The 71,042-nt window shown below is 45.9% G+C and overlaps 2 protein-coding genes across 9 annotated transcripts in view; one reads left to right on the forward strand and one right to left on the reverse strand.

The window, feature by feature from the left end:
• Positions 1 to 27,343: 27,343 nt before the first annotated feature.
• Pax6 (paired box 6) lies at positions 27,344 to 55,778 on the forward strand. Of its 7 annotated transcripts, none has more exons than XM_036185354.1 (14): positions 27,344 to 27,514; positions 34,139 to 34,369; positions 38,168 to 38,244; positions 38,601 to 38,661; positions 42,173 to 42,303; positions 43,105 to 43,146; positions 43,241 to 43,456; positions 44,152 to 44,317; positions 50,021 to 50,179; positions 50,681 to 50,763; positions 50,966 to 51,116; positions 51,226 to 51,341; positions 53,892 to 54,042; positions 54,697 to 55,778. In XM_036185354.1, exons 4-14 carry the CDS (start codon positions 38,652 to 38,654, stop codon positions 54,780 to 54,782), a joined length of 1,311 nt encoding a protein of 436 aa, XP_036041247.1. In that variant the 5' UTR covers positions 27,344 to 27,514; positions 34,139 to 34,369; positions 38,168 to 38,244; positions 38,601 to 38,651; the 3' UTR covers positions 54,783 to 55,778. The 7 variants fall into 7 exon arrangements, with proteins under 7 accessions (XP_036041247.1, XP_036041250.1, XP_036041253.1 ...); XM_036185353.1 differs by lacking the exon at positions 27,344 to 27,514 and adding an exon at positions 33,829 to 34,039; XM_036185357.1 differs by lacking the exon at positions 34,139 to 34,369.
• Positions 55,779 to 59,904: 4,126 nt separating this feature from the next.
• Elp4 (elongator acetyltransferase complex subunit 4) overlaps positions 59,905 to 71,042 on the reverse strand; it is a 212,845-nt gene continuing 201,707 nt past the window's right edge. The window contains exon 10 of one of the 2 annotated variants that reach the window (XM_036186477.1): positions 59,905 to 61,455. In XM_036186477.1, the coding sequence (XP_036042370.1) occupies positions 61,324 to 61,455 (132 nt within the window). In that variant the 3' untranslated portion in view covers positions 59,905 to 61,323. The remainder of the gene's footprint in view (positions 61,456 to 71,042) is intronic. The other variant, XM_036186478.1, reaches the window with a different exon arrangement.

The following is a 71,042-nucleotide window of genomic DNA, read 5'->3' on the forward strand; positions in this document are numbered from 1 at the left end:
TCTCTTAGCTAATGGGGTTGAAGAGATGGTTCAGCAGTTAAGAACACTTGTACCCAGGTTTGAGTCCCAGCATCTACATGGTGGTTCACAACCATCTGACACCTTTCCTGACATCTTTGGACACTGTCCATGAATCTGATACATATACCTACATCCAAGCAAAACACTCATGCACATACAAATAAAATAATAAAATTTAAAAATGAACTAACCTAACAGGGAAGATTATTGCTACTGTTGTTGCTTTGTTTCATTTTGTTGGTTGGTTGGTTTTGGTTTTTTGAGACTGTGTCTCTATATACAGTCCTGACTGTAGAACTCACTCTATAAACCAAGCTGGCCTTTAACTCACAGAAATCTGCCTGCCTATGCCTTCCAAGTACTGGGATTAAAGGCATCTACCATTATACCAGCTCTACAGAGCAGACTTTGATCCTACAGTCAACTCATCTCAACACCAAGTCCTAAAATGTGCCATGATTTCAGTCTCCATTGGCTTCTATTTTGAGGTTAAGAAAGAGATTGCTGTTCTAGCCAGATATCAGATCCCCCCCCTCGAGCTGGAGTTATAGGTGACTTTAAGCTGGCTGATGTGAGCCCTGGGAACCAAATTTGGGTCCTCTTCAAGACCAGTCCATGCTCTTAACCACTGTGCCATCTCTCCAGCCATTCTTTTGTTTACTTAAAAAGAACAGCAATCACCTTCTTAAGCCTAGGTTTTTCCTTACTTCCATAAGATTGAGAAGGCAAACCATACACCTGCTTTGGTGTGTGTGTGTGTGTGTGTGTGTGTGTGTGTGTGTGTGTGTGTGTATAGCTGTGCATGAATTCCTCACACAGACTTCATACACGGTTAATGTGAACCCTCCATGCCTGGTGCTCACTTCCTAAGACATGGAAGTCTCTGTGCAAAGAACTACGCGTTTCCTGATATGGGACTTTCAGGTCCTCCTAAGTCTGCCTTTTTTTTTTTTTGCTCTTTGGGGAGAAGGGAACATTAGGCAAATCATAAATGTATGTGTGCATACATGCATGTTTATATTCTGCTTTTAAACCAAACTCCAAGGAAATAATTAGTTCAGATTAATGGAAATGAAAATCTGAATAAATATGTGTGTTTATAAATCACTAGGAACAGAGTCTAGTGTCTGATAAACACCCCTCCCCCGGATTTACATGGTATTTATTTGCCTCTTAAAACCAAATTGTTAGGATATTTGAGGATAGAATGTCCTTTTGGGTAGGCAATAGGACTTCTATACAATTTTGAAAGCAATTTGAGCCCAAATGCATACAAATGTCCTATTCGGTCAACACCATTTGTTTAGTGCTTTGAGTCAGCACACCAAAGTCTAGGATAACATTTACTAACATTGTTTTATTTTTAGTTTGGCTTCTCACCTTTACCTTTAACCATCAAGTAAAGCTAAATCTAGGTCAATGCCATATGCAAAGAATCATGTATTTCATCTTTAGGCAGTTTTGAAGGCTGAAGTCTTCACAAGGCAGGAAGAAAACCAAATCATAGCAAGAGGAGCTCTATCCAGTCATAGCTGGGCTTTTTTTACTGGAAGGGAGGATTGTTTTGTTGCTAATTGAGGTAGAGTTTTACTATGTAGCTCTGGCCGGCCTGGAACTCACTATGTAAACCAGGCTGGCCTCCAACTCCCAGTGCATCACCACGTCCAGCTCCAATCATATAATCACCCAACCCTCTCTCTTCAGACACCCAAGAAATGCACAGAGCTGAGACAGAAGCAAGGAAAATGAGTCTGCTATCGTTAAATGCTTGGTCTTAGCTTCTTCTTTTCCTTGTTTCTGGAAAAATGCCTCCAGCTTGGAGAACTGCCAAGCAGATACTTCTGTATCCTTGACCAAAGATGCCTTCTGTCCCACTTCGTCACCTGCTCCCAAGTTGACTTCATCAAAGTTCTTGCTGTCATGATACATATATCATTTTCCCTTCCAAAATGCAGTTTTCAATTTTCAAAGAAATCTGAAAACATGATTGGTTAAGTGTAATTGAAATTAAAATAAAAATACAGGCCAGGTATGGTGCCACATGCCCTTAGTCCCAGTACTCAGGAAGCAAGATCTCTGGGAATACAGGCCAACCTGGTCTATACAGTTAATTCAGGCCACCCAGGATGACAGAGTGAGACCCTATTTCAAAAAAAACCAAAACAATTTTTTAAAAGAGGGCGGTGGTGGCACACACTTTTAATCCCAGCACTCGGGAGGCAGAGCCAAGCAGATCTCTGTGAGTTCGAGGCCAGCCTGGTCTAAAGAGCGAGATCCAGGACAGGCTCCAAGACTACACAGAGAAACCCTGTCTCGGGAAAAGAAAGAAGAGTCATAGCTCCAAGGCTGAGTTAGCATACATGAGGCTCTGTGTCCAGTCCCTAGTACCAATACATATATTCAGATATGTATGTATCTGAAAATTAACTGGGAAAATATATGTGATGCTTATGTGACAGTGAAATAGTTATTGCTTTAAACTTTGATATATGTAATAATTCTACATATTTATGGGGTGAACCTTGGTGTTTGGTTCATGTATACACTGTACAGTGATCAAATTGAAATAATGAGCATGTGCATCACCTCATACATTTATCATTTTAAAATCCTTTCTTCTAGCTACCTGAAAACACATAGCTGTACTCACTCTATTGTGTGGTGGAACCCCCAGACATTACTCTTTCTACCTGTGACTTTGTGCCCACTGACCAGCCTCTCCTCCTCAAGCCCTTCCCCTCCATAGTCTCTGGTAACCACTTTCTACTCTACTTGCAAAAGGTTGGTTCTGTTATATTTTACAGATGAGGCAGATCATCTGTTGTTTGTCATGCTGTGTCTGGCTAGCTGTTTTCACTTAGCACACTATCCTCTGGATCCAGCCTTCTTGTAGTAAACAGCAGGATTTCGTTCTTCTTTGTGACTGAATTGTGTTCCATTGTATGTGTGAGCCACATTTTCTTTAAACATTCATCAGTTCACAGACAGTTAAGCCAATTCCAAATTTTGGTTCTTGTGGATTGCACCCCAGTAAATATGGAAGTAAAAATGCTTCTTCAATCTTCTGATTTTGTTTCCTTGGGCTATGCAGTCCAGGATTGCTGGATCATAGGATAACTCTATGTTCAGGTTTTTGGTTTTTTGTTTTGGGGTTTTTTTTGTTTTTTGTTTTTGTTTTTGTTTGTGTGTGTGTGTGTGTGTGTGTGTGTGTGTGTGTGTGTGTAACGTCCACCTTGTTTGCTATATACCTACAACACATAGAACAACATATTGGAGTTCTCTTTCTTCTGTGGCTCTCTGTATTGGGTACTTCCTATTGTATTGATAACAATTCTAACTGCAATAAGATCACACATTGTTCATATCAACCACATGAGTTTGGTGGTCAGGGATGTTGAGCACTGTTTCCCATGCCTGTTGGCCCACTGTGTGCCTTCATTTGAGGCCATGGAGGAGCATTGCTGATAGGCTTGCTCTCTCTGGTCTGCTCAGTCACCTTTTGTATAGAACTCAGGACTACTTGCCTAGGAACACAGTGGACTGGACCTCACATCCATCATCAATCAAGAAAATGCTCCCACAGGCTTGCCTATACACCAATCCGATGGAGGCAATTTCTCAGTTGACATCCTTTTTCACAGGTGACTCTAGCTCATGTCAAATTGACAACAAAAAAAGAAAAGAAAGAAAGAGAAAAGAAATAACCCCATAAGTTATAGGGATGATTACCCACTTAATTGTCTCTCTAGCCACTTGGTTGTTATTCATAATTAATAAATACTCCATTTTTAATGGACAAAGGGCTGTTAGGTTTATAATGAAAGGGTCAAACTTCATTAATAAAAAATACAAATTAAAACTGGGATCATTGCACTGATCACAATGATGATAAACATTAATGACATTGTCTATTTTTATATGGGAGCATAGACACTGTCCTAAAATACTGAAGAATTGCAATTTTATGCCTTTCTAGAATATGCTAAGAGTTGTGTGCAATGGTGCAGACCTGTAATCCCCTGTACTGAGGAAATGGAGACAGAAAGATTGCTTGAGCCCAGGAGTTTAAAGCTAGCCTAGACAACATAGCAAAACCCCGATTTGAAAAAAATTAAATTCAACTAAATAAAACTCTGAGTGCAGTCGGGCAGTGGTGGCGCATGCCTTTAATCCCAGCACTCCGGAGGCAGAGGCAGGCAGATCTCTGTGAGTTCGAGGCCAGCCTGGTCTCCAAAGTGGGTTCCAGGAAAGGTGCAAAGCTACACAGAGAAACCCTGTCTCAAAAATCAAAATCAAAACAAAACAAACAACTCTGAGTGCAAAGCCCTTTGATTCGACTTCTGTCATTTGAGGAGTATATGACATAGATGCTCTAAGGAGGATCTCAGCAATACTTACTGGTCACAATTGCATACAAAAGACTTAGAAAGAGCCCATCTATCATCCCCTAGCAAGAGGACTAGTTATAAAAGAGGACAAAATATAAAAAGAAAAAAAAACCAGAGTAAAATGTTTATTCATAGTACAGGAATGATGAGCTGAAGGTAGAATCCTTGCCTGCACTCACAAGGGACTGGCTTTAATCCTCAGCACACGTGTGTGTGTGTGTGTGTGTGTGTGTGTGTGTGTGTGTGTGTGTGTTCATATTCATATATATCAGATGTATATAAGATGGAAGGGCTGGAAAGACAGCTCAGCAGTTAAGAGCTCTTGTTGCTCTTGCAGAAGACCCACGTTTGATTCCCAGTCCCATATGGCAGATCACAGCTGCTTGTAACTCCAGTTTCAGGGGACCTGATGCCATCTTCTGATCTTCTCAGACTCATGCACACATGTGGTACACACTCATACACTCTTATTCTCAGGCGCACATACATTAAATAAGTAAAACACACATATTTTTAAAAGATGTAAGTGACAATAATTGCATATTTTTATAGAAAAGCATTATTCATATACATATATATAAATACAATTGTATGCACCATACTCCTTTCAACAACCATATATATGTGTTAAAAAAAAGTATATGTGTGTGTGTGCGTGTGTGTGTGTGTGTGTGTGTGTGTGTGTGTAATGTATACATGTATATACATATCTGTATATTAGAGAGAGAGAGAGAGTAGAATGTTTAAAGAAATAGTTCTTCCATGGAAGGCAGAAGCAGGCAGATCTCTGTGAGTTTGAGGCCAGTGTACCTAGAGAGTTCCAGGACAGCCAGGACTACATAGTAAGACCCTGTCTCAAAAATGTGTGTGTGTGTGTGTGTGTGTGTGTGTGTGTGTGTGTGTGTGTGTGTGTGTGTGTGTGTGTGTGTGTGTACTGGGTTTGTTTGCTTGATTTTTATTGTGTTTTGTTTGAGAGCTTTGTCATGTAGCCCAAGCTGGCCTTGAACTTTGAATCCCCTTCCTAGGCCTATCAACTGCTGGGATTACAGGTATAATCTGGACTCAAAATGTTAATGCAATCTTTTTCAGGTTTGTGGTATTTCACAGATGATGTGTTTAAAAACCTCCTCCACAGCTGGGTGTGGTGGTTCATTCCTTTAATCACAGTGCAGGAGGCAGAGGCAGGCAGATCTCTGTGAGTTGAAGGCCAGCCTGGTCTACAGAGAGAGATCCAGGACAGCCAGAATTACATGGTGAGACCCTGTGTCAAAAACGGAAAAAAAAAAAACAAACTTCCTTTACTATATTGCTCTGTATTTTAAAATTTTTTTTAGTTGCATATTCATTTATTTGGGACAGAGTCTCACTATGTAGCCCAGGGTAGCCAGCTCATGATCCTCCTGCTTCGGCCTACTGAATGTTGTTTAGGAGCATCACCCATCCAGCCTCATCTCAGTTTTCTCATGTAGTGTAAATGTGTCAATATACAAAGAACACACTTCCCTTTTCACAAAACAAAGAGGAGGGCTGAAGAGAGGTTTCACTCATTTAAACTGCTTGCTCCTCTTGAAGAGATCTCTTTGGGTTTGATTTTCAGTACCTACACTGAACAGCCTCACACCTGTCTGTAACTCCAGCTCCAGGGATCCAATGCCTTGAATACATACCACACACACAGTACATCACAGACATACACACACACACACTACACTACACACACATACACACACTACACCATACACACACACACACACACACACACACACACACACACACTACCTTTAAAAAGAAAACAGTAACAAAGTAAAGATGGGATGGACTGGGAAGGTGACTCAGAAAAGTGCTTAAGTACAGTCCCCAGAACTCCTACAACAGCCTACAACAGTGACACATGCCTGTGATCCTGCCCTGGGAAGGTGGAGGAGACAAGTGGATCCCTGGAACTCTCTACAGCCAACCTAACCTACTTGGTGAGCTCCAGGCCAAGAAGGGATCCTGTCTCAAAGGAGGGCGTCAGCTTTTGGAGATTTCTGTTTGCTTTTTTTGTTTGCTTTTTAATTTCTTAATAAATGTTCTCTGTGTCTATTTAAAAACAAAAAAGCAAGGTGGACAGCATTTGACATCTGAGGATAGGTGGCATTTGAGGTTGTCCTCTGGTGCACGCACCAGAGGACATACATGTGTGTGTACATTTACACACACACACACACACACACACACACACACACACACCAAAAGTTCAATAAAGAGTAACATGGTTCTTCTTTGGAAAAACCCACTCAGTGTGTAGGTTCTTTTATCTCAGGGGTTTTACTACCCATTAAAAAACACATTATTTTTACTGCCTGAAGTCCTCAGAATAAATTTGTGCTTGTTCCTCTACAGGAACTTGGCTGGGAAAAATTAATCTGTGGTTTGGGTTTGAGAAATGAAGTCTATTAAGTGGTCTTAAAAACAAAAGTGGACATTATCGTTCATGCAAATCGTTGGTGCTTCAAAGTGCCCCAAGCTTCACTGCCCTTCTCTCATTTTACTTTAAATCAGGGCCAAGGCGGTGGAGTTGGGGTTCTGAAATGGAGCCCCCACCTGTCCTACACATGTTGAGTGAAGACCTGTAGACTGTTGAGTGTTTGGAACCAAGTGAGCCTTCGAGGTTGACAGCAGGGCTTTGATTCTGTGATCACAATTAAAGATTAAGGTGAGCACTCCGGGCCTGAAAACACTCCCTGATGGAAATGACCAAACACCAGTCCCTAACACCTACCTAGATCCAGCTAGAATACAAACCCAGAGTTCACAGCCATCAGAACATGCCGGCCCAAGTAGCAATGGACTCAGAAGCAGATTCTAAATCAAAGTGAAAGAGAGTGCTTTAGTGCCCCCCATCAACTGTCCTTCAGCCAGGATCCCTACAGAGTCCAGAGAGAAGGGGGACCCTGCCTCAGGCAGCAAGGTCAGCAGAATAAGCCTAGGGACTCAACAAGGTGTCAGGTATATTCAGTGTACACTCGTTCTCATCTGGCTCTTCCTCCATCTGACAGACTCTCTTTGCAGATCTTCAGAGAGAGGCCAATTATTAGTGGGGTGTGGAAATAGGTGCATCCATGCACTGTTGAGGAAGTTTAAATTGGTACACAGTTTTGGGGGACAGACTGCTTGGTGGTGTCTATGAAATTTTTAAATCTACATCTAGTGTGCCAAACCCCTTGATTTATAAGGGATCTGGCTTCCAAAATCCTAGCACTGGGATAAATATACCACCCAGCAAAGCCTTTGTGGCATCGTTTATAACAGAAAAAGTTCCAAACAGCCTGCATGCCGATAAGGACAGGATCATTTAAACAATGTATGCTGTGCCCACACAATGACACACAATGTGGCTGCTGAAAATGAAAAACTGTAGAGATGACTTACAAAGTAATGTTTTTGGTTTGTGGGATTAAGTGTAGGGAGCAGGGGAAGCCCTGGTTATATGAAGAATGAATGTGTATTCTTATATTTTTGGTTGTGAGCCTAGCCTTTAACGTCTGAGCTATCCCTCCAGCTCTGAATGTGTATTCTTATATTTTTGGTTGTGAGCCTAGCCTTTAACGTCTGAGCCATCCCTCCAGCTCTGAATGTGTATTCTTATATTTTTGGTTGTGAGCCTAGCCTTTAACGTCTGAGCTATCCCTCCAGCTCTGAATGTGTATTCTTTACACAGGCAACATCATAACAAGAACTCAAAGTCTTTGGACCCATAGGAAATTGACAAAGCTGTTGCCCATGTGGCCTTGGCTCAAGAGAAGTGGGAATGCTTTCCTCAGGAGTCTGAGTGTGTGTGTTCTCGGAGGATTGTTCACTGTGTGCAAAGATTGCCCTGCAGTTTCTTCTTCTGCATGACTATAGCCCGAGACTGTTTGCCGGTAGACACTAGCTAACCCCTCCCATCTGCTCTCCCTAATAAACACACTGAGGGTTTGCAGTGGTGGTAGCAGAACCCCACTTGACCCCAGCTTTACTGCGTGTCTTGTGTTCTCTCCTTTCTTCATTCTTTCACTGACCCTAGTCAGGGTTCCACGATCCAAGCACTATAAGTAGCAGCAGACAGTTTCATATTTCAGGCTGACCCCCAAATTGCTATGGAGCTAAGGATGACCTTGAACTTCCCATCTTCCTGCCTCTTCTGATCCCCCATATACTGACACTACAGGCAAGCACCACTACCCCAGATTTGATGAGGTGCTGGGGACCAAAGCCAGGGCTTCATACAGACTATACCTCCTCAGCTTAGCTGCATCCCTATTCCAGAAAGCAGTTTCTTTTAAATAATACCCTCCAGGACAATTTTTCTTTCTACCTAACACTGAAAGACTTCAAAAGGCTGAATGTTAAAAAGTTACCATGAGTTCCTCTAGAAGAGAATATGATTGGGACTGAGTTGAGAAAGAGAAAACCCACCTCCCACCTTATAATTTTCTGAAGTTTAAATGTGAATTATTTTCTTTATTGTTATTACTTTTAAAATATTACATTACTGCCAGGTGGTGGTGGCACACACCTTTAATCCCAGCACTCAGGAGGCAGACCAGTCCACTAAATGATGATGTGGCTCAGAGTTTGAACCTTAGATCTCTCCTTGCTGAAACCAACTCACTCACAGATTTCATTCAGTCTCACAGTTTTAATACCTCCCAATCCCCAGGATTCAAGTCTGGAGAGATGACTCAGTGGTTAAGAGTACTAGCTGCCCTTCCAAAGGACTAGGGTTCAATTCCCAGTGCTCACATGGCAACTCACAACTGTTTGTAACCCTAGTTCCAGGGGATCTGACACCCTCATATAAACATGCATGTGATAATAAAACACCAATGCACATAAAACAAATGAATTATTTTTTAAAAGAGTCCAAGATCCATAACTCAGGCCTTATATGACAGTTCTACATGATTGATCAACAAAATGAATTCCAAATTTAAAATGTTTCTCTGTAAACCTCATCTCTATACCTCCCCATCTTTATAAATCCACTCTTCCTGTTTCTGGGGCCAAAACCTTGATGTTGTTTTTGGCCAGTCTCCCTCCATGCCTATCTAATACATTAGAAAATCCTTTAAGATACAGCCTGTTGGGTGGTACAGACTTGTAGTTCTGGCACCAGGAAGATGAAGGCATCTTCATCGAGACTAGCCTGAGATACATAGCTAAACCATGTCTCAAAAATCAAAACAGCTAGGCAGTGGTGGTGCATGCCTTTAATCCCAGCACTTGGGAGGCAGAGCCAGGCAGATCTCCGTGAGTCTGAGGCCAACCTGGGCTACAGAGTGATAACTGGGAAAGGCACAAAGCTACACAGAGAAACCCTGTCTCAAAAAACCAAAAAACAAAACAAAACAAAAAAAACCAACAAAAAAAAAAATCAAAACAGCTGTGAACACACAGGCCACTCCAGCTAGGGAAGCAGATCAGTGCCTTGCTCAGCCATCATCAGAGAAGCTTCCTCCTAGGCATATGGGAACAAATACAGAGATCCACAGCCAGACATTAGGCAGAGAGTGAGAGGCCTTGGAACATGCAGACCTAAACCTGATGTCTCCTTCAAATCCCTCCTTTCAGGGCTCAGGAAACCCTACAGATGAGGAGGCAGAGTATAAGATCCAGGGGGCAGGGGTGGGGGGAGATGGAGGATGCCAGGAAAATAAGGTCCTCTATAGCAACGTGATCCAAGAGCTCAGGAACTCACTGAGCAGCAGGCAGCATGCACAGGACCTGCATGGGTCTGCAGCAAGTCCTTAAATATATTATGGCTCCCAGTTTAGCATTTTTTATGGGATTCCTGAGTGTGGGTCTCTAGATTCTGTGCCTTTTCTTTTGTCTCCTTGTTTTGTCCAATTCCAATGTTTTGTTTTATTGCAGTTAGAGTTTTCTCCAGTCCAGTTTGGGCCTGCAGCCACTCTGACCCAAGTAAACACACAGAGACTTATTTATAAACTGTATGGCCGTGACAGGCTTCTTGCTATCTAGTTCTTATATCTTAAATTAACCCATTTCTATTCATCTATAAGTTGCCAAATGGCTTGTGGCTTGCTGGTACTTTATATCTTGTTTCTCATGGCAGCAGCTGGCAGCGTCTCCTCCTGACTCAGCCTTCCACTTCCTAGAATTCTCCTCTCTGCTTATCCCACCTATACGATACTTTCTGCCTGGCTACTGGCTAATCAGCATTTTACTTATCAATCAATAAGAGCAACGCATTCACAGCATACAGAAAAGCATCCCCAGCATTTTATCTCACCTTATTATATTATATTATTATATTTCTAGCCCTTAGAAGCCAGTTTGTTTTCCAATGAGAGACAGAAAGGGTGTGGATCCAGATAGGGAGGGGAGGTGGAGAGGAACTGGTAGGAATGGAGGGAGTAGAAACCACATTCAGGATATATTACATAAGAAAAGCTATTTTCTTTCTTTCTTCTGGTTTGTTTGTTTTTTGTTTTGTTTTGTTTTTCTGAGTCAGGGTTTCTCTGTGCAGACATGGTTGTCCTGGAACTTGCTCTGTAGACCAAGGTGACCTCTGTAGACCTTGAACTCAGAGATCTACCTCCGTCTGCCTCCCAAGAGCTGGGATTAAAGGTATGTACCAAGACACCAGCTTTGAAAAAAGTCTATTTTCAATAAAAGGAGAAAAATCAAAATGAGAGCTGGATAGATGGCTCCACATTTTAAGAGCACATACTGCTCTTGCAGAGGGTCTGAGTTCCATTCCAAGCACTGACATCAGGCAGCTCAAACTGCCTGTGACTCAAGCTCCAAGGATCCAGCATCTCTGGATTCTTCAGATTCCTGCACTTCTGTGTGTAGGGGGATATTTGAGTAAACTGTGTAAAGATGTGCTGCTCTTTTACCTTGCCTGCCTAAGGCACCCAATTAGTTTCAGAAAGAGCTAAATGGTCAATAGCTAGGCAGGAAAGGTTAGGTGGGACTTCTGGGAAGAGAGAGGAACTCGGGATGAATCTAGGTGCCAGCAAGACACAGAGGGAGTTGGACCTACAGAATGGAGGCGAGGTAAAGAACCACGTGGTATATTAATCAAAACAGGTTAATTTAAATTAGAAGAGCTAGTTGGAAACAAGCCTAAGCTAAAGGCTAAGCTTTCATAACTAATAATAAGTCTCCATGTCATTATTTGGGGATTGATAGTCCTCCAAAAGAAAATCCAACTATACCCATGCACCCTTTCCACATAATTAAAAATAAGTTAAATCTAAAAAAAAAAAAAATCAAAATAACAGAAAGTTCTTTAAGATATATTATGAGAACCCATCCTTATAATACAACCACCACTACTAGTATCAGCTTGGACCTGGGTCCTAGCTGCACTGGGCACTGCTCTGGATACTTCTAGTCATTTTGCACAATCTGTCCTTTCTTCTCTGTCTTTGTAGGCTGATATGATATGGCCTGTTTTATTTGTTGTTTGCCTTGGGTTAATGACTAAATTGTGGACAAAGAGATAGGGTAGAAGAGATAGAGGTGCATCCATTCCAGAGTAGACCTGAAGATCATAAACACAACCCAAGCACTCTTTCTATCTCCCATGAGCTGGACTCTGAAACAATCTGTGGCCCAGGAAAAGCAATGGCCCAAGAGGAATCTGTACCTCTGGACAGTCACATGAAAGCTGCCACCCTGAACACAAACATCAGATAAGGGAGAAATGAGTCTTTAATGCCTATAGCCAACTGTTATGGAACCCAACCATATCATAACTAAAACAAGCAACTCAGGATAGCATCTGAAGTCTACAGGTCTTCAAAGACTTAAAAGACATTTGAATTCTGGCCTTCTTCCAAAATTAGTAACCCCAAAAAACAAAAAGAAAAAGAAAACACTGCAAAGTCAACAGCAACAAATGTTTACATAATTGATATTCCTTCTAAGACATCAGTTTCCCAGTTGCTGCAAACCTTGCATCAATGCAACAAAATTTACATCATAAAAATAAATCACTTCTTCCAAATTATTTCAAAAGCATTTACAGCAAATAATTCTGTAAAAGTATGTGGGTACCTATTATCATTTGATCTTTCAAAGGAAAAGGATTTTGAAAGGATTGGTATTGGTTCAGGACCCCCAAGACCAAGTTTTCAGCATAAAGGAGATTTGTTTGCCCCAGAGGGCCAGAGAGCAGGAATAAGAGAGAAAGACAGGAGACAGAGGATGAGGAAGAGAAAGAAGGGGTCAAGGGGGAGGGGGTAGGGGTATTTGTCCCACAGAGGGGGGACAAAGGGCTGCCTCTGGATAAAGGGGAGACAGAGGTGGCCCATAGGCAAATGCAGTTTATAAAATAAAAGGGGAAGCTCCATGTTGGGATGAGGTGCATAACTTTAATCGGGCATGTTAATTAGGTGAGCCCAAGGGGGCTTTTGATGGCTGGACTTCAATACTTAGTAGTCAGTCTCAGAAGGAGGAAGTGGCCAAATAAGGGACTAGACCTTGGTGACTAGCTTTAGGACTATAATCTAACAGCTTTTAGTAAGGCAGAGGGGATATGGGAGAAGCACAAGGCCTGACAGAGCCATGCTTGCCATACTCAGGATGGCTAGAGTCCCTTCGGGCTTGACCGAGTCAGTATAATAACTCAGTTACCTTGGGCAAATTGCTTAAACTGATATTTTGTATTTATTTACTGCTAAATGGGGATTGGTGAAAAAAACTTATTTTAAAAAGCTATAAGAAAAAAATTTTAAACGTATAGGTTTTGAAAAAATATTGAATGAAAAAAAAAAAAATATATATATAATATATATATTATATATATATATTCATGTGCATATGCATTTTGCCTGTGTGTATGTCTACGTGTGAAGGTGTCATATCCCCAGAACTAGAATTACAGACAGATGTGAGCTGTCATGTGGGGGCTGGTGTTGTGGAATATTTGTACACTGTGAAGATGTGTCTTTGCCAAAGGGCCTTCTGATTGATTTAATAAAGAGCTGAATGACCAATAACCAGGCAGGAAGAGGCTAGGCAAGACTTCCACATATATAGAGGACTTTAGGGATAAGAAAAGTGGGGATGCCAGGAGACACAGAGCAAGCAGGATGTTCAGGAGGAGAGGTAATGGCCATGAGACACGTGGCAGAATGTAAATTAATATAAATGAGTTAATTTAAGTTAGGAACAAGCCTAAGCTATAGGCCAAGCTTTGATAATTAATAAAAAGTCTCTGTCATTATTTGGGAGCTGGTGGAACAGAAAAAGACTCTTTCATGTTGGGAATTGAACCTGTGTCCTCTGGAAGAGAGGCTAGTGCTCTTAACCACTGAGTCATCTCTCCAGGCCTTGGATGAATTGTAGAACACATACAAATTCAAACAATATAGCTTTCCACAAATCTCCATGTTTGAAGAGAATATAGGAGTCAGTTAAATCCAACTCAACAAAGTTCCCTGGGAAGAACTGGGTTTTGGAGGGGGGGGTGGGTGGGTGAAGGAAGTACTTCTGTATGTAACTCAGGCTTTGAACTCTCAATATTGACTCAGCTTCCTAAATTCTGGGATTACAGGTGTGTGCCACCATATCTGAATGTAAAAAGTTTTGTTTTGGAGACAAGATCTCACTATGCCTAGGCTATCCTCTAATTCCCTAAGTGATACTGAGCCTCCTGCCTCTGCTTCCCAGGAGCTAGGATTATAAGCATGGATTACCATGTCCTGAAGATACTGAGTTTTTGTTTTTACACTGTTTATTTTATTTTATGTTCATTCTGTAAACATGGAGGTCAAAAGAAAATCTGTGGAAGTTAGGTTTGAAAAAAATTTTTTTAGCCAGGCATGGCAGCATACACCTTTAATCCAAGCACTCAGGAGGCAGAGGCAGGCAGATTTCTGAGTTGGAGACTAGCTTCATCTACACAGAGAGTTCCAAGATATCCAGGTCTACACAGAGAAACCCCATATTGAAAACAAAAAAACAAAAAGGAAAAAAAAATCTATATTTTTAAAGCTCTTCTACATACAAGAAGCTAGTCTCACTGATCCTTTCCATTCAAAAATAATCAGGTGATAGAATGGCAGATTAGAAAGAAAAAATTTTCCAAAATAGTTGTTTTGATCTTTACAATTCTGAATTATGTGAATCTATAGTCATATGTTTAAAATAATCATATTTAAGTCATGTAATATGTTAACCAATAGATGAAATAAATGTGCCTGAAGTGCTCCTGATACATTAAGAATTTGGGGGAGTAACTAACTACCTCCCATTTTTTCTAAGGACTCCATGAAGGCTTTGCCACCAGCCAGATCTGTGCCCATCCCACATTTCAACGTCTTGGTACACTTACTGTCTAAAGCAGCCTGAACTATTGTTGAGTACAGCTGTGAGTGTTAGGATGGTGTTCTGTGCAGGTCTGTACCACAGTAAGCGGTGCTGTAAACTTCATCTTGTAGGTGAGGGTATCTGACCCACTGAATTCATTGAGGAAGGTGACTGCATGGTTGATGGGATTTCATGACTGTGCTTCTGATGGGTCTCTGACTGTGACAGAAAACTGACTTTGATTTTATCCTCAGATTTTTGCTTGACCTGCCAATATGCCTGTAGCTCTGGTTATCTTGAAGCTCTCAAAACGGGATAGGAGCCCTTATTTAATCAGCATTGGGTCCAAATTATCCCTGATGGTTATTATCCAATGCAAATTAAGCTTTCTCATTGCCTAACATCACAGCTCTCAGCAACGAAAGAGAAGTAAACTTAAGCCACAACATCCAAACTGCTGAACACTGACCAATTCTAGCAGCAAAGGAGGGTTTCCTGGTAAATAGATGCATCCATTTTCCAACCCAAATGTACAACAGGAGCCAAAAAGAGAGAAGAAATCACTTCAAAAGACCTTGAGCAGGAAATGTTTCATTTTTCACTTGGCTCCATGATTTGGAAACCAATCCTTTCAACTGAGAGACTCTATCCTTGCCCTTCTCTCTCCGACCTCCATTACCTATTATTCTCATTTGAATGGTCTGTAACTGCCAAGTAAAGGTTGTTACCAATATTGCATCTGGTCCAGACGGATTAGAGGGGGGAATGATGTGTGTGGCTCTCTGTAATCCCTCCATCAACTCCAGGATAGCCAGTTTCTCCAGGGACTGTGGCAAAGCTGCAGAAAATCCCCAAAGACAAGATGTTGCAGGCTTCTCTCTGGTTTGGCTGGCAGACACAGAAAAAGAAATGCAGGCAAGAGAAACTAGAGAGAGGTCTCTCTGGTCTGCAAATGAGAGGCAGCTGCGGAGGGAGTGCTCGGTCCCTCCCTCCCTCTGGAGGGTGGCTGCAGCAGGGCCAGTCTCTGAGGAATGAGCACTTCCATGCATGTCTTCTGTTTCCAAGATGAACTCAAAGCCACCTGCTTCAAGCAGCCTCATATGGAGTCAGAGATGTGTGCTGATGTGGCCTCCAGACTAGTTCTGTTTCCAAGTCTAAAAATAGACTCGACAAAGGCTTTGAACAAATCTATATTCTCTGGGCTTGTGCTCCTCTAGATTGAATGGCATTTGCCATTCACTTTCATCATGGAATTGAGGGGAAATGGCTAGAAGAGAGCTTGTAAAATAAAACAAAATAAAATTTTGAACAGTCTGTAGAGCAAGAACAATGAGAATAAAGTAACCGTTCTTTACTCTTTTAAGCAGTAATTTATATTTGTTGAAATTCATAGTGTACACACAAGCTGTGGGACGACAGTAAAAGCAGACAGAGCAATTCTGAGTATTAAAGAGGAAACACGGAGTGGGAAAACAGAGTGTCAGCTGAAAATTCCCCATTCCTTGCATTGAAGAGAGACTAACATCACAAGCAATACTATAGGCAGTTTTAACATTTTTCTTTTCTACTCTGGAATGTTTTGGGTATTGTACATGATTGTGCTGAATTCTTGGCATTGTGTTTTATTCACTAGAAATTACTTACAAATAAAACAAAAACGGCTACCCTTTTAGACATACCACAACTAGAATGTTTTTAAAAGATTTAGAGATGGCTAAGATATTTTATCTAAAAAAAAAAAAACAAAAACGTATTACTCAAGCCAGGCAGTGGTGGAGCATGCCTTTAGTTTAATCCCAGCACTTGGGAGGCAGAGGCAGGTGGATCTCTGAGTTCCAGGCCAGCCTGGGCTACAGAGTTCTAGGACAACCAGAACTACACAGAGAAACCCTTTCTCAAAAAGCCAAAAACAAACAAAGAAAAAGCAACAACAATTAAAAACTTATTATTCAGTGGAAGATCTGGCTAGGAAAAACACACACACACACACACACACACACACACACACACACACACACACACAAAACATGGCATGGTGCTTTCTAGAGAGCATCTAGGCCCCAAAAAAGTCACAGCCAACATTGAAAGTAAGGTATTTAAAAATCATGACCAACTCATAACTACTTCAAAGACCCCGACTTCACAAAAGGTGAAGCTCAGTTTCTAATGACCTGTCTTACATTTGCTCATTTTGTGACAGGGTCTCACTACGTAGCCCTGGCTGTCCTGAAACTTGCCCTGTAAAACCAGACCGGCCTGGAATCACAGAGATCCACTGATCCACCAGCCTTAGCTTCCCCAGTGCTGGAATTAAAGATGTGTGCCACCACTCTTAGCAACATATCTGTTTTTAGAAATAGTTTCTGACTATCAATCATAGATATTTCAATACCTAGGAAATGTTGGGGGGGGCAACCTTTGACTCATTTTGAATGAAAAAGTATTATACACAGAAACCAGGAGACCCTTGGTACTATTGTTTTCCTTTTAATTTTAGTTTTTCTGATGTCTGCATGTATCTATTTCAGAGATCTGCTTTATATTATGCATCAAAATGGGGTCAAGAAGTCTTCATTCAAAGATATAGAAAAGCTAGATAGGCTTTTAATCTTTTAAGTGTTTGGTTCTGATTTCTGTATATTCCGGGTGTCTGCCACAACAGTGAGAAGAAGAGATGGAAGATAAACAATGAAATGTCATCTTGCTGTGACCCCTTTACAAAGAAAGGGCTGTTAGAATCCCTAGCGCACACACACACACACACACACACACACACACACACACACACACAAACTGTTGGGAAAGTAGCAGCCCCTCAAATTTGACCCATCTCTAGGGAATACATGGCTTCATTGTAGAAGCAGTTGAGCAGTCACCGCCTATTATATGGTTTCCTCCGCAAGACAGACTCTTACACCCAAATTTTGAAACTATGAACTACAGTACTGCACGGGGCGAAGACGTCTGGTGTTTAAAAGGCCCCTGGGGAGGTCTAGTCAAAATATTTCCATTCCTCTCCGAAACTGGGATACAAAGGAGAAGGACACAGTGAGTGCATGAATCAAAAGGAAAACCGTCCTTCCTGGGAGAAGCTGTGGAAAGTCCAGGTCTGCAAGGGCGATCTCGCCCTCTTCTTCCAGAGCAGCCTAGATCATACACCTTTCCTGGGAACATTCATTCCCAGCAAGAAGCCAAAATTAGGTTTGCATCCATTTCTGAACGTCTGTAGTTAATAGACAGCCTTCATCATCCCGCCCTAAATGGGTGTGTTTAATTGTCCATGCATGCTCCCAGAGGCACCACACCGGCGTTCTAAATAGATGGATGAGTGATGGGGCATATAGTTTTCCCATAAAGCGGAGCTACTGGCTCAGAGTGAGTGAAAACTCTGGCTTGGAAACTGTCCGTGCCATGGTGATACCAGGATGGAATTGGGGCAAGGGAAGTCGGAGCGAGGTTTAGAGAAGAGAGTGAATGACCCAGTTCCCTCCCTTGAGTTTGCAGTTTGCAGCCTGCATCTCGACCCCGGACAATCCCGTCGGGGGTTAGTGGCCGAGTACCCCGTGCAGATAACTGCCTCCCGTGAGGCTGTCGAAAAGGCCCCCCAAATAGGCCAGACTGAGCGAATACTTGGCTCAGCGCCTGGGGGCCAACGGTGGAACCCCGGGAACTTCATCCAAAAGGCCAGGCCAGAAACCACCACCCAAAGCCTCAGCGGCTCCCTGCCGACCCTCAGACAATTCGGTCTCCCGGCCCGCGGTGGCTCAGCTCCCGCCACTGGCATCCAAAAAGAAATGCACCTTCAGAGCACGTTCCGAGAGCAACACTCATCTTTCCAGTTAGAACAAGTTTAAAGTGTGGGTCGGGCCAGGAAGCCGCGGGCAGGGGGTCACGTGAGCCCCCGTCACTGCAGCTCCCCTGGCCTCTCCGGTTCGAGTTATGCCATCAAGCTAATATATTGTGACTGCTCTTCTCTCCTGTGACAAAGGCTTGCAGCTGCCTCCAAATCAATAGACGTCAAAGAAATATGAAAACAGTCATGACACAAAACTTAAATCCTGCTTGCAATCTACATGATCAGGACCGCGTTTCTGTTCTCCAAGCCGCCGATTAATTTATCCCAAAGTTTGGTCAAATTTTTATTCCGCTACCTTTTTTCCCAGCAGATCGCGCTACATCTGTCGGGTTTGTAATGTAATTTGTAATTACTGCCCTTCATGTGGTCCGGTGCCTTGAACCATCTTTAATTAAAAGCATAATTAAGGGAAGATCTAAAGAAAGACAATTACCAGATGGTCTTTTTTTTTTTTTAAGAGGCAGTAGTTGCTCAGAGAAGGGAGAAGGATCTGTCCCCTCAACCCAGTACTAAGAGAGGGGGCGGCGGCTGGATCCGCGCCTGCGCACTGCAAAGGCCTGGGCCCAGAGCGCACTGACCCCCCTCCCGGTCCTGGCCTTAAGGGTTCAAGGAGGCCGAGCTCAAAGGTGAGCACTAGCGTCCCGCACTTCGTAGAAACTGACTTTCTTCTCTTTTTCCTGGTGGTCTCCTGTTTTGGAGTGGCCGCGGGGAGCCTGGCCCCAGATCAAGGCAGAGACAACTTCCAAGTTCGCCAAGCCCCTACCCCCACCCCCAGAGCCAAGGCCCACCCTGCTCTGCGCGGGATCCTGGGAGCTCTGAAACAAAAAGGGAAGATTGATGGTGGAAGGAAGAAGGATGGGAGAGATGGACTGACCCACCACCAGGCCCAAGCTTAAGTCCACCCCGGACCCCGCCCAGCAAGGTAGCAGCTGAAGGAACGTTCCCACGAGGGTCTGGGAGCTCCCAAGGACAAAGAAGCCAGCCAGACCTCACCGTCGCCCTCAGCCTCGACGGGCAAAGCGGCCCTGTATAGCGATTCTCTAGGCTCCCTGTTGTCCATGGGTCCCTTGGAATTTCCAAATGAAGGGTGGTGGTGGGGTTTAAACCCCTTCTCTGTTCCTGTCTTACCCACCCATACCCACACCCACATAAATAATGCAGTCGGGAGCCAAGATTTCTGCATTAGCACCGCGTTGCCCGGGCGGCTGGCACAAGGATTCCAAAGACGGAGAATGGAAATTAAACTGTTGTTGTATGAAGGGGATGTCATTATGTGACTGCTCATATTCAAAGTCGGGCAGCAGTGAATTGTAATCATTTCAATTATCTCCAATATATTTTCCTTAGGACACAAGTTGTCAAAGATTTAAAGAAAGGAAGTACATTCTTGCGGTTCCGTGGGTCCATTTTCCAGACGGTTTGTTACTCTTGCTGCATGATTTGGTTTCAGCTTTTATTCCCCAGCCTCAGAGTCTCTTACAGAGATTTCTCTGGATGGAACGAGCCACGCTGGCCCTTGTGGCTTCTCTGGCTGTGCCGACGCGGTCCACGGGTGGAAAAATCGGCCTCAGTGTACCTGGCGCTCGCATTTTGGCTGCTTTCAGGTTTAATTAACTTTGAAAACAAATATGCTTCGAGTTCTGGATCTGGTGACCGCTTGGGGAAGGGAGGGAGTAGTGTTGTACTCTGTGTCCTTCCCAGCCTGGGGTGGGAGGTGAGGGTGAGGGCTGCCAGTGCCTGCCTGCGTCCCCCGAGGCCAGCCAAGCAAAAGAGCACGTGCTGGACCGTGTGGGGATCCGGGTTCTCTGAGCGTCCAGGGAAAGCCGGGAAGAGCGGGTCCGCGTTGCTCCTCTCAGCCCGGTGCTTGCTCCTCCTGTCCCACCGCTGGACAGTGGACTTTGGATATGATGTCCTAGTGGGGATGAAGGAGATCTGGAGAAGCACTCTGCAATCCCAGAGAGTGGGAAGGTCGTCTCGTCAGCCCTCGTCCAGTCTCACGAATTAAGATTAATCCCGATCTTTACACTAATATAGCCTCTTGGGTTTTTATTATACTCATTTGGGAGGAAATGAGCTCTTGCCAGGCAAATAGCACCCCGTACCTCACTTCTCATAGCTGCGCAGGGCCGGGGCCTGAACAACCCCGTAGGCAATTCCCGAGCTGCCGATATTATATTTGTGAAATGTCCTTTTGTTGAGGCTTTTAACACCTTATAACGAATCATTTGTTCCTTTCTCTTTAATTTTGATAGACAATTAGCCATCAGAGATACACCAGTTGACTGTAACCGAGCATTACACTCGCCTTTATGTAACGCTAATTTAGCATAACTGCTTTGTTTAACTTTGCTATATAAGAACCAGGTTTTGTAGTTTTTAAAAAAAAGGTGTAATTTTATGTGGGGCTTCATTTCTTTTGGCCTTGTACGCAGCAAGCCCTTTCCTCTTTGTGGGGCGTTCTGCTGGGGCCCAATGCCATTTCCCGGTGCCTAGCACCTGCAGGCTGGGGGGAGGAAGGGAATTAGCATTGATATAGATTTAGTTGAAATGTAATCTCTTAAATCTGTCCAAGATTCAGAGAGATAATTACACTTTCACTGCATTGCCAGGGGTCAGCGTCTCTGAGGACCTGAGGAGTTGATTTACTAACAATAGTGTTACATAAAAAAAATGGCGTTTGAGATTATAATGTTAATGGCTGCGGTCGCTGGGGAATGCTGCCGCTTCCAACTAATTCCACCTAACTTGTTTTTTCCTCCTCCTTTTCTTCCTGGGCTTCATCGTTGCAAGGAATCGGAGCCTTCGTGGTGTTTAATTTGGTGCAGGCGCCAGAAGGTTAAGACTAGCTCTGGGGTTTGGGCATGCCACACTTGTTCCGGGAGTGTTTGCATTGTGGCCTCGACAGCAAGGCTGGCCTCTTCCCCACGAGAACCCGAGCGAAGGCGCGTGCTCCGAGCACCTCTCAGCGAAGCGAGCAGGGGACGCAGCCAAAGCCGAAGACAGCGCGCCGGGGCGGAAGCGCAAGGCGGCTAGACGTGCTGGCCATTCAGTTCCCGCTGGCCTGGCAACTTGGGCCGGGCTTGCAGTCTTCGGGAGCACCCCTCCAGACTGGATCTCTGTCTTCCTTGGCCCTGGAGCTCTTCAGTCAAATCATCTTCAGGCCCTGTTCTGTACCCTCCTCTCTATCACTGGCTGGTTTCTGTCCAGCAGCCTCAAACCTGGGGAGTTCAATTCCCTCGCTTTTCATTCTAGCTGGAGTTGGGCAGGGGCCTGGGACCTGAGTTCACAGAAACATCACAAAGTTTGTATTCCAGTCTAGGGTGAAGATGAGCTTTAAAACTAAGAAGTCGGCCTCCTTCGTGGTAGGGATAATTAGTGGAATTTATGTTCTCTCTACACACTCGTCAAACTTCACAGGTCTCACAACGTCCCCAGAAAGTCCCTTACTTTTTATTCCGCAGTTTTGCACCACAGAAGCGTCACTTCCTCCAGTTATCAAGCAAAGTGAAGGTGGGCTTCTCTCGTTTCCCCCTCTCACGGGGGACCGATAGCCATTGACAGTGTCCAAAAGGACCCGGCTAAACAGAATTCTTGGATTTTCTTGAGTAGAAAGGACACAGTTCTGTGGCCTCCTCCAGTGCTGGATGGCTAAGAATCCAGAGAAGACAAAAATCTAAGGAGTGTCCAGAGGCCTAGGTGTGCCCCCAGGGCCATGGCCATTGCTGACACCTCCCTCGGCTTTTCTGGGGGAGAGAGGGAGGCGAGGGAGGGAGGGAAGGAGAGAGAGAGTGAGAGAGAGAGAGAGAGAGAGAGAGAGAGAGAGAGAGAGAGAGGGAGAGAGAGAGTTTGGATAGTGAAGGGGGGGGATGCTCGGTTTTCTACCTCTGACTCCACACTTGAAGACAGGGTGACAGCAGGGTTCAGTGTGCCGGATCTGGACAGAAGGCCTTGCCCAAGCAGTCTTTCCATCTAGGAGCATTGCTTCTTTGAGGACACAGTGGTGAATCTGTGGGGCTGGGGGAGGGTGTCTAAGCTAAAAAGAAGCCTCACCACATCTGAGCTTCTTTATCCAATCCAGTGCCCCTACAGACCAGCCTTGCAGTCTTGACCCTCTAGTGCCCTCCTAGAGGTCCCTGTGCCCAAGCCTTTGGAGCCTGGGGGAGGGGCTTCCTGTAAATCCAGTGTGTTTACCTCAGTGTCCCCTTATCTTATATGTAACAGCAATATATATGTTAATTGAAAACTTCTGAATTTAAAAAGGTTGTGACAAGTTATAATTTGTCCTGTCAATGCCTGGGATCCTTATTTATCTCTTTAGCTTGCCTCCTGCTTGTGCCTGTCAGCTAACAGCTTGCCTAACTCGTTGACTTCCTCACTCACGGCACGGAAATGACAAATGTGCTGTTTTATCCGTACAATTTATTTCATTATTGTTGCCAGCACGAAGCATCACAATCAATCATAAGGAAGTCCAGTTGGCAGGTGTCAATCTTGGTGTGTTTTTGTATGTCTCAGTCTATATTTAATCCAATTATAAGGGTCACGGAGTAAGTGCCAATCCCCTTGTTACAACTCACATCTTATTTAAGATTTAAAGTAAAAAAGTCAACTTGATCACATAGCCCTTTGGGGGGAAGGGAGGGGGACATCTGAAACACCCCATCTCCACTCTGTTCACCTCCAGCTCAAATTACGAAACCATCCTCTTTTATTAAAGAGTCAAAGGGAATTCAACTTTTATGAGAATCTGTGTGCAAATGAAGGCTCTCCTTATTTTGCTAAAGTAGAAGCAGCCTTAATGATGAGAGAGCTTTCCGCTCATTGCCCATTCAAATACAATTGTAGATCGAAGCCAGCCTTGTCAGGTTGAGAAAAAGTGAATTTCTAACATCCAGGACGTGCCTGTCTACTTTCAGAGAATTGCATCCAATCACCCCCAGGGAATTCAGCTAATGTCTCCATCTCCACCCAGACAAGGGAGAGAAAGAAATCAAACATGGTATGGCAAACTGACTTCACATGAGAATGTTTAAAAGGGAAAAGACAGCGGAATGTTCTTGAATTGATGGCAGCAGAGGGTTTCTTAGTGGAGAAGGAAAACGGGAAGAATTGAAGACTTTCTTAAAGGTTCAGCTGTGTGGAGAGCAGACAGCACAGAGGCAGCTAACTGAGGCATCTCTTTGTATGCGAGCATGAAAATAATTGAATGGCACAGAAACCACAAAATCGCACATAATCAGGACATTATGCAGTCCTTTAGACCAGGGTGAAGAAGGGGCAAATATTATCTTTGCTAAATATTCCCCTGTTTGATGCTTGAATTCACAAAATATTCCTCCCATTTTGACTTAAAATAAAAATCTTGTTAGAACAAGCTCGCTGTTTAAAGGGAGGGTAAGAGGGGCAGGAAACACGCACTGTCCAGTTAATTTGATTGCTTCAGCGGCCTGGGCTTTGGTTGGTTTTCATAGATATTTGAAATGACCTGCAAGTAGACACAGAGTTTTTTCAATGATGTGTGGACATTTCTCTGCCCTTTTACTTTTTGTACTGGGAGATCTTTATGAAACCGGTCTTATGGATTAGACCCGCCCTGGAATACTATTCTTTAGAGATAGAATTTATCAGGATGAATTGGCCCAGACTTAGTAAAGGAAAACTGAAATATTTAAATGAGGGGGAAAGCTGTTTATACTTTTCAATTTTTTTTTATATTCTCAATGAAAAGACAAATGATCATCCTGCAGTCCAGATCCAGTAGATGGGGCTCTACCAAACCAGAAGATGCTTCATTTTCATAGAGTAGTTAAAGAGCCAGACATGACGGGGTGGGGTGGGGGGGGGGGGGGTGGGGGGTGGGGGGGTGGGGGTGGGGGGTGGGGGGGGGGGGGGGGGGGTGGATGAGCCAGGTGTACCTTGGACAACAACAGGTCTTAGCTATCTATAGTTCAAGACTATGAAGTCTCTCTCTCTCTCTCTCTCTCTCTCTCTCTCTCTCTCTCTCTCTCTCTCTCTCTCTCTCTCTCCTTCCCTCCCTCCTTGCCTCTCTCCACTCTGCTTTTCACCCCATTCTGCCCTCCACCCCCCTACAACTAGTTAGAAGGGAAGCTCTGGGCTCCCAGGGAGGGTGGGCCACAGACTTGGGACCCCTGCCTGCTGGCAATCAAAGCTGCTGGGGAGAAACCGAGCTTGGGGTCACCCCAACCAAATGTAGGAGAAGGACAGGGGGAAACCTGGGAGAAAAAGGTTCTTTCGCTTTTCACCCCACCTACAGCCTGCCTGGAGTAACACTCTTTCACAGTGTTACAAGTTCTGCACCGCGCTGCCAGGCTGCTCTTAATGCCCCTTGGCCCAGGCCTGTGCGGCCTAGAGATGCTGCGAGTCCAAAAGAGGCAAGGCCGGAGCCGAAACCTGAGCAATCTTTGGAGGCGACCAGGCTGTTCCCAAAGCACTATCACTAAGGAGAGGCTCCAACACCTCCCTCTCTCCCAGTGCCTCAGACTTCTGGTAGAGTAGCTAGAGTTCTGTAAGGTCGACAGCTGCCTGGAGAACCAGACTCAGGTTTGTGGTTACGCGTCCACCCTTATCGGGTGGAGATCACAATGCCTGCTCCCTCTCTCCCAGCCTTCAGTGTGTTCCCAGGGCAAATGGAGAGCGGCTTCTGCGTTGGCCCGGAGCTTGGGAGGGCCAAGGTCTGGCCTCGCCTCCACCACCCGCGCTCACACCCGGCCCTAGCGCCCTTTATTGACAGACAGCTAGATAAGCTAGCGAAGGCTGTGGCGTTTCCAGCTTCGCTCTTGAGCACCCTGCTGGGTTGCAGGGATCCCTGCACGCTTAATGGTTCCAAACAAGCTCAGCAGCCTTCGCCACAGCCTCCGGTCGTGACAAGGGGTGGGTGAAAAGCCTCGGGCAGACGCTGAGAAGCTGAGAAGGCCTATCCCAGGCCCAGGGCCCACCGGTCACCCACTCCACAAGGCAGATAGTGGACTAGAAGGGACCACAAGCCATTTGAGGACAGGACTGGACTAGGTTCTGGCTCGAAGCTAGAGGCTTACTGGGAAACTAGGTCTTAGGAGATGGTCAGTGGCGTCGAGAAAAGCAGAGCAAAGGTTTCAACACCCCTTTCCAAACTATCAGGATTCGCGGGATGACTGGACCAGGCTAGCATCTAGGCCCACACTACAGTGCCTCCAGGAGAGTAGGTGCTCTTGACCCACCGAGTTGGGCTGGAGAAAGGAAGAATGAAAGGCTTTTGTAAATAAGAATATGCCCATCGGGACCTCTCCAGCATACTCTCTTTCTCCTTTTCCACATACCCAGACCTCCAGGCAGGATGCACTCAACAAGGTTTAGAGGAGGAGGAGGAGGAGGAGGAGGAGGAGGAGGAGGAGGAGGAGGAGGAGGAGGAGAAGGAGAAGGAGTCTGGCTCACAGCTGGCCAAATCTGAAGGAGCGAGTCAGAGGGGTGCCTGGAGCCGACCTGGGCCTGTCACACGTCCTACGTACACCACACGTCCAGGTTTGTTGGGGGCGGAGCAAGAACTTCTAGAGAGCACGCACCTGGGGCCTTGCACACAAGGCTCTCTCCCTTCACCGCCCTCATCCGGCCAAGGCATGCAGGTTCTGGCCCTGGGACCTTCCAGGCGTCCAAGTGCTCAACTCCTGGTCTCAACACGTGCCTACCCTGGTCCACCCTGGCTGTCTCCCAGAAGTTGCCTGAATGCAGTTCCACGCCCATTGCTTTCTTCCCCACCTCCTCAAGTGCCTCCCCCGTTCCAGGCAGGATCTCTCAATCACTCCCAAACTGCACACCTAAAGCAAGCAGAAGAGGGAGGAGACTGAAAGTTGAGAAGCTCCTGAGGGCGAAAGGGCAGGAATGTCGATGCAGGTGTAGGTATCTAGTCCAAGCTAGAAAGGCTTAGCAAAGCTAAGCCATCTTCAGTTCCACAGAGGGTGTGAAGACCACAGGATCAGCATACGGCTGACATTGCCCCCACTTTCTTCTTCGTCCACTCAGCACGAGGAAATAGAATCTTAACCTCCGAACCTCCCACTTTTGCCCCCCTAGGCCACAAAGTCAACAGTTAACCCTCAAGTCAAAGATAAATACCATCATCTACATTTTCTACTTGAATGGAGCTTTTCAGTCCCGCAGGCGAGGGAAGCCCGAGCATGCTGGCTTTAGGGGCTTCCATCAGGAAAACGCCAACGGGCCTAGATTTGGTCCAGTTTGGGGGATCGAGTTTGTTCGTCTGCTACTGGAGCCTCGGTATGTGCCCAGCTGGTGACTTTTGGAAGTGAGGGAGGGCCAGGTGGCATTACCCATTGGACCTCCTAGTGAAAGGAACTTGCCAAAGGTCCCTTTCGACCCCGCGTGGTCTTCATCCCTCTGATGAAGTGACTCCCTAGAGAACTTAGGGTCAGGGTAGGGGGTCTCTTAGATAACTCACTAGCCTAGAGGCACGGACCGTGGGATCCGCGTGCTGGAGGGCCGCAGCACTCGGCTGGACCTGTTTACTTGGGAGCAGGGGGAGGGGCTTGATTCTGAGCCTAAAGGAGGACAATACTAGCCAGAGGCAGGCTGTACGTCTGCAGTAACCGGCCAGACCCGGGAAGACTCTTGGGATGGAGCGAGTCAGCCTCTGACTGAAGAGAGGGAGGCTCCCGCCGGGCCGGAGAGCTAATCTGCCGAGCTGAACCCAACTCTGGCCGCCGTGACGTCACGCGCGCCCGGCAACCAATGAGGACAGCGCTGGCGTGGCTATTAAGGAAAGTTAGCGCCTGCCGGAGCACCCTCTTTTCTTATCATTGACATTTAAACTCTGGGGCAGGTCCGCGCGTAGAACCCGGCTGTCAGATCTGCTACTTCCCCCCGTGAAGCGGCTGGGAGAAGTGTGGGAACCGGCGCCACCAGGCTCACCTGCCACCCCGCCCTCGCCTCGCAGGTAACCGCCCTGGCTCTAGCTGGGACCCACCACGCTGGTAGCGGCGCCCCTCTCGGCCGGTCGCAACCGGTGTCCTCAGGTCGCAGAAGCCCTCCCTGAGTGGCCTCGGGCTTGATTCTTTTTCTTTTAAAACCAGGCTTGCAAAGATGGAAGGGGAGTTACTGCGGGTGGGACGGGGGGGGGGGGGGGGTGGGGGTGGATGTGTTTGCGAAGCACGCTTCTTTCATAAAAGTAACAAAATGTTGTGATCTCAAGAGTGGACTTCCTGTCTGGCCCTGAGCTGAGGGTGATGGGGGGGGGGGGGGGTGTCTGTGGCTGCAGTCTAAAAGAAATCGCTTGGGATCCTAAGAAAAGCAGGCGGTGGGCATGCAGTTTGCAACACGCCTTCCTCCGTAGCAATTAGCGACATTCACGCTTGGAGAAGCCACTAAACCTCGCGCCGGGTTCATGGAAGCACCCTGCGGAAGGTCGGGCGAGGCGCGACAAAAGTTTCCCCGAGGTAGCAAAGTGTAGATGTGTGTTCCCTAACGAAGTCGGAGACACTGGGGTTCGTTTCCCCCGAAAGGCGCAAAGGAGGAAAGAATGCGGCCTTCCCGAGCTGGGCAGCGCGCGAAGGCCCCAGCGTGTGATTTGAGCTTCCCTTCGGAAGACCTAATAATTAGCGATTCTCACTGAGCTAGAACGCGGGCTCCGGTTACCGGGAGGGGGCTACTGCCAGGACTGAGCTCTCTGGCCTGGGCGGGAAGCGGGTGGGCTCCAGGGGGGTGCGGCCGATGAGTGAGTGTCCTGCAGAGAGGTGCCTAGCCAGAAGGCCGGAACTTTCCCGAAGTGGTCAGGAAAGAGTTTACCCCAAACTTAGACTAAGGAGTCTTTCTGCCCGCTTGGAAAAAAAATCTCGCAGCTAAGCCCTAAGCGATACGGCATACCCAGGCTGGCTGGGTCGGGGCACAGGAGCACCCCGCGGGAAAGTTTGACGAGGCCTTGGGGCAGGCCTGGCCTGGCACTCTCCCACACCCGTCGTGCTCCTGGTGCCCTCTCTCTAGACCTGCGAGTGGCACTTTTACAGCTCATCTGGATCTCAAGCACGTGGGACAGGTGCCTAGGATTCACGCCGAACCCTGAGAGTGCCCTCTGTGCGCCTTGCCTACGAGCGAGGCCACAGGCCAAGCGGCCACCCGGCTGCGCACCTTACCTGGACGGGGGTCCTCTCCTCCGCGGGTTCCTTTTCCGGGAGCTGAGTGTGTGCAGGTTGCCCGCTTCGCAGTAGGAAGTGGACCTTCTCCTCCAGTCATAAATCAAACCCAGCCATCCTCGGGCCTCCTCCCTCATTAGAGATGTTTATTGGAGATTGTGTTTATTCGGCTGTCAGGGCGAGAAAACGCGGTGACATAATTACCTCTGACCAGAGTCCTCGCCCCGCGCCCAGGGCGAGCCAGGGACCTCCTCTGCTGTGGTCTCACTCCCGTGCCCTCCTTGATCAGAGGACAAATCGGATTGGCATGTCTTTTTTTTTTTCCCTCTGACTTCGTATCTTTTGAATTATTGGAGGACTTAGTATTCAAATGTCTTCAGTGCCCAGGAGTTTATTTATTGTAGATTTCGAAAGGAAAATCAAAATCAAAGAGAATCCAGCTTGGGGGGGGGGGCGGGGAGAGGAAGAGAGAGAGAGAGAGAGAGAGAGAGAGAGAGAGAGAGAGAGAGAGAGAGAATATGCATCCTTGCGGGAGAACTTCTGGTGCACTGGCAGTGGCGCCTGGGCCAGACCCTCTTCCTGCCTGGAGCGGTGGGCAGACCTGGAGCGGTGGGTTCCAGAATTGGTGATACTATTTGAGCTCAGGGTTCCCACACTCTCCCGGGTGGACCCCGGATCCAGGAAGCAACCAGCCCTTAATCCCCCATCCCTCTGTCCCCGACTACCGACCCCCAAAGGTTTTTCCCTGCTAGCAAGGTTTTTTAGTCACCATCTGCGAGACTGGGCAAAAAATGACCAAAAGAGCCAAACCGTTCTCTAATTGAAAATACATTTTTTTTTTTTTTTTGGAAGACTGTGCCCTGACAAAATATCTGGGATCTCAGTTTTTGATCCCTTGCTACTGCCTCTGTTCTCCAGTCGCTAATAAAACTCACATTGAGCCCCTTAGTGCCTTGATTAACAGGGAGATTAACTCTTACTGGGGTTGGAAACAGCTTGTCCCAATCAATGTCATTTTAAAAGCCCGTCAGGATGCGCTTAGTTCCGTCGGGCTGCTGGAATAAGCCAGGAGCCAGCCAGCCCTGACATTTGGTTCTCTCCTTCCCAGACTCCGTGCTCCCCAAACCCCCGAGCTCCGGGCCTGTGTGTTTCTAGCTCCTGGACAAAACAAATTGTACTAGTCAGTCCCAGGCCTTTAGATAGGCAGCTATTTGGAGATGTTCTTTGGAGAGAGGTGACTGAGGTGCCCTCAGCTAGCTTTTCATTTCAAGCTGAACTCTAGCCTCTTTAGTGCAGAGGGAGAGGGAGAGGAGACTTGAAGGAATGTCCCAGGTTGGAGGAATAGAAAGAGAACTTTTCTAGACACTCTATCGGCAAAAATCCCCAAATGATGGAATGTCGGAGTGCCCTGTGCGGTAGGAACTTGGAACCTCGTTTCTTTTGAGACAAGCGCGCCCGAAGGCAGGCTTGAGAGTTAACTCGCCGCCTGCAAGAAATCTTTTTTCTGGCTGGACAAAGCTGCTTTTAAGCGTTTGGGGGGTGAGGTGAGAAAGGAAGTGGAGGAAGAGAGGTACTGCCCAATAGGATGAGAAGAGGACCGAACCCAGAGAGCTCACAGAGGCACTAACCATTTGGCAGGAGGCAAGAAAGGCGAGGGCACCGTGACTTTTTCCAGCCAAGCGCGGCCACAGCTTGGAGGCGCCGCTGGGCCGGCTCTCAGCTCTCCTGTACTGTTCTGGGCTTGGTTACGTTAGCCTGGGAGAGGTTTTCCCGCCAGGTTGTTGGGAAAAACAGAGTGAAAGCGTGGAGCCGGAACTCGGTGGCTAGGGCGGGGAGGCCTTGGCTTTCTGTGACCCTTTAACCTGCTTGCCAGCTAGGCAATCCGTGGAACCCACCTTTCAGGGCCTGCAGAAAGAGACACGTTTGGGACTTTGTAAAGTGTTGCAGGTGTTTGTTGAGACTTTCCTCCTCCCAAGAAATGGATCTTCATCCTTCCCAGTGTGCCAGCACCACACCTCGGCTTGGACCAGTCAAACACCGGGAGTTTGGTGGGGGGGATGTCGGAACACGGAGTGGAATACTGGTGGTTCTGAAGCTGAGAGGCGAAAGCACATTCCCCCACCCCCAAGATCTGGGCACTTGTTTGCCTCGCCAGGGGCCGCTCTCGGGACGGAGACCTGATGAGATTCTGAGGAAGACTCACACTTAGGCCTCCATATTGGCCAGGGTTCTGAATACCGTTGGGCAAGCCTCGATGGCCCCCAGCGCCACTCCCTCCACACCAACTGCTTTCTGTTAGCCGGTGGGACCACGGCGCGGCCCCTACGGGATCACTCTTGCCAGCAGAAAACAGGTCCCCTCCGCCAGCGCTAGAGGGTGGAGTGGAGGAAAGAGAAGCAAAGAGTAGTGGTGAAAAGCGGGGGGGGAAAAGAAAGAAAACCCCGAGCCTAACTTCGCCAGCCTATCCATCCATCCCTGCGCTGGAGAAAGTGAATGGGCCTCCGAACGTGTTGGAAGCCGCAGTTAAAATGGCGACCCGAGCGTTGTCTCAATTTTATGGACGGCTTGCACCCTGGTTTTAGCCCCCCCCCCCCAGTCCTCGTCGTCCCCACAGCAGGTACTTGAGCGAAATGAGGATCCACCAAAGACAAAACAGCTCCCCCATGCTCTTTGCTACTAACCCAGAAAGAGCGTTCCTGGTTCTTACCCTTCTCCTTAAACTTCAGAAACTCTGCCTGTTTCTGTTCCTGAGCTCCCCTCCCCAAATATTGACACACTAGAAGCAGCCAAGTCCTTTCTTTTCTTGTTTGTGCAGTTTCCAAGAGTCCCACTCGGAGCCCCCATCCCCACTTAATGACGTAAGCGGCATTCACTCCAGGCTTCTAGCCTCTTCTGCTTTGTTGTTGTTGTTGTTGTTGTTGTTGTTGGAGTTAAAACTTTTCTCCGAGGTGAGGTGGGGGTTGTGGGTGGGAGAAGGAGCTGATTGAAAGAGCCAGTGCCCTGGGGGGAAATAGCAACAAGATTATGGCTGCCTCTTTCTTAGGCAAAGCTTAAGAGGGTGCTAATCCACTGGGTTGCTAATTGAGAGGTTGTAAAAATGATATTCGCCGCCTCCAGTTGGGACAGTCACTGGATCCCCCCCCCCTCCTTTCATTATGCTTCTTTAATGCTTGCTTGGGATGTAAAAAAGGGAGAAAAGGAGAATGGAGACGCCCCTGCTCTGGGACCCAGACTCCAGGCCGGACTTCCTGGGATCCTCTGAAAGTCGCGGTCCAACGAAATCTCTCTCTGGAGGCCGCCTACCCAGCAGCAGCGCCACCTTCTTAGCCTCTGGCGGGAGTTTCCCCCAGCCCCGACCCAGTGCCCTTGGTCCTCTGGAGGGGACCGAGCCGGTCACCTTCCTCAAGCCCAGGAGATGAGCGGGTTGTGCGAACCCCCCTCAGGCTCCAGTAAAGGAAGGCCTCTTCTGTCCTCAGAATTCTGCTGAGGTTCCTTGGTGCTGGACTGCTGGGTCCCAGGCAAGGACTCGAGTGGGGTGCTCACACCGGGCTCAGAGGCCGCCTGCAGCGTCCACCTGGTTCCATGTCCCAAGGGGGTTCGGCAGCGCGGGCCTGCCAGAGATCAACTGAGCGAGCAGGTTGCTGCTGCCGAAGGCTGCCTTTCTTTCCCTACGCCAGGAGAACCGAGTGCTTCCGTGGTGGCTTTCAGCCTCCTTGCCCCAGCGTTTCCAAGCCCACTCCCCTTTGTTGGGTCCTGAGTGTTTCCGGAGCTCAGCCCTTCGATTTCTCGGCTCCAAGAACGCGCAGACTGAGAGAGAGCTGGGGACAGCGCGGGACAAGACTCCCCTGTCACCTAAACTGCAGTCTCCGAGGGACGTCTTTGGAGTGTACTGAGGTGTATCCTAATGTCCGGCATTCAACAAATGGACTTCTGGTGTGTGGTCAGAAGGGAAAAGCCATTTACTTACTTTCCTCGCCGGTTTTCTGGCAACAGTTGAAGGGGAATTGCCTCCGTGGACTGAGCTGACCCAAGAGAAGGGAGTCTTGGCGGGGCTACATGGGCGCCACACACAGACAACCGGTTCCTTACACCGACACACGTTGACATACCAAGCAAGCCAGCGGGGACACACTCGCAGAATCTCTCTCAGCATTGGTCAAGTCCCACCCCCACCCCCAGGCTTCCACTACCTCCCCTCCCTTCTTATCTTCCCCTCCTTTCGACCGCCTGGAAAAAAGCTGCCACACTTAGTCAACAAATGGCACGTGGGAGAAGTTGGAGAGTGTTTGGTGAGGACTCTTCAGAGCTTTTCACAAGACTCCTCTGTACACAAAGTAAGTGGCCTGTTTACCCGGGCCTCTCCAGGCTGGGGCAGTGCGTCCGCTGAGCACGGTGGCTTCGGAAAGCAGAAAGGAGAGAAGAAAAGGCCCGGGGGTGCCAGGAGTGGGGTGTGGAAATGGGCAGGCTTGGGAGGCCTGGCTCGGGGAGACCCGCAGGCCTCGCCGAGTTCTCAGCCTGCCTGGAGGCCTTCTTCAGGCCTAGGCATCGCCGTGCCACCATCGCCGGAGTGCGGCTGCTGGGATCCAGGGACACCCCCTTTGCTCTTGCTGCTAAAGGCCAGGTGGACTAGAGAGCCGCCGGCGCTGTACTTGGTGTCCTGGGGCCAAGGCCGGGATGGGTTAAGGGGTAGGAGGTTAGGGTGAACGGGGTGGGGTGGGGGGAGCAGCAGGCCACTGTGCACTGGCAAGAAAGGACCTCGGAGAGATGATAAAACTTGCTACCTCCTCGGGCTGGGAGCCCCTCGCCCAGCTTGGGGTTACCGGGGCAGTGTGACTTGCAGCCCAGAGGCCTCCATTAGACTGATCAAGTTCGCGGCCGCAGCGCTGGCTGCCGAAGCTCGTGGAGCGGGAGACCTCGGCGAGCGCCAGAGCCTGGGAGCTGGGGGCCCAGCGCCGGAGAGAGAGAAGCCCGGACCCACCGGCAGAGCCGAAAACAAGTGTATTCATATTCAAACAAACCGACCAATTGCACTAAGCAGGGAGAGGGAGCATCCAATCGGCTGGCGCGAGGCCCCGGCGCTGCTTTGCATAAAGCAATATTTTGTGTGGGAGCGAGCGGTGCATTTGCATGTTGCGGAGTGATTAGTGGGTTTGAAAAGCGAACCGTGGCTCGGCCTCATTTCCCGCTCTGGTTCAGGCGCAGGAGGAAGTGTTTTGCTGGAGGATGATGACAGAGGTCAGGCTTCGCTAATGGGCCAGTGAGGAGCGGTGGAGGCGAGGCCGGGCGCCGGCACACACACATTAACACACTTGAGCCATCACCAATCAGCATAGGTGTGCTGGCTGCAGCCACTTCCCTCACCCACACTCTTTATCTCTCACTCTCTAGCCGCTGACAGCCCATTTTATTGTCAATCTCTGTCTTCTTCCCAGGGATCTGAGAATTGCTCTCACACACCAACCCAGCAGCGTCCGTGGAGAAAACTCTCACGAGCAACTCTTTTAAAATACCATCATTTCAAACCGTTGTGGTCTTTAAGCAACAACAGGGGGGAAAAACAACAAAAACCAAAAACCAAAAAAAAAAAAAAAAAAAAAAGCCCAACCAAACCAAACTCTTGACAGGAGCTTTGACAACGCCGAGAGAGAGGATGCCTCTTAAAGGTGAGTCCGCTTCTTTCTTCTCGATTTCTTTACATTTCAACATCCAGGCAGGTTTCTCCCTCTTCCTCTCTCCTTTCCTCCCCTCTCGCCGGTCCCCTCCCCCACTGCTACGCCGGGAGAGTTGGGCCGGAGAAGTTTCCACGCAGGAGCCCAAACTTTCTCCTTCCAGCGAAAGTCCGCGTCGGAGGGCGACGGTCCGTGAGCCGCAGCGGCGCGGAGCTCCGGGCGGGTAGCTGGCTCAGCACCAGAGCCAATGCGGCTGGAGCCCTCGGTGAGCCAGCAGCTCGGCTGCAGGCGGCCCCGCAAACCGCAGCTCTCAAGCCGCAGCGTCTCCAGAAGCTCGCGGGTGAGCCGGAGAGGACCGAGAGGCTCCGCTGTGCCCCAGGCCGCGGAGAGCAGCCACTGGCGATGCTTTTGTCCAGCCGGGGCCGAGCCAAGCGCGCAGAGAGCGCCCAACCAGCCGACTTTCTGCACCGCCTCCCGCCAGCCCGCGCACCGGCTTTGTGCAAGATCCTCCCGGGCACAGTACTGCCCGCGGCACTCCAGCGCCAAAGGGTCATCGCGCCCGCCGCCAGCCGGAGCCGACTCGATGGGCACCGCAGCCGCGCGCTGGAGGCCACGAGAAACCCGGAGCGAGCGTCAGCGGTGAAGGCAGCCACTAGGCCGAGGCGGTCCGATGCGCTCTCCGAGGGAGCTCCGAGCCGAGCCTCAGGACTGCCAGCTTCCATCCAGCCCCAGGGCCCTCGCCTCCAGCCTCACTCAAGCGCGGAGCTGGGACTTGCAATCAAACAAACCCTCGCCTCTCCCGGCTACCCACAACTCTATCTTGCGAAAGTTGGGGTGTTCCTTGCCCGGTGGACTCCCACCTCCGGCTCTTGGTGGGTATTTCCCCATGTCTTCCATTGACTAAGCGCTACCCGGTGTTGCCATTTCAACAAGTTTCGAGCTGGAAAGGTGGTTTGTTCCTCCCTTTCGAGTGTACTGATTTTTTTCTTTGTGTGGCCTAAAGAAAAAAAAAATCTATATGAAAGCATTGGCTTTCCTTCTCGTCGGATCACGTCCTCTCCCAGCTAATTAGTCTGAGAGTAACTCGAGAGCTTTTGGATTCTAAGACCCCAGGAGGAAAAGTGGCTTTTCAAAGTTCAGAAAGTTGTTGCCTCTTTCCCGGGGCAGATTTCCTCAGTCTCCCTGCGCCATAATAGCCTCGAATTTTAGCAAGTGTAATTGAGGGAAATGGCTTTGAATTTCAAGTGGAGAAGCCTTTTTTTTTTTTTTTTTTTCCGAGTGCTAAAAAACCTGGCCTTTCATTAAAGATGCTTTCTGAAAAGTTTAAAAACAAAGTGGGCTCTCTCTCTCTCTCTCTCTCTCTCTCTCTCTCTCTCTCTCTCTCACTCACACACACACACACACACACACACACACACACACACACTTCTAAGCCATTTTTGACGGGAAACTCGAACTTGGGAAGGGTTGAGAAGAAGATAGGAGCAGAAAATGAAATGAAAAACTAAAATGCTTGAAAGCCTAGCAAGTTCACCAAAGAGAAAGAATGGCTGTCACTGACAGGGGTTTGCTGGTGATCTTTGCATATGTTTGAAAGCAATTGATTAGTTGTTGTCATTAGGTTCTGGAAAGTAAACTTTGTCATCCTAATTGCTAATTTCTAGGAGGGGAATCTGGAGCAGGAGAAACCAAGTTTCTCCTAATACTTCAGCTAAGGAATATGGGAATGGATTTTGAAATTTAAATAATTAAAATAGCATACTGTGAAAGCTCTGGCTTGTGTTGGGGTCAGGGAGTGGGGAGGGCAGGGGTCCAATGGACTTGTGGACCAAGACCTTGTGGCCTTGGAGATTTCTGGAGACTCCTTTATTTCTGATGCAGGTCTACAGCCCCTCCAAGGTGATACACGGCCCTGGCCTGGGCTGGGGGCTTGGGCTAGAGCAAAGGGGTCTAGCTTCTCTAAGATCAGGACTGCTTCCGGGTGCAGGGTGTGCCCTGCTTCCCAGGGTGCTTTTGCACTGAGTGTTCACGATTACTTAGGTAATTAGATAGCTTCTTAGAGGAGAGGAGGGTGGGAACCAAGCAAAACCGGAACCTGAAATGCTATCACCTTCCCAGTTGCTTGGAAAAGTAATCAACTAGCTCTTTCAGGGACCAGCTAGACAATTTTCTAAAATGGCATCGTGGAGTTTCCAAGCAGGATGGGGATATGAGGCTGTGTAAAATGTGGTTACAGAGGAACTCAGGAGTTTTACTGTTCCAAACAGAATCCTACCCCATCTCTACCCACCTGCTGCCTTTTGCAGCTTGAGTTCTATGTATAGGTAGGATGGACATTTTGCTCTGGGTGGGATTTCTGTTCATGATATGATCTTGGATTCGGGAACTGACCTAGAGACAGGGAAGATGCTTTAGGAGACCCAACCGCACTGGGGGTATCTAGCCCTCTGTTATGTCCAGTCATAATCAGACACTGGGAAAAAGTCGCCATCTCAGTTATTTAAAAGTTAGGTCATAAAAGGTCTTGAAGAGAAAAATGTATTTCTTGGAATTATTTGTAGGGTGGCAAGATCATCATCACAGTCCAAAAGAGGAAAAAGGATGATTTCTTAATAAAACAAAAATGATGCTGTGACTATTTCATTATTTTAACCCCCCCCCCTTCTTTTTTTTTTTCCTGGGCAAACCTCTTGAATGGACTCTTTATTGTAACTCTCCCTTCCCAATTGAGCTCCCCACGGGGCCCCTTGTATCTTTTTACAGCCCCTAACAACTCACACCAGCAACACAATTACCTCCAGATATTTATAACAAGAAATTACTTTACTATTTTCCCCACCTCTCTTCCAAGAACCCACTTTTTGAGGGAAGGTGGGGAGGGTGGGTGGACTGAAAGGCCTGAAGGGCGCTCGAGTGAGTCAGGACTTCAGGAAGAAGAGTCCCTCTTTCCCCTTTGTGAGTTGGAGGGTTGTTGGTTCCTTTCCTTGGACCTGGTGTGGCTGAGAGTCTCGGCTTTGCTCTTTGGGTTTGGGGAGAGCAGCAGAATAGAAGCCATTGTTTGGTGTCTGTAGACTTTGTCGACTGTGTTCACCCCCTCCTGTTTGTACTTTTTAAAGCAGTGAGGCGAGGTAGACAGCATGTGTCACAGAACAGGAAAAGAGAGGAAGATCTAAACACTAAAAGCAAAGTTAATTACAATAAATGAGGTTTAGGGTAAAAAGTTGGGCTCACCACTTGCTAAGTCCTGAAAGAGCTGAGAGACTGGTTGTGAGGGTCTGACTGGGAAGACTTTTGGGGGGGGGGGTGGGGGAAGTGAAGGATAAAAGAATAATCAAAGAACTTAGTTCTAGGGGTCTTGGGACAATTGAGGTGCTGAAATTCCTTAGGAAGGGAGGGAGTTTGGTCTGAGGCTTACTCACCCAGACTTCTCTAACCCGAGCCCTCAGGCACCACTAAGACCTTAAATTCTCTTCACCTCCACTTCGGGGCTTAGTTAGCTCCCCCCCCCACCCCCAGCTCTGTTTCTACTCCACTATCTGCTGTTTTCTTTAAGCCTTCCCTCTTTCCCTGATGAGACCAACTCTAGATTCCCCAAGCCAAGCCTAGGCAAAGCAGCATTTTCCGAAGGATCTGGATTTCTGTGGGAGAGGCCCCTGAAGTAAGATGTCTTAGTGTTTCTAGGCAGAAGGAGCTAGCCTTGGATTCACTTTGGGTGGAGAGTGAGCCCCAACCAGTCAACCTACATATGTGGGCCAATTTGACATGCCTTTCTCTCCCTCTGTTTTGTCTTAGGCAGAAGACTTTAACTAGGGGCGAGCAGATGTGTGAGATCTTCTGTTCTAAGAGTGGACATATATCCCAGTTTTCAGGCAAGTTCTATGATGCTCTTTGGGGCTTCAAACCCTGTAAGAGTTTTTTAAAAACCATAGTACAGGTGGGAAAAAAAAAAAAACCGGGTCATCGTTTTCTCTGATTAAAAGGCGAATTACTAAAACATTTGGGAAAACTGATTGTGAATGTTAGATGGTTTTATTCGCAGCTCACAAAGTACATTTTGCATGCATAGGAGGGCAGGGCTAGGTGACCCTCAGATCGCCCCAAGCGGTTGAGTAGTTCAATTTCTAAGAAAAGGAGGATTCTCCAGTTCAGGCACCAGGTCTTCCTCAGTAGGAGTATAGGCCTACCTGTGCAAAGTCCGGGATTAACTTCCATTTTTTGCTAATAGAGCCCCGCATTCGAGCCCCGTGGGACCCAGAGGCCGCCAACCGGTGCCAGCATGCAGAACAGTGAGTGTCTCGGGTCTTTCGCTGGACTTTTGGGCTGGAGGCGTGCGGATCGGTGGGTTAGGGCAGTGCACAGAGTCTTGGGCCCTGGGGAGTCCAGGCCACTGGGCCGGAGGGAGGAGGCCTGGGGATTTTGGACTGCACACGGTGTGTGCCAAGTAGCCCGGGAGGGAGGGCAAGGAGGCGTTTGCTCTTCTGTGCCCCAGAAGGGAAGGGGCCGGGCCCTTCAAAACTACTCGCCTGGGTTTTTGAAGCTGTGATGGAGAAACCCCATCCCCCCCCCCCAAATCCTGTAACTCATACCCCCTCCCCGCCCCTGCCCGGGCTCTGACCCCAGAGAGAGGGGCTGGGCTGAGCAGGGCGGGGCGAAGGCTTCATGAGAAGAGAAGGAGGCCCCTTTGGGTTTGGCCAAGACTAAACATCTCCTCCGACCCCAATGGGTGGGGGGCTTCCCTGCCCTAGTCCACCTCAGGCCAGCCCCTCCCCTCCCCACCCTAGCTACAGGCCCAGAAGGGAAGGGGAGTGGAGCACCCAGGGTTGGTACCCTGGTGGGAAAGTAAACTGCACAAGAGTAGATAGAAGGGTTTACAGGGTCTAGGAAGAGAGTGGAGGCGGCGGCGGCGCCGCGGGTCAGGAATTGGGAAAACTTGCACCAGCAAGAGCAGCTACGTGGGTTCTGGTTGACGACCCAGACTGCTGGTACCTTTGCTTCCAAGCCTTTGTGCCTCTCTTTGGCCAGGCCTTTTGGGCCCCCACGTTTCTGCTTAGTCAATGGCTGCTGGTACGTGACAGAGTTAAACCTAAAAGTCAAGCCTGGCAGCCAGTGAAACTAGGCCTGGCTAAGGTTAGGGAGTCTACACAGGCTTAAAGGATACAACTATGCTTGGGCATGTAGAGAGGCCTAGGTCTTCTAGAAACCTGCCGTTGTTGAACTGCACTGGCTCAAGAGAGTCCCCAGCAGCTCGGATCCATGCTCTGGAATAGATGACTGCCCTGGTGATGCCACAGGATTGGGGGGGGGGGGGGGGCCGCTAAACTGAGGAAAGGAAGCGAAGGTGGGAGCTTTGCAGCTGTATCTGTACAGAACTTGTCAGACCCAAGGGCTTGGTCCGGGAGACACTTCCCTTGGCGAAGCGAATACCCTGGAGCTCAGGCTCCCCAGCCTTAGGTTTTCAGGTGGGCTGAGGCACTCATCCACAAGCGTCTGCCACTCCGCTATGACCTGGCTGGCAGGCCCAGAGGGGCACGGGTCGCCGGTTGGCCTGTAGGCTTTGTGCCGCTGGTTCCCGAGTGTGCGCAAGGCGCGGAGCATCCAAATTGACACCATATGTTTTCCTATTAGAAGCTTTGCGGTCGAATTCTAGGCGCATAATCATCGCCACTGGGCGAGAACGCCAGCAGTCCCTAGGGAAGGGACACAATGATTGAGGCTTAACCTCTAAAGGGGAATTTAGAGCTATGTTTCTTCGCTGCCATTTCGATGCTGGCAGAGGCGCCCTGGCCCAGTGTCTCTCGGACCAGCACATGCTGCGGGCTGCAGCTGTGGAAGTGCTGGCCACGTTATTTTTGCAATAGAGGAGGAGGGAAATCTACGATTAGAGGCCTTGCACGCTCTGGCATCTGTAGATTGGGGATTACCCTGGCTCTGGTTGGAAAGTTTCTCTTGATTTCTCTGAGATGGCCTTTCTTTTTCTGGGAAGGTTGGCCCAGAGACCGGCCTCCATAACCTGCGAGGTAAATGAGACTCAGAGAGCCAAGGTAGAAGTTAAAGAGAATTTCAGAGGAACCGGAAGCGCAGGGTAGGCCTTGCCCGGTTGGAGAAGCGACTGTCTCCTACAATGTGCACTGTACCCTTTTGCACTGGCCCGGGCCGGCCGGAGCCCAGATCCCTAAACGCCTGTCACTTCTCATCGAATTGAGGCCCCGCCCCCCCCCTCGGTGAGCTATAACCCCCCTCCAGCCTCAAGCCTCGGGCTACCCTGAAAACGCAGCTCCCCTCTAAGGGGAGACGAGTGCAGTTCATTCTCGTCTGAGTGATCTACAAATAGGGACGGAAAGGGTCGTTTTATCACGGTCCCGTTTGTCGTGACGATGCAATTTCCCGGAGCGGAGCACTGTCACAAAGTGACAAGGCTGCCACAAGCGCCCCGACTGATCTTTTCAATTAGCCTTCCATGCATGATCCGGAGCGACTTCCGCCTATTTCCAGAAATTAAGCTCAAACTTGACGTGCAGCTAGTTTTATTTTAAAGACAAATGTCAGAGAGGCTCATCATATTTTCCCCCCTCTTCTATATTTGGAGCTTATTTATTGCTAAGAAGCACAGGCTCTTGGAGTCAATTTATCAGGAGGCTCCAAGGAGAAGAGAGGAGAAGAGAGGAGAGAAGAGAGGAGCTGGAAGCACATCTTCTCCTGAGAGGGCTTCTGTCTAGAGACGGGGCTGCAGGTTGGAGATGTCTGAGAAGTGGAAAGAGGGGATTGGCTTTATTTGTATGCCTGTTGTTTCCGAGGAGGATAATTCAGGGAGGCGCTCCTTCCCTCGTTCTAAGACCAGACAATGGGATGAGGCTGTCAGACTAGAGTTGAAAGAGCGACGGTGACGCTGTGATAGGGCCTTTTTCTTTCTGTTTTGGATTTCTGTTAATATTCCTGTCTTTGGCTGAGGGGGAGGGCGGAGTTCAGCAGTGGAAATAAAGCCAGTAGTGGGGGGGGGGTTTGCACAGACTCCAGGCTTTGCTCACCAGCGGGGGCAAGCTGACCAGTGTGGGGATGGGGGCTTCTAATCCTATGTCTGCTGTGGAGGCACGGATTGGGGTTCACTAGCTACAAATCTGTCTTTCGGGTTCTTTTCTATTCTTACACACACACACACACACACACACACACACACACACACACACACACACAGTCACACAGTGCTAGGTCTCAATGCAAAGATCTACTGCCTAGCCATTTCAGAACTTGGGATTTGCAGTGCTGTTTTAACAGGGCAGAGACTCCAGTGTGGATTCTGTGGTGGCACTCAGGTGATGTGTAGGGAGGAGATTTTAAGGGCTGTTGTATGCCCCTTGTCGGTTCCAAGCAGGTCTGGAGTGCTTATGAAGGGGGCAATGGACTCGGGGGAGTGGGGTGATGATGGTACTGGGTGGATATGTCCCTGGGTATTTTCCCAGTCTGAGAACGGTCCAGTAGCCAGGGTCAGTCTGTATTAAAGCTGGCCTGGCCATTGCCCTGCATGGCTGGTGGTCCTGTTGTTGGGCTTTTTGTTTTTAAATTTTAAATCAGGACCTGATTGCTGAGGTTCACACAGGTTGGCAGGGAGCTGAGGTTGCATTGTGTCTCTCCTTCTTCTTCTTCTTCTTCTTCTTCTTCTTCTTCTTCTTCTTCTTCTTCTTCTTCTTCTTCCTCCCCCTCCTCCTCCTCCTCCTCCTCCTCCTCTTCCTCCTCTTCCTCCTCTTCCTCTTCCTTCTACCACCTTCTCTTCTTGCTCTCCTCTCCTCCTCCTTTCCTCAGGTCACAGCGGAGTGAATCAGCTTGGTGGTGTCTTTGTCAACGGGCGGCCACTGCCGGACTCCACCAGGCAGAAGATCGTAGAGCTAGCTCACAGCGGGGCCCGGCCGTGCGACATTTCCCGAATTCTGCAGGTGATCCTCCCGTGGCTGTCCCACTCGCCGCCCCCTACCCCCGCCCCCGCGGCCCTCCACTTTAAGCGCCCTCTCCTCATTTCTTACTGTAAACGCTACTAATTATGGACCCCTACCCTCACCAACTCCATCCCCACCAACTCTCCTACCTTCCGACTTTCCCCTATCCTTCCACCATGGTCCCTGTCTCTTTCAACCTCACTCAGTCAGTTACATAAGATAATTCATCTGCGTAAGAAAAAAAAGTGTGAGAATTAAAAAAAAATATGTCTTTTCATTTAGTAAAGACATTCATTATGGTAACAGTGTAAAACTGTAATGAGCTGAGTTATATACATTGGGATCATCTCATTCCCCTCTCCCCATCCCGCGCTAACCTCTGATTTTGAGAGATTTGTTTGCATTTTTCATGCATATGAAGAATGTATATGGATTTTTAGAAGGCAAATGCTATTAACCCCTCTAATTCACATTTGCTCAACTGTGCAAAAATTTAAGGGAAAAGGTAAAATATTCAGTTATTTTTCCCTTTGTTCTTTATAACATAATATTACTTTAAGCAAGCCCTGCACACACACACACACACACACACACACACACACACACACACAATAACCTGACTTCGTTTTGATGCATCTTCACACAGTGTTTAGGAAAATAGTTTTAGAAGCTTTTAAGATAATTCAAAGTGTTTCAAAGTATCCTCCTCTTTGTAGTTTTAGGGCTACAAGTGTAATTTTAAGAAAGAAAGCTCTCTACAGTAAGTTCTCATACCATTGAAGGTATATTTTTGTGTTATAGACCCATGCAGATGCAAAAGTCCAAGTGCTGGACAATGAAAACGTAAGCTTGTCATTGTTTAATGCATACTTAAACAATTTTATTTTTGTCTTGAAATTATTAATAATGTGGTTTTCTGTCCACTCCCCCTATGCAGGTGTCCAACGGATGTGTGAGTAAAATTCTGGGCAGGTATTACGAGACCGGCTCCATCAGGCCCAGGGCAATCGGAGGGAGTAAACCAAGAGTAGCGACTCCAGAAGTTGTAAGCAAAATAGCCCAGTATAAACGGGAGTGCCCGTCCATCTTCGCTTGGGAAATCCGAGACAGATTATTATCCGAGGGGGTCTGTACCAACGATAACATACCCAGTGTAAGTTCATTGCGAACGTTTGCCTTCTCTGCCCCCACGCTCCTCACTCTCTCCCTCTCTCTGCCTCCTCTTTCTTCAGCTCACTTCCCTCCCAGCGTCTGGCTGTCTCCTCTCTTTCCTGATTTGCACGGGTCAGCTCCATGGTACCTAGGGGATAGTGAGAGGTGTGCTTTGACATTTTGACCATCCGGAAAATGGGTGTCGGGGAGTTGTTCCCTTCATTTGCATACTGACAACCAGGGCTTGAAGGAACTGGGGGGAAACACTGGAAACCAGGAGGAAAATGAAAAACCAGAGTCTAACTGCTCCCCCCGCCTCCACTCAAGCACACGCCTGGAGCTTCTTTCAGGAAATATGCATCCGTTTATGCTCTACAATAAAATAAACCCCTAGATTAAGTTGAAACCTTTTATCAGGAGTCTCTGAACAAAGCCAAGCAACCCAGTGAGCTAGGGTGTTAGTGATATCTACAGAGGTCAAGGGTTGCTCCTTTCTCTTTACCCATCTTCATTTCTAGGAACAAAGTGAAAGTTGACTTTTTTTTTTTTTTTAAACCACATAATAGCTAAAAATCCAGAGTAGCCCAGGGTGGCTGGGAGCTTTTGTATGTGTGGTGGGTCATTCTTTAAAACTTGGGAGAGCTGAGAGGGGTGACCGTGTCTTGTGGAGACACTACCATTTGGTTTAATTTGCAGGTATCATCAATAAACAGAGTTCTTCGCAACCTGGCTAGCGAAAAGCAACAGATGGGCGCAGACGGCATGTATGATAAACTAAGGATGTTGAACGGGCAGACCGGAAGCTGGGGCACGCGCCCTGGTTGGTATCCCGGGACTTCAGTACCAGGGCAACCTACACAAGGTAAAACTCAAGCAGCCATCCTTCTGTAACTCTTTCCTCCTCTGGGCTCCCAGTGTCTAGGAGGTATGAGGGCACTGCCCTGGAAGGCGTGGGTAACTGGTGTTTGTGATACCATATTGTTGACTCTTGTTGACGGTAAGGGTTATGTATGTCAACAGTGGTAGGAAGTGGCTAGGAGGTTGTGCAAGTGCAAGATCGAACCTCGTGGTACCCTATTCAAATTTGGCGTTAAAATGCAGTAGAGCCCACTTGCAGTCCAAATGTGACAAGTTAACACACTGACAGACTGCAAGGTAAACATAATTGTATCATTTGCTTCTGAAGTAATTGACAAATGACATGACTTTGAGTAAGGTGGTAGGAGAGGCTGAAGCCCCGACGCGCATTGCATTGCCGATTTGAGGCTAGCCACCGTAAGTGGTGGTCCCTTCCCCCAAGTTTAACAACTTCAACATTGTAACCCACTCACCCCCTCCCTGCCCGTAGGTTCCAGTTCTTATTCTCTATGGGTGGCACTGGTTAGAAGTGGGGTGGGGAAACTTGAGAACCCGGCTGTGGGCTCAGGGAGGGGCTCTGGGCCTGGGAGGACAGATGGGAAATCTGTCCTCCTGTCTCAGGTTCTGTGAGAAAGATGTAGGAAGAGGAGTGGGTGAGTGGGCTCTCCTTCCCACTCACACCGAGGTAACTTGGTCAAGAACAGGAAACAGTTTACTCCGAAGATTAATCGGTATTTGTTGTCCTTGTGACAAGGAGATAATATGCGGGATAATGGGACGTGGCGTCTCCCTCCTGGGAGCACCACAGAGCCTGGGGGCGCAGGGCCGGGGGCGACGCAGGGGCTGCTGCCAATCGGTGAGCTCTCGGACCAGCCCCGCGTGCAGGGCGCCTCCACAGAGCCGGGTTAGAGAAGGGAAAATCGGTAACAGTATGCGAAATATCTTGTACAAAGGATGCTTCTGTCACTCGCAAGAATTTGTTATGGGAACAATCCTGTCGCTCTGTAATTGCTCATTAGAGAACGTTTTGTTTCTCATTAAGGCGACATGAATAAGCGTCTAGTTGAAGGAGACAGCTGTAGAAATGTTCCACAAGAGACCTCTGGACACGATTCGGCACCAATTGCCAATTAGACATGTCAGTTTTAAGAGCAGAAAACAATATAGGACGGACACTGGGACGATTGGGGAGAAAAGCGCTCCTTTCTAGTTTCCCAGCGCTGCGGCTCCTGGCCAGTGCCGGGCTTCCTGATGCACAGGCCCGGACTCCCTTGGGTGACCCTGCTCACTTAACCTCGAACCTGCAGCCTTCAGAGTTGGAGATCAGAGTGCTCCCGGGTCCAGGCCTCTCTCTCCAATCTGCAGTAAGACCGGCTAGGGTAAGATGTAGCCAACCCCGCAGCACCGACTGATGCTTGAAGCTGTAGGATTCCCGCATGCATACCCGTAGGACACATCCCACTGATGCTGGAACTCCATCTGGTGACCTTCCACTCTCCACCCCCAGCACTCCAGAGTCCTGCTGACCCCTTCCCCGCCCACTAGATTGAAGGTGTCTCGGTTGTAGGCAATAGGCCCAGAAGCTCAGACCTACCCAGCCCAGAAGCCTCCACCCCTGCGTCTCCTAGGTGTTCAGAACTCACATTTGCTTGGGGACCAGGGAATGAACATCCCCTTCCTGTTTCTAGGTGCCGAGACTAAAGTCCAGGGCAATAGCTTCCAATAGAGGTAGCGCTGCCTGCTTAGGGCAGATTTTCAACCCTGGGAGCAGCAGAGCTACAGACAAACCGCAAGGGCCTAGTGGTGACCACTGGGGGCGAGAGGTGGCGCTAGTTCAGGGACTTTTAGCTTAAAGCAGCTAGTTACTAGAGAATGCTGGGCCATACATTTCCTGAGCGTCCCACCCCCCCCCTCTGTTTCCCCCCCCCCCCCAAATGCTTTCTCCCTCTAGGCTCTCTGCCCCGCCTCCAGCGTGTCGAGGGAGCGTGGTTCGAAAGGAGTTTAGAATCTTGGGCGTGGGGACCTCGGGCTCTGGTGGTCAAAGTCAGTTCTCTAGGCTTAAGATCTTGGGGATTGCTCTGGCCTTTTGGTGCTAAGAGGGTCTCCCTCCCTCCCTGGCCCTATTTCCCGGCCCGAGATGCTGATCTTGGGTTGTAAAGAGTCCCTTTCCAGAAGCATAAGGAGAGGTTAGGTCTCTGAGGGAGACAAATATGGTTTCCATCTGATCTATGCCACGCGGCGGTGAATAAAATCCTGACGACGTGGCCTGACAATAACCAGACGACTCTATCCAGCCCCAATTCTCCAGCGATTTGGTGGTTTTAGGGATCACGAAGACACTTTTTCTCATCTCCTCCCCTCGCCCCAACCCCCATAATACCCAGGCCCTCTATAGGATTTAGTCAGCCTCCTTTCAACAGATGTTCAATGTTTTGATCCGCGCTCCAGAGCTGAAAAGGTTCCGCAACCGCGTTGCTATCTTTTCTTGCTTATTTTCCGCCTCACTGATTAAGACCCTAAGAAACTAAGGAATGATTTTATTTCCCAGCGTCTTTTTTCCCCTTCTTCTTTCTCTTCTGTTTCCCCCCTCTCCCTCTCCCTCTCCCTCTCTCTCTTCTCCTTCTTCCAGGAAACAAATCCTATCCCCTGCGTCAGATGGTCTTGGGGCTGGGATAATGGGAGGCGCTTTCACCCTCAGCTCGGATTAGGCAGGGAGGTGTATGGCGCCCATTGAAGGTCCCTTCTTTACGCTGCTAGGAGGGGACGCCTTTTAAAGGAGATATCTTAATTGTCTGCCCCTTAGGTTTTATCTTGTGGGGAATTAGAAAGCTCTAACTTCTATTTGTAGTTTCTTAAAAGATTTAAGGGTGGAAGGTAAAGCCACTAAAGAAAAAAGAAAAACAAAACAAAACAAAAAACCCCAGCTCTAAGTGACCACTCAATCACCTGGATGCAAACCGTTGCCATTTTAGAGCAGTGAACACATGTCCAATGTCGCTCTCTGGCTTGGTTAAGATGTGATGGTGGTCGTGGTGAATCCCTCAGCGTTTTCTCCTGGTTGACTCTGACTCCACTTTAAAAAAAAAAAAAAAAGAAAAGAAAAAAAAAGATTTAAAGTGGCAGTTTTCCTGTTCCTATATACTTAATTTCCTCATTAAATATCACTTCCCAAGCCAAAGTAAGCCCTAGGCTTATATCTCCGGTGCATGCTTGTTTCTGAGCAGTGTCTGAGCTTGAAGGGCAATGAATATAATTCCGACGCTTTAAAATTAGGAGGACGTCAAAGAAGCAGATGAGAACAGAGAATGCTATCTGCAGGCGTCTTCTGAAGGAGACCTCCAGCTTTGTTTAATTGGCAAGATATAGCCCGCTAGAGAAGGGACAGGGGCGGGTCCAGGGCTTTCCTTTTGGATGGAGGCATGAGTGACCAGGCCAGATTGTGCTTCTGTTTTCCAAAAGCAGTAACCGATGGACTTTTCTGGTAGACCCAAACAGCTTTAAGAAAAAAAAAAAAAAAAAAGCCTCCATTGAATCCGACAATAAAAGGGACAGACCCTCTTCATTCCCCACCCCACCCCGAAAAACAAAAACAAAAACAAAAACACGTTGAAAAGTCCTCCAGAGACCTGGGGCAGCAAATTAGTACAGCCACTTGTGCCCCACACGTGAGTTCGGCCTGTCTCCTCCAGCAGGCGACCCTCCCCTCCCCCACTCATCCGATGTAGGGCAGGACGCCTGCGGCTTGTTTACCAATACACGCTCCCTCCTCCTCTTCCTTTTCGTCGTTTTCTCCCGTCTCACTCGACCCTCCAATCTCCTTTTTCCTCTCCACATTTCCCTCGCTGTCCCTCCTTATACCTTTCGGCCATTATCTCTTTGAAGCACCCCCCCCCCCCCCCCCCGCGCGCCCTTCCCCCACGCCATTCTTCCCCTTCCCTCCCTCTTCTCTCTTTAGCCTCTCTCCTTCCGCCTCCCCTCCGCCCCAGCTCTGCTCCCCATCCTCCCTCCCCACCTCCCTCTACCCCCTGCCCTGGCCCCCCATCCACCACCACCACCGCCCAGCCAAGCGCCCTAAATAGCACCGAGGCGCCCGCTCTCCGGACAGTGATTAATGATAGCAGAGCAGAGAGGTTAACACACTTCGCTGAAAAGTCTGTTGACTGGGCTTCTTGTAACACAATGTGGCCCGCTGCACGCCTCAAGAGAATCCTTTTGTTGTCCGCGCTCATTGTGGCCTCGAAATTCTGCCCACGAAAGTTTGCCAACGCCCCTGCCCCAGGAGTTTAATAGTTTCCCTTACTCGCGGGGCATTGTGTGGTGCTGAAAAGCAGCCCCTCGCTATTCAAGTGTTGGTGGTCATCTCAATAGATCTCCAAGGGCCCATATGGTGGCCAGTGCCGATGAATCCGCCTGTTTAAATGGGGGAGAAAGTTGGGGTTTTAAAACATTTCAAAGTTCCTGAAAAGATCCCACTAGATCCTGTCACAATCCCCTGAACTCTTTGAAGGCGCTGCCTATTGTCTCCTGGTTATAAATGATATTCCTGGCCAAGTCGATTCCCACAGAGGCCTGGCAGCCCCTCCCCCCAAACTGGCCAAGTTTCTAGGATAGGGAGGGGACCGTCCCTGTTGGTATCCCGTAGGGGCACAGGCCTCAGGACCCAGCCTTCAGTGCCCTGGGAAGCCCAGCCAGGGCCGGAATCTTTCCCTTCTCAAAGGCTTGCCGCCTGGCAGGCAAGGTGCAGGGCTAGAGCGCGTTAGCCCAAGTGCATCGCTCTCCCCCAGCGTAAAGGAAAACAATGAAACTTTCCCTGTTTAATGATAGAAATTACATTAAAAGTGGTGGAAATGCCCTAATTAAAAATGTACCACTTAAATGATATGCCAAGGACTCAGCTGCAGCATAGCATATTTAGCTAGTTAGTGAACTCTCCACGATTTCTTTTTTAAAATTACACGTTAAAAATTTAAAAGAAATCTTACTTTTCTCTGGTGCAACACATTACAAAGAATGGACAGTCCTTTTATCTAAATATAAAATTCCATTTTCAGCAATTATAGCCTGTTCTTGGTGATGATATAATTACAGCTGTGCTCGTAATAGGTGTCAAGGCGAAACACACTCACACAATGGTTGAATAAAACTGCAGAACAATGCAAGCATTTCTAAATTCACAACCTTTAAAATGAAATTGACTGTGCAGAATTCAAATAAAAACTAGATAAATATTTTTTTTTAAAGATTACAAGCTTGGTTTGGTTTCTTAATAGCATTTTCTACAAACCTATCAACATCTAATTGATTAGATAGGAATTACTGATTATAGATCAGCTGAAATCCTGCACATCACTCTATTTTCCCAACACAGCCATAGGTAAACACTTTCTGTAGGGTGAGGGAATTGGGTGAGGCAAGTGAGAAGGCAGTAGAGGAAGATCCTTTGGCCTGGAAACTTTTTGGATCGCTTCTTCATTCTCAGAAATGCTGCTTTGTGAGAGTACTGTCAGGTCTCATCGAGATAAAACCAGAAAGGAAAAAGACTCAGGTACCAGTGTCCTTAAAGGAAGGCAAACACTTGATTGCTTTAGCAAGACTAGGTGGAGACTCAGCCTGCCGGTCCTTGGGGTTTGTTTAGAACTGTACCAAGTCCATTAGGAGCCACCCTGTCATTCCACTTTCTCTTATTGTCTTCTTCTTTTGGTTGCAGATGGCTGCCAGCAACAGGAAGGCGGGGGAGAGAACACCAACTCCATCAGTTCGAATGGAGAAGACTCGGATGAGGCTCAAATGAGGCTTCAGCTGAAGCGGAAGCTGCAGAGAAATAGAACGTCCTTTACCCAAGAGCAGATTGAGGCTCTGGAGAAAGGTGATGGGAAGTCTTCAAAGTAGAGAAGCCTTAAATCCAAGTAAATGCCACACCAACCAACAACACAAAGGGCTAAATTTAGCCCGGGTCCTTTGCATAGAAGAATGAAAAGCCTCCCCCACCCCTCCCTTCCTCTTCTGTCTTCTTCTGTCCCTCCCCCTCCCCTCTGGACATCTTTTCAGGGTGTGTGCATGTGCATGTACGTTTTCTTTCTTTTAACATACCAGTTAAGTTGAAAGATCAAAATTCTGACATACAAAGAAAATGATGTTCTGACTGTCTCAGGTCCCAGATGGTGACACTCACTGAATGTCATTCCAAAGAAAACTTAACTTGGTCTGGAGGGAAAGTTCTTTCAAGTACAGTCAACACACTGTAGAGTTATTTGAAAGGAAATTGTTTGGAGGAGATGGGAGTGGGGTGGCAAAAGCCAGCTTGATCCAGCATTCAAATATTCTGTATAGTTCTGGAATAACATATAAAACCAACTTACTCTTCCAGAGTTTGAGAGGACCCATTATCCAGATGTGTTTGCCCGGGAAAGACTAGCAGCCAAAATCGACCTACCTGAAGCCAGAATACAGGTACCTAGGGACTATGTTGGTTTTATGCATTGTGAGTCTTATACTTTGCCTTGTCTGTGTACCAGTCATTTATATAGCTAGTCACAGGGTCAGTTTGCAAAGACTCTCTATCCTAGGATGGAGGAAGGTGGAAATGGAGGGGTTTTCGTTCGTGGCAGAGCTTGTAGGGAGCACAGGGCTAACCTGTTCCACGCATTTCCAGGTATGGTTTTCTAATCGAAGGGCCAAATGGAGAAGAGAAGAAAAACTGAGGAACCAGAGAAGACAGGCCAGCAACACCCCAAGTCACATTCCCATCAGCAGCAGTTTCAGCACCAGTGTCTACCAGCCGATTCCACAGCCCACCACGCCTGGTAACTTGAAATGCCAACTGCCAAGAAACGTTCTTAAATCTGTTTGCCCGGGGCTCTCCCGCATCCTGTAATGACCTTCCATCTTTCTATCTTTTCTCTTTCTCTGCAGTTTCCTCCTTCACATCAGGCTCCATGTTGGGCCGAACAGACACCGCCCTCACCAACACGTACAGTGCTCTGCCACCTATGCCCAGCTTCACCATGGCAAACAACCTGCCTATGCAAGTAAGAGAGGCTGGCCACCTGCTGCACAGGACAAGGAATGGGTTAGGGCTTGCAGACTCCATCCGCTGCTTTTACTCCCTTGGGAGTCCTTCCTGTGACAGTGATTGGCTTGACCAGTCAACTCTGAGACAGTCAATCCAGTCTCTTTGAGTTGATTGATTGCCTGATTGATTGATTCATGCCCTTGAAAAACAAACACTCGATCTGTTCAGCCAAGTTAATGTGCCTTTTATCATCATGTTAGCTGGGTAATTCTGGGTGGCAGTGAGGTCTGTTTTGGGTACCAATGAAGCTTGTGCCACAAAGCAGAAATAATGATGGCATAGCATAAGATACTAAGATGTTAGTGTGCAAAAACTTGTGTTTATGTTAGTATGTTCGTATTAATAAATACAGAATCAGCAGAAGTATATTGAGGATTATTTTTGGTCCATGTAAGAAACTAGTGAGGAAGAAAAAAAGGGACTGAGAAGTGAGATTCCTCTTTACACAGGTGAAATACATTTATGAGAATAAGGAAAGTAGTTCATTCTATATTTAAAAATAAACATGTAATAGAAAGTGTTTGCTTGAAATTTAATGTGTATCAGCTGTAGATGCTGTGACAGGTTGGTGGTAACCCTTGCTACCTAGAAAGCTGATGCCATTCTCAGTACAGTACCCTGGCCTGTGCTCTAGGGGTCGGTCCTGGATTCAGCTGTCATTTTCTTTTCTTTCTTCTTCTTCTTCTTCTTTTTTTTTTTTTTGCCAGAGCTGAGGATCAAACCCAGGGCCTTGTGCTTGCTAGGCAAGCGCTCTACCACTGAGCTAAATCCCCAACTAAGCTGGCATTTTCTAATGTTAGTTGTACAGGGCTTCTGGGATGTACTAGACCTTTGTTGCTGCGCGGGGGTGGGGGGGATTCTGATGGGTCTTCTCCATCAGTGTCCCTAAGCCTCCTGCTTGTGCAGCCAATAGATAGATAGGCCTGACTGTATGAGGTGGCAGCAGGAGCCCCTGCTGGAAACAGTACTGGGGCTACACAGATTGTTTGTTCTCCATTGAACATCTTTTTGCCAGGTTTGGAATTCAAATTAAAATAAAAGTCTCCCAGTCTTCAGATTAATATTGGAACAGCTGGATCAGCAACTCCAGAGGACTTATTCACATGCTTCTTTTCCATTGCATCTGCTTTTATTGGCCATAGTACAATTGATGTAAACGAAGGGACCAATAGTCCATTAGTTAGTATTGCTATAACTATCTTGGAATTTTCCAGAAGTCAGGTTGCCTAGAGGAAGTGATTGTAGGAATAAGAAACAAATGCAAGCTGAAATCCTTGCAGGGCCCTTTAGGCCTGCTTGCCTTTTTAAACTTGACATGAGCAGTCACCATCTGACTTTAATGAGGCCATTGAGTATGCTGTTCAGTATTATATATTATAGCAACATCTAGGTTTCTGTGAGGGTGACATAAGGTCCACATGAAAAAAAAAACTAAATGAAATAATTAGATAGACGCAGGATTATATTAAAATTGCTTCTACATATAAAGAAATATGTTGGGTTAATTTATGTCAAACATGGACTTTTAAAAATTGTACAGATACAAAAGTAAATGGCTTCATTAAACAAGGAAAATAAAATGATCTGTGATTTTACAGTTCAGAGAAAATTTCTCTTTAAGTTTTGTAATGGGGAGGGGTGGTCTCTCTGTCAATGCCTTCATCCTTTTGACCAAAATCCTCTGTCTTACAAAGACCGTGCATCTTCTCTGGCTTCTTCTTCAGTGGCTGTCAGTCTTTGAGAATGAGGATTTGGGGATGTCAAGCATTTGAGAGCAAAGCAGCTGTTGCTGACACTGTGCATCTATTGGTTCACCTCAGGTGTTTTCTCATCCCATGACGGCTCACATATGGGGTTTATCTGGATCTGCATATTCCTTTATTTCTTGTTTAGTTACGAGAGATATTTATCTCCTCAACATTTCAGTTTTTGAATGCTTAAAAACAGCAACACACTTTTATGGATGAGACTCAATCAGGACTTTTGGGTCAGTTAATTCTCAGGTTGTGTTGAAGTTACGTTCATTCACTGACATTTTTGACTTCTTTGACCCCACTCCATTATGATTGTGTCTTTAAAAAAATCTCTAATCCTCCAAGTCCAGCACTGGAAGCTTCCCAAGGCCCCTACATCAAACTCTCCAAAGAGTTCCCCCATTGCTTCCTGCCCCTCAGTTGAACTTATGGAATTCAGATCCAGGTTTGTGGAAAGAGAGAATCTCTCATGCTAGTAACTCCAGCAGAGGTAAAACATAGTGTAGATGGCCAAAACCAGACGTTTGTTTGAATTTACTGTGTTTCAGAAATTTGTCACACAGGTGGCTTTGCTCTGGTGGTGGCTGATGATGAAGAACCAAGCTTAGACTCATTATATGGAATTCTAGTACATTCCAAAGAGGCATCAGTAATGACCAGGCTCACTGGGAGAGGCCCTGGGGAGGAGGAACCCCAGGATGTGGTTGTGTGGTATGGTTCCAGTAATCACAGGTTTTTCTTTCTCCTGGCAGCCCCCAGTTCCCAGCCAGACCTCTTCGTACTCCTGCATGCTACCCACCAGCCCTTCGGTAAATGGGCGGAGTTATGATACCTACACCCCTCCGCACATGCAAACACACATGAACAGTCAGCCCATGGGTACCTCGGGGACCACTTCAACAGGTGAGCTCTCTGTAGCTGTACAGAGGGGTCTACTGGGCCTCTTTGGCCAGCTGATGACCTGTACTGTTCTGTAGCTGACTTGAAAAGAAACTTTTGGCCTTGCATTAAGGGGTGTGTTGAACATTATGCTGCTCTTGCCTTTAGGGGAAACTGACTGAAAAGGGAAATTCAGTTAAGTTAGTGAGTTATAGACAACAGAGACATCATTTATGTTGGTGAATTGATCATAGAAATTGTGTATGAAGACAAGGCCCAAGATCAAATTTTCAGAAGACATCTAGGCCTGAGCTGGACAGTTGACAGGGTCCACTGAGCTTGATGTGGGTGCTTATTGGAAGACTTATACATCTTCTAGTTTCTTGATGCCAGCTGAGGAGGTACCACATGAGTCCTCCAGAGATGGCTGAACTGATGAACTTCCAAATGTTGGGGAGGTTGACTTGAGTTTCAGGAAGTATGTGTGAACACAGTCCCTAGTTTCAAAAGGTCTCCTTTTCTTTCTAATGATTGAAAGTTTTTTTTTTTTTCATTTTAATATAAAGTAGAAAAGAAGTATTATAAAGTGTCAGCAGTTTTAGAAAGTTCACACTGTGTGCTATCTTCTAGAGTCTACCCTTGTGGTTGTATTTTTTTTTTTTTTTAATTCATTTACAGGACTCATTTCCCCTGGAGTGTCAGTCCCTGTCCAAGTTCCTGGAAGTGAACCTGACATGTCTCAGTACTGGCCCCGATTACAGTAAAGAGAGCGAGCGTGATCAAGAGAGGAAATTGTGTTCACTCAGTCAGTGACTATGTGGACACAACAGTTGGTTGTTCACGAAAGAAAGAGAAATGCCTGTTAGAAGCACTTCACTTTGCAATTGTGTCCTGTATTGGAGCCTGGGAATGGACTAGAAACAAGGACCTTTGCATACAGAAGGCACGGTATCAGTTGGAACAAATCTTCATTTTGGTATCCAAACTTTTATTAATTTTGGTGTATTATTTGTAAATGGGCATTTGTATGTTATGACGAAGAAAAGAACACCACAGACTGGTGGATCTTGGATCTGTATTGGCTCATGTGGTTGTTTAAAGGAAACCATGATTGACAAGATTTGCCATGGATTTAAGAGTTTTATCAAGATATATCGGATACTTCTACCTATCTGTTCATAGTTTATGGACTGATGTTCCAAGTTTGTATCATTCCTTTGCATATAATTAAACCTGGAACAACGTACACTAGATATATGTAAGAAATATCTGTTGGTTTTCCAAAGGTTGTTAACAGATGACGTTTATGTGCAAAAAGGGGTAAGATATAAATTCAAGGAGAAGTTGATAGCTAAAGGTAGAGTGTGTCTTCGATATAATCCAATTTGTTTTATGTCAAAATGTAAGTATTTGTCTTCCCTAGAAATCCTCAGAATGATTTCTATAATAAAGTTAATTTCATTTATATTTGACAAGAATACTCTATAGATGTTTTATACACATTTTCATGCAATCATTTGTTTCTTTCTTGGCCAGCAAAAGTTAATTGTTCTTAGATATAGCTGTATTACTGTTCACAGTCCAATCATTTTGTGCATCTAGAATTCATTCCTAATCAATTAAAAGTGCTTGCAAGAGTTTTAAACCTAAGTGTTTTGCAGTTGTTCACAAATACATATCAAAATTAACCATTGTTGATTGTAAAAACCATGCCAAAGCCTTTGTATTTTCTTTATTACACTATTTTCTTTTTAACCTTATAGTGTGGTGTTACAAATTTTGTTTCCACATTAGGTTAACATCCTAAAGCAATGCTTAGGTTCATACACACTCCATTTTATAACCTGATGTTTCACAGACATCAGAAGTTGGCAACATATCAGGGGAAAGAAAAATCACTTACAGCTGTGTGGATTTGCATCCCACAACATGTACAGAAAAATGGCAATATTTCTGATTTATCCATTTATTTCATTTGAAAGCTCAAAGTTTAGAAATAATTTTTAAAAATGCAACAAGCAATTCACTAGGAGTTCTGTTTTGAATTGAAGCTGGCATTTTTACACTGGGCAGCCAGTCTCCACTGTAGTTTCATTGAAGTATGTCCAAAGGTTGAGTTCTTAAACGAGACTTTCTGCAAGCTGTTGCCTCTCTTAAGTAACCCCTCTCCCTGTTCTGTCTCCCCCACTCTGCCCAAGAGGCATCCTATCCCACTGAACCCCTACAGCCGTTCCCATCTGAGTCTTGCTTTCTGTGCCACTGTGGATGGTTGGAGGGTGGAGGGGGAAGGTTGCATGTCGAGGCATAATGAGCACAGACACATCAACGGACAACAACAAAGCAGATTGTGACTGGCCAGTGGGAGTTCAAGGCCTTCAGTCATTGGCAGCTTAAGCCAAACATCTCCAAATCTACGAAGCAGGGCCCATTGTTGGTCAGTTGTTATTTGCAAAGGAGCACAGATCTGATCATGTTTAAAGTGGCGGCACGCAGGGCAGGAGTGCCTGAGCCCAACAGTGGATGGAAAAAAAGAAATAAGCCTTTGTTGGTTAGAAAAAGGCCTGCCTGTTCTTTTTCTGTCTGTTCTGTGCAACACTTAAGTCAAAGCAGACATATTTTCTTCAGTAAACTTCAGTGAAAAATGTGTGCATGTTGTGGGTCCTGACTGTCTGGATTAAAAATATTTAAACATGGAGAAATGTGGGGGGGGGGGGGGCACTTCTATGGATTTGAACTCTGATTTTTTTTTTTTTTTAAATACCTCAGGGCAAATGATAAAAAAAAATGATTTGGGGATTTCAATATAACCCTACAGTTCAACATCTCTCATTTGATAGTTAAGGTCATACTTCCGGACAGGTCATTTAGGTCTATTAGTGTTCGTCCTAGCAGAGTTGCTTTATGTTTGGAGAGGGCATTCTAACTGGCTTGCTATTTGTGTGTGTGTGCTTTTGGTCACTGTCCATGTCAGCCTGCACTGCCTGCTGGCACCTATACACCATCAGTACAACCGCCCTTGTAGACATTTCCACCTCCTGACATTTTGCAGCCTCCATTCCCTGAGGATGTGTGCTCAGGGACTGTCAGAAAAGGGCTATGTTGCAGCCACTGCTGGCAGCCTTACTTCTTCCTCAGAAATAAAAAAAGAGCAGTTTCCAACTGGCTGTGATTTTGGCTGGGGTCAGGCAGCCCGTGCCCGCCCATGGCTCTGCTGAGTAGAGCACACAGACTACAGAGAACAAGAGCACACGTAATTCTGGGGGTAAGATCTGAGAGTGCTGTGAGAACTGATGGTCTGGATGTGTGCAGTTTGGCACGTATACAAGTCCTCAGAGGGTCAAGACTGCCTGGGCGCAGTGGCCCAGCTTGGTAGATCTTGAAGTGGGGATGCTCAGCTGTGGAAGCCTCTGGTTGAGCAGAGGAGAACAGCCTTGCCTTCTGCCCACATGCACCCTAGAGAGATGAGCTAGCTGTCTGTATCCTAGGCTGTGTGGTCCCAGTGCCCGGGAATTGGCTTTTGATTCCCAGTAATCATTTTCATTTGTTGATTCACTGACAGGTATATTTATAGATTTGGCAATGGAAAATCTACAGGGATGTTTTAGTACCATTTTCCAGGACGAAGACTAAGTTTTCTGACATCCTCTGTGCAAACAGCTTACATTTTATCTCAAGGTTTGACTGACTTAGGGACATCAGGTGAATGGAGAGTTCAATCACTCTAGATGAGTGGTTTTCCTTTCAGTTCAGCTCCTCATGTGTGGTGACCCATCCCTAGCCATAATTTTATTATGGCTGTTGCTATATCATAGCTGTAATTTGCTACTGTTACAAACTACAATATAAATATATGATATGCAGGAATGAACCCTATGAAAGGGTAATTCAACCTCCAGAGTGGTCTCGACCCACATGTTGAGAACTACTGTTGTGGGTGAAAACAACTTTGCTTTGTACTGCGATGAAATTCCAAGGATTTCCCCTTCCTCAAAGCTGTACCTTCCAACAACTCTTACATGGTGGTTACCAACTGGCTTCTCAACAGTGCTTACATCATCTCCTCTTCCTGCTTAAATGAAAGATCATTGGGTTTCCTAAAAGTTACATCTATGGTATAACATTTAGCTTTGTTCTGCAAGCATTTGCTGTCACAGGATGGCACTGATCATCTCTATTCATGTCTTTGTGCTCTGGGCCTTAATGTTCTCAAGAAAAAAGAAAAAGTACCTTTTTCTTGAGGGGGTGGTCTCTATATTGAGTTGATTGATGGCAAATACACATTATTCTGATTTTCAATAACTTTTTTTTTTGGCCTTGGTCATATATGACTAAATTGCTCATTTTTCAAGTTCAAAGTGTAAATCTTTAGAGTTTATATTGCTTAATTCGAATGCTGCTAATGGTGACTATCTTTGGAACATAGTAACCTGATGTCTTAGAGATGACATTAATAATGGGCTTAATCGATATGAGTTTCCCCACACACCCTTGTTGTAGGTGTATGTGGGAAATGTATGTCCCATTCATTAATATGAAAAGACAGGGAATCAACAACAGAATACCTCTTGCTTTTGAAGCTTTTTCATCTGTTCTGGTGTTAGTACAGGAAGGTCCTGGGCAAAGTGCTAAAAATTAAGTAAAAAACAAGATAAGAAAAGTGATCTCGCTTAGCAGCTGTTAACAAGAAATCCAGAGGGTCTCAGAGCCCTATACCTGAGCAATCTACAGGAGTCAAAATCTTGACCTCATGTTTAAGAAAGGCAGATCTAGCACAAGGATTAGGACTACCACAAAGGGCTTTGGGGTTCACACACTGGAAACATTGAAAAGATATAGAGATGTTACAGATCTCTATTTGATAGTGTTCTTAAGTATTTATATTCCAGACAAGTTAAAATCTATGAAGAGTATACATTTCATAATATATTAGAAGTACATGCATATATACAGTAGCATATAATATATATAGATATATGTTATCATTTGCAAAACAATGTTTTCATGTAGGAAGTTATTGGGGTAATAGAGAACAAATAATTTCCAGATGAAGGAAGACATATTTTTAGGACAGATTTTTATCAGAGGAAAACAAAACAAAATAGCATCATACATCTGTTTCCAATAGCAGTAGCTTCTTCTTCTTCATTGTTATTATTATTATTATTATCATTATCATTATTATTATTATTATTAAAATATGCTGGGTTAATCTGAAAAACAAAGTGGTGACCCATCCCTAGCCATATGGATGTAGTATTTTTGGAAAGCCAGCTACTCTATATTTAAGAGTTTGAAAAGTTTAATTTCTATTTAAACTAAAGGTTCAAATATGCTTACTCAATTTCTAGGGAATTTATCTATTTGTAAAGTGCATATCTACTAGTAGCTGACTGTTAATCTTACAGCTATAGCCAAGAAGCAAACCAATGATCTATTAAGTATTTTATAAGCAATTTATATATCTGATGGCTTCACACTTCCTTTCAGAGTCAAATGCCATATAATTGTGCTGTTGTGTGTTTGTGTAAAGTGAGTCACAACAGGGCAAGAGAAAGGTTAGTTACTATAACAACCAAACATTCACTTCAGTTTATTCCCTATCCGTTAAAGAACAGCTGGGCTTTGGTGGATTCCTGTGCAGCATGACTTATTATCTAGGGAGGAAATCAATTTTTTGAAGTTGTTTTAAATCTTAAAAGTACCTCTCCTCAATATAAAAGCCCTTTAATTTTAACTGACAGATCAATTCTGAAACTTTATTTTGAAAAGAAAATGGGGAAGAATTTGTGTCTTTAGAATTAAAAGGTATGAAAAAAATAAACCAGACATTCTAAAAAAAAAAAAAAAAAAGAACCAACTTGATTTTTTTTTTTTTTTTTAGTGCTAATGGAGCCGTTGTGACAAAATAGTTGTCTTTTTGATTTTATCACAAAAAATAAACTGGTAGTGACAGGGTATGATGGAGAGATTTGACATCCTGGCAAATCACTGTCATCGATTCAATTATTCTAATTCTGAATAAGAGCTGTATACAGTGTGTGTTTATGCTACAGTGGGCTTTTTTTTTTAAGTGACTGACATTCATCATATTGGTTAGACAGTTTTAAAAACCTAGTCTTTGTTTTCTACAATGTTGTCAAGAACAAATAGAGTATAATTTGTGGTATATTAAAAGGAAACTGCTTAAAATGTTAGTTTAAGGTGCTTCAAAATATTCTAATTTATTTGAAAATGTATTTTGGAAATTCAATTTCTGCCAACAGATGTTAAACATCTTTTTAAAAAACGTGAGTCTTTAAATACATGCAAGTTGCTTTTTAACTTTCACTCTGTACCTATGATTTGTCAAACCCTTCAAGAATTATGGACCCATGACACCAAACCCTAGTGTGTTATATGAAAACTTGTTCCATATGCTGTGTTCCCAAGACATGGTCCATGGTTAGAGATTCATTAACATGCTTAGCCAATGCTCACGGTTAACAAAGGGTTGAGGTGACACAATGGAAATCTGAGTTCCTTTCAGGTTTTCACATTGTCTTAGACCCACATTATGTAACCTGCTCACTGGGCTTCAGGACACATCTTTGGGACCCAGCATTAGTGGAGCTGCCAGCTTGAATTTCAATCTCGAATTTTGTCTGTTGAAACAATTTCACAGTACCGATGTCAATTATTTAGAACTTTAGAGCATCAGTACACCCAGCTATTTTTGTACAGTCCATCAGGTTCTATATGTGTGGAGTAATTAAGCCAAAATCCCCCAAATATGGCTGTTTTGTCTTTATCACTTGAAATAACAGGATGCACAAATGCAAACTGTTTCATATACTAGCAAACAGAACATTCTTTTAAAAAAGGCTTAGCAGTTTTTGGTGACTTTTTCAGAAACACAGAGCGATGTATCCCACACAACTTGAATTATTGTTCTATACTCTATGGGTGAACATGTCTACCACCATCATTCACGACACCATCATCCACATGAACCAATGACCACTCTAAGGCACATCATGTTTTGGGGTTTTTTTTTTTGGTGTTTATTTAAAAATTAATTAGTATTTTAAAATACACAATAGCAGCTAATGTCAAATGATGGTATTTCTGCTCTATTATTTTTGTACAAAAGTTGGTGGAAAAACAAACAATGAAACAACCCGAATTGAAGAATGGAGGTTCCGTTTGGAATCCTGTGTTTTTCAAAGATTGGAGGGTCAAATCATTAAGAAAAATATTTACATAAGCTATTTGCAATCATAATTAGGGTGTCAGATAATTCCGCATGCAGTTACTAAGGAGGATTCCCTAGAAGTCCAGGTGCTTCTTGCCTCCGGCCATCATGCCACAGCCTGGGCCCAGCAGCTTGGCGGAGTCTGCCAGATCCTGTTTGCTTGAACGGCTCACTGTGTCTGACAAGTCTGGAGGCAAATGCAGTCGCTGTGGCACATTGTGAGAGAAGGGAAGAAGAAAAAAATTAATTTTGCTTTCCCCACACACTTCAGAATACAATATTATGCTCTGTTGATCAGCATTTAGTCTTGCATATGAAATCTCTGCTAAAACAATTCCTCAGACGGAGCCCATTATCTTCATATTCCATTCTTACTAGGTTTTTACAAATTACAGCTACTGTTAGAAACTGGACCAAGATTCTCAGTGGAATGACTTCAGAGTCCAAAACCAAATCTAGTAAGATTTTTCTTTTTTAGGTGGGAATGAAAACATGCAAATGCACAAATTGAAAAAATATTATGTTACAGTATTTTCTTTTTTTTTTTTTTTGGTTCTGCTTTTGCCAGGGTCCTAAAATGCTTCTTAATCAACTATGGCTTTTCAGGAATGGTGGATTCCCACAGATGCTTGCTTCTCTTTGTGTACAAGTTGACTGCTGATTCTATTTCATGACTATACTTTTTCTAGGAACTTACATTTGTCACAGATGTATTGGCATAGAGAGAACAACGCTACTGGATTGCAGTGCTCCCCTATGCACAGGTGAGCTAGCCACGACACTGACTACAGGTTTGCCTCAATTCATAACACTGGAGTAGGCTTTCAAAAGTGTGGTTGGCTTTGAGTACCCAACTCCTGGTTTTATCTTCCTCCACATCCAAGCTCACTTAAGCAGACCTACCCCGCAGCCAAAACTGCAGATGTTACTGTGGTTAGAAAAAGACTCTTACAGTTTTAAAGGAATGTTTTTCTTTTGAAAGCAATAAAAGCCAGGGATGGAGGTACACACCTTTAATCTCAGTACTTAGGAGGAAGAGGCCGGTGGATCTTTGAGTTCAAGATCAGCCCGGTCTACAAAGCTAGTTCCAGACCAGCCAGAGCTGTTACCCAGAAAAACCCTATCTCACATGCCCACTCCTCCAAAAAAGAGAGAAAGGAATATAAAAGTCTTTTAATTATCAGTATTATCAGCCTCCTCTGCCCCCACAAATAAAAATTTAGTTGGGAGGTAGAGGTAGATGGATCTTTGTTGTGAGTTTGAGGTCAACATGTTCTGCAAAATGAGTTTCAAGCCAGCCAAGTCTACATAGTGAGACCCCCCCGCACCCCCCTCCCAAGTCAAAATTAAAGGAAGGAGTTGACTTTCCAGATCAGTGGATTCCACATGACAAACATAGCTGGAAAATATTAAAAAAGAAATGATCTGTATTGAACACACAGAAACTTTTTATATCATTATTACTCTCTATTCAATATAACTAACAAACATCGATTCACCTGGCATTTTCATTGTATTAGGTATTACCATAGTCTACAGGTCATTTAAAGTTCCTAGGAAGATATGTGTAGTTATAGACAAACACTATGCCATTGTATAGGAGGGGCTTTGGTATCCACAGATTTTGGGATCTGCAGGGGTTTTATAATCACTCCTCTAGGGTGATAAAGGATGACTCTCTCTGTTATGTGAGGCACAAAACAGGAGGCCTGGGCCACAGACAAGACAGGATAGGCTAGTGTTTGATCAGAGGCAACCTGGCTGGGACCTTCATTTGGAAGACTCTCTTCAATGGGGGAAAAAAAGGCTAGGTGGTTTTTGTCAAAATGTTTGCCCACAAGCATATGTTCCTGATAGATGCTTTCCTGATGAAAGGCTTCCTTGTTGTCATGTAAACACAAGCTGTGTGTAATAATCAAAATATTTAGAGACATTTGAGATAATTTATGAAAAGGGTCTTCCTTGATTTGTTTGTCTCACATACAAATGCATTTCCAATGAAAACAGAGGCATGGTCAGCAAAGGTGTCAAGCAGGTGAAGGAGGTCAGAAAACCTGGGACATTCACCCAGAACCGTTCATTTCACTTCAGCACTCAGCCTGCCGCTTACTAAGTAACTGTTCATTTCTTGAGTCTCAGATGAGACTTATTTGTTCCCAGATAATTCCTTCAGTTCTCTGTACTCCAGTTGGTCTCATAGAAGATTACAAGCAGAAATGAGAGCAGGATAGGCTCAGTGGTCTAAAAGGAAGCATGACTCCTGGGTCTGAGGCGACGAGTGTCTCTGCAGTGTTAAGACAGTCACTGACCACAGAAGAAGCAGGAGGAAAAGAGATTAATTGTATCTGTGTTTCACTCCAAGGCCTTCCACACACCTGGTTTCCTACAGCCACAAATATGGCTATAGGAAATCATCCTCACAGTGAACTCTCTGGGTTATGGATACAAGAAAGGCAGAGGAGAAAGCTTTACAGAGATGGGACCTGAGTGGGCTCTTAAGTGGTGGCCTCAGTTCTCACAAGAATGGGATTTGCCCAGCAGCAGGAACAGTGTAATATAAGGTTCAGCACCTGCATGAATACTCTAAGCAGGAAAGCAAGCGCAGTTTATCCAGGATGAGCAAAATCAAATGTATTTTAGGAGCTCAACTATTTGCTCAGTGACTGCCTAAGCTCTTTTCTCTTCCCACTTTATCTAGGCAATGAGTGAACCAATTGGCTGAATGCCCATCATTGGAAAAAAGAAAGCGACATGTGACATGCTTGGAAATCTTTTGGGTTGAATTATCTTAGAGAAAAGTCACATATTATTCATGTGCTACTTCTGATCATAAACATTTGGGGTAATATGAGTAATCACTCCTAGCCAAACACTTTACTGCAAAGCTGGTTATATATTCTTGTCCTCTGAAAAAGCCCAAAGAGGGCTGGGAAATCCATGCCTCTGCATGGCTTCACTTGCTTTTGTTGATTTCCTGAATGTGGTCGCCATGCAAGGTAAAGTCTTGAGCAGAGTGTTTGGTTCTTTCTTTCCAAGCCTCCCCTGTGTGCCACATCAGTGTGATGTGGAGCAGTGGAACAGAGGAGCTCAGGTTCCAGCTCACCAGGTGTGTCAGGGAGCTCTCCTAGGAGGCTTCCAAAGCCTGCACATATTTGACATGTAAATGCTCAGGTGCCACTGCATCCCAGATCTGTCTTCTGAAAATGTATGCTGCATTGTGACCTTCTTTATGACAAACAGCAAGGCTGTAGTGTAGATAAACTTTTAGATGTTGAATTTCACTGAATAACATTTTAAATAAAAATGACCCAAATGAAAATGAATAGGATGAATGCATGCAATGAGTCTCAACCAGACAATTCACGTGTCTGTTTTTATACCTGAGCAAAGGCCCAAACGAAAATGGATCTTTCATCTTGAGCTGAATATTTTTCCATCTAATTTTGTGTCCTCAGATTTGGAGAGGGAAAGACTGTGCAGATGAGGCAGGGGATGGGTATATGGTTGGCTGGCAGCCTAGTTTTTGTCTTAGTACCATATCTGTATGGGTAGAGAGAGGTATGGGAAAATAGGAACTCCCATGATTCCCACAGGAAATTGGGGAATTTGCAGGGATCTGATGTGATCAATGGCTTCCCTCCTGCCACTGTATGGGAGGAAACAGCATACTAAAACACGCTGGGAGGTTCAGGAGTTTCTGCCAAAGGCATATGCATTCCACAGAAAGCCAAGGCTAGAACCAAGTAGCAGAAGTGGCTCTAGGGCATCCCAAAGAGGACAGGACTTTGAAGTTCTTCCTGAAGGTCTGCCTCTCCATTTTCCTGGGCTTAGCCACTATCTATTGGTCCCTTCTGGGCCAGCAACAAACTGATCCTATAGACACACAGAGTGGGATTTCCTGTCTTAATGGTTCCCTTACTAATTCTTTTTCTTCCCAACTGCCAGACCTGTTCTCAGTACCCACAGTCCCCAAACAGAGGGCCAAAATAATGGGGATCACACCTGGACTGGAGGCAAACTGAGAGTAACTATCCATTAAAGTCAGTCTAGTCAATTTATAGTTCTTAGTTTGCCAAAAGAAAACCACCAGGCACTGTCTGTTTTCTGAAAACAGTTGATGCAGTGCATTTTAACCCTTAGCAGTTGGATAGGGATTTGTCTACATCTTTTACAACTTTCTCATATTCCCTGGAAAGCCAGTTTGTGTTGCTCAGAACCATGGACATTAATCTTTCAGAATAGTTTTCAATATATTTTCATTTTCTTTTAAACATTCATACCTGATGGGGGGTCTATGTTGGTCCCCTAACTGAAGATCTGTCACTTTGCCCCAGTGTCCAAGGCCCTCTAGAGACAAAGCAGAAGTCAAGGTGCAAGAGCCATGGGCATGGAGGTGGAGTGACAACATGATTCCTGCCTTTGCCCTTCACTTTTAGGGCAACCTCTCATAAGCCAATGACTTGTCAAAGCCCCAGTGTGCTCATCCACATGAAGGCACACCTGTCTCCTCACAAGACTGCCATGGACATCAAATGACATGTACAGGTACTTCATGGACTATCAAGCACTATACTAACATATTTAAACCTCTTTTGCTAAAAAATAGATTTCAGGGGGCTCAAAAACTACATGTAGTATGACACGATGAAGACACGTGAGTTTACAAAGTGAATCTAGAAGTATAACTCACTATACATAACCCAAAATGACAGCAATTTAGTTACTGGGTCTCAGGACATAAGCAGAACCTCAATATTTAGTATATATTATCCCCCTCCATTGCAGCTCTGTAAATAAACATAAAGGAAGCTGCACCCACAATTCCCTGCCTGGCTTCTAGGCCAGCGTCAAAGTACATGCATGTATTAGAAAAGTATGGTGGTTTCACTGAGAAATGCTTCCCAGAGTATTAGGCATTTTGATTCCTAGTTAGTGGTGCTGTTTGGGAGGTCTATGTGGGTTCAGCCTTGCTGGAGGAAGTGTGTCACTGGAGCACTGGAGGCAGCTTTGAAAGTAAATGCCTTACCTACAAGTTTGCCCTCTGCCTCATGCTTCCCTCTCCAACCACTATGCCTGCAGCTCGCTGCCCTGTTTCCCTGCCATCATGGTTGGAACCAGAAGCCCAACTAAAACTCTTGCTTTCTTGGTTATGGTGTTTGATCACAGCAACGGAATAGTGAGTAATACAGAATGCAATTCAGGATCCACCTCATTTTAAAAATCTGTCTTTTGCACATGTCTTCACCGCTGACAAAATGGTGAATAAAGGAAATGTCAGAATATGAAGCTCCTCCACCTGGGTTTTAATAGTTATTTTTCCTTCTTCACACAAAGGAGAGGAAACAAATGAACAGCAAGCATCCATCCCACTCCCTTGCAGAGTCTCTCAGCTCTGCGGGCCTTCACATGCAGAGAGCTTGCTGGTTTCTATAATCATACTCTGTGTGACACAATGAAGTAGAGTACAGGCTAAGCGGCCATTACAGAGGCATGACTGTCCTAAGAGCGGCTTGACAAAGGTAGAAATGTCATCACTCACAACCTGCAGGGCCAGGGGATCTGATGCTCCTGGCCTTTTCAGGAACCTGCGCGCGTGTGCGCGCGTACACACATACACAATAAATATATTTTCTTTTCTTTTTTCTTTTCCTTCTTCTCCTCCTTCCTTCTTCTCCTTCTCCTCCTCCTCCTTCTTTGTTTTTTTGAGACAGGGTTTCTCTGTGTAGTTTTGGAGCCTTTCCTGGATCTCGCTCTAGACCAGGCTAGTCTGAACTCACAGTGGTCCGCCTGGTTCTGCCTCCCGAGTACTGGGATTAAAGGCGTGCGCCACCGCCACCCAGCCATAAATATATTTTCTTAAAAGGTGGAAGTGTATTTATTCTTCACTTTATACCCACAAGTAGTCAATTCTGAGCACAAATGATAGGTCTGCCTTTAAAATAAGGAGATCTACTTCTGGCTCCAAGACTGATGCTGAATGGGGAAAAATGTGGCCAAAAAGACAGGATCTGGAAGTTGGCCATGTCACTTCTATACACAACCCAAATTTAGACATGGAGAGACTGAGCTGCAAAAGAGGCTTTGTGCTTAAATGTATGTAAAAATGTTGATCAAGTTTATTACACAATTGCAGTGAACCACAGCTCACCTTTTGGGACTCCATTTTCAGTTTCTGACCAACAAAACACACATCTAATTCCCCCCCCCCCCCCCCAGGAGCCTAGCATGAGGGAGGCTAACACAATGCTTTCTTATTCTATTTTGTAGGGAGACTTCCCTTTCTTCAGTGGAGAGATGAATTTCCTAATAGAGGATGGAGCAGGCTTGATACATTCATCATTATTCTACAGTTTCAGACTGTTGTTTTAGCTACTAAGAATGCCAGTGTCTCATGCTATTATATAATTACATTATTATTGTGTGTGGTGTTTGGTATATGTGTGTGGCATGTGCATGTGAGTGTGTGACTGTGTGTGCATGGAGCAGCCAAAGTAGGACAGCAGATGCCTTCTTCTGTGACTCCCACCTTTTTATTTATTTATTTTTTTGTCTTTCTCACTGAACTATAAACTTGCCACTTTGGCTGGTTGGCTGGCCAGCCAGCAAGCTTTGGGATCTGCCTGCTTCTGCTCCCCAGTGATGAGGTAGGGGATTATGCAGCCATGCTTGGGTTTTAGGTAGCGGCTTGGGATTTGAATTCAGGTTCTTACTCTTGCAAGGCAAGTGCTCTTACCCACTGATCCACTTCCCCAACCTCCAGTTACTATATTTTTATTCTTTTACATTTATATTATTCAACAATGATTATACTATTATAATGTAACATTATATTGCAAGTATTTCACATTTGGTTAAAATACTACAGTGTGATATACTTCTGCCTAATTTTTCATGAATTTTACACCATCCTCATATCCACCTTGGCCATTGGGAACAATGCCAGAAACAATTTCCCCTCCCCCATTTCTTACCCTTTTGGATTTGCAAGTGTTCATTTGGTAGTGGCTGAGTAATTTTGGAAAGCAGTCTGCTACACATGGTGAGGTTTTTCTTTTTTCTTTTTTCTTTTTTTTAAAAAATTTTCTTAAGGTCCAATTCATTCTCAGGATTTAAGATTAAAATATTTTCAATTAGTGACATATTTTTACGCTATTATTTGAATTAAGAAATTCATTTGGTTTTGGTTTTTCTTGATTGATCTGAAAATTAGACAACTTCTTAGAGCTGGAACACTGCATACTGGCTGCCCATTGAAAAACGCTCAGGTGTGCAATTATTTTGACCGTCAATTATAACTGACAGTGTTGTCTTGCCTCCAAATCTGCTTTCACCTCTCTGAAAGCAGACTGTGGAGAACTTACCTGTCTAAACAGAAGTGTGATTTGTGAAAAGGCATGTGTCTGTGGCAGAGATTGCTGGCTTACTCCCAGTATCTATCTATTCTTTTTAGAAAGTAAGAGAATCCTGAATACTAGAAGGGCACATGGCCTCCTTGAATAAAGGCTGCATTTCCCAACTTCCTTTGCTAACAGATGAGGTTGAGTGACTACGTCTTGGTCACTCTGTCTTGGGCAGAAGTGCCATGGTTAATGTTAGGATGAGGTTTTGTAAAGGGAGTAGGCACTTCCATCTCCCCTTCCCTCTTAGTAAGTAAACCTCACCAAGAAGGCCCCTCTGCCTCTCCTCTGGTCAGACTCTTTCCCATGGACTGGGTAATTAGGGGCTAATGCAGTGTGCATCTAGAATTGGTATCAATCTCATAGCTGGGGGTGGCACATGCCTAGTCCAAGACTCTTAAAGCAGAGGCAAGAGGATCAGTAGTTCTAGGCCATCCTTCGATACTTACAAAGTTAGAGGCCAGCCTGGATTACACGAGATTCTGTTAACCCCATACCAATGCCAAATAAATAAATAAATAAATAAACAAACAAATAAATAAATGAATAAATAAATAAAATAAAATAAAATAAAAAGAAGAAGAAAAAATGGTTAAAAAAAAGAAACCTCTATTTTTCTTTGCTGAATATGTTCTTGGGGCACAGAAACCCTGAAATCTATGTCCAGATGCCTACAAAGCCTGCAAAATTCTTGTTTTCAGGTTTGTCTACTCCTGAGTGCACTGTGCTGTACGTGTGTGCACTCTGAAGTTCCTGGAGTAGCAAAGGCATGGCTGTTAGTAGGCACTGTGTATGCTATGGATGTGTAAGCTAGGTATGCACGAGTGTATGAGTGGTCTCATTTGTAGGAAGAGAAAGGAGGTGGCCTGTCGAGTAATTCTCTCTGTTCCATGTTCTCAAGTAGAGAACTCTGCTCCTAAATTCCAAGAAAATTATATTTTTGAAAGAAAGAAGAGAGACATATTTAATGGCTTGACAACTTCAAAATGTTTCAGCATAATTATGCTATCCTTTCTTTGCATTCCTGCTTTAGGCTCTGAAAACATTCAGGACAGACCTAACTTCCTTCTTTTCACTTGCGGACACACAGTCTTAAGGGCAGGTGCTAAAGTGGCTATTCTGGTCAAAGATGGAAGCTATGTGCTAAGGGCAACAAAGCAAAATGACGGAATGAGTCTAGGAGCTTGGGTTGTCCAACTTAGTCTATGTGAGAGACACAGACTTCTGCATTATCCAAGGCACCCTCAGTGGATCACTATAACAACAGCATAACCCTCCACCCTGTTAATATAGATCTTGGCAAATGACACATATAATACCCAAGTTCTATGATATACATAATAGTAGATGTAACCATCTTGTTAAATAAGAAACACAGAGCCAATTGCAGAATTAAAAGTCAAGAGATCAGAGCAATAGTTAAGAGCTATAAACCTTACCCTTCACTGCCGCTCCTGTCCTTCTAAGATTCCTGCTACACATATACTTTGATTTAGTGGTTGGAAGGTGGGCAGGCAGGTCAAAGATCAGCTTGTTCGTGTTTTTTTTTTTTTTTTTTTTTTTTTTTTTTTTTTTAATCATATCTGTGATAACCCGGAAGGCAAACCTTATACCTCTAATCAGTGGCTCATCATGAAATGTTGAAAAAATTTAGAATACAGGTGTGTCTGTTGACTCTTGTCACTTTATAAAGAGATGAAATTATGCTAGAACAAGAGCACAAGCAAGAAGGGACTATAGTTCTGTAAAAGGAGGTACCCCGCCTAGACCTCACAGTCTCAACCAAAGGCTTGGTAATTCAGGGCCTTGCTAGTCTGCAAACACCTGGATGTTCTTGTATCTGTGTACTGGAGGGGTGGGGGGAGGCAACATTTGCCAATGATGTCTATGCCTCTAAGCCTTCTTAATGACCTTCACTAAGGGCACAGCCTGAAAATGGTCAGGTGAGGGGTGCTTATTTCAATCAAGCCTATTATTCCATGTGGTACCCAGGCAGCTACTTATAAAATGAAAGAGATCCCAGGAAATAAGATTCAAGTCTTAGAGCAGGCCCTTGGTAGCCACTCAAACTGCCTTCTGGTGTTCCCTCCTCATAGCAGGGGCTGGAAAGATGTAGATGAGGGTTATCCAACTCCATACATCTGTGTACTAGGTTTAGAAGGTGGAAGAGAAGCAGGATCAGTTTTCCTGCTGTGTTAACTACTGCAATTGGCAGGCACTGATGCAGAGATGATTGTTCTGGCATCAGCATTCAGTGACTAGATACTGGCTTCTTAAGTGTTGAGAAGCCTTTGTGGAAGTAGAGATTGGACCAGTGTTTAAGTGTCCAGCTAGCTGCTTCCTGAGGGTCAAGAAGCAGTGGAAAGTGGGACTTAATAGCCCCAAGGATGTGGCCA

This window comes from Onychomys torridus, chromosome 4 (assembly GCF_903995425.1).
Source record: "Onychomys torridus chromosome 4, mOncTor1.1, whole genome shotgun sequence".
In the NCBI taxonomy this organism is placed as follows: Eukaryota; Metazoa; Chordata; class Mammalia; order Rodentia; family Cricetidae; genus Onychomys; species Onychomys torridus.

What these genes read in the sequence shown, in the direction of transcription:
- Pax6 (XM_036185354.1), top strand. An exon ending in ACATTTCCCGAATTCTGCAG is followed by an intron (nt 42,304 to 43,104) that starts GTGATCCTCCCG and finishes TTTGTGTTATAG; the next exon opens with ACCCATGCAGATGCAAAAGT. An exon ending in GATTGAGGCTCTGGAGAAAG is followed by an intron (nt 50,180 to 50,680) that starts GTGATGGGAAGT and finishes TTACTCTTCCAG; the next exon opens with AGTTTGAGAGGACCCATTAT.